Raw genomic sequence first — 72,089 nt, 5'->3', positions numbered from 1 at the left:
GAAAGGGGCGGGTACATGACTAGGTCCTGCCCTAAGGGTGGGACCAGGAAGGGGGGTAGTTACACCCCTCTCCCCCTGCCGGGCTTTCCCCAGGCCAGGGCTGTCGCCCCTGGAACTGGTTCTAACCGGCAGATGCGTAGTGAGCACCGGGGTGCCACTCCGCAGTCACCTTCGCGCAAAAGCCCTACCTACCCAGAATACACAAACCCTGTCTGGGACGGTGCGAACACCGCCCTCGACAGGAAACCCTTTGTCCAGGCGCTCCTCGCTGGAAGGACTCCCAGCAGCAGGAGGTCAGACTCGTGTCTGTGGTGGCAGCATCCATTTTGTGGAGCTGAGGCTTCAGTTAACTTTAACCGGGGTTCACAGTTACGTACATGTCGTGTCCCTCTAGAAGGGTGGAATGCTAACCTCATCGCCAGAGTTGGTGAGAGGGCAGCACCCCGATTCGTATGACACCTTACTCGACATGTCTTGATAACGCGACACCGAAGTTACCGATGTGGCACGCGTTATCATGGAACAGCCATTGGGTCTTTTCTCCGCAAGCTGCAACCGGCTCGGCTCGGGCCAGAACACAGTTCACGCGAGCCCATGCACTCTGCCTTCAGGATTGTCAAGGCCTGCCATAGGAGTGACTGATAGGGACTCGGGTGTCCATTGTATGGTTAGATATAGAGCTACTATATCTAAAGCAAAGGGTGATTACACAACTTCGCCCCAGCTGTCATGCAGCCAGTTGTGTCAAATTTAGGAGGCCAGCCAGGGGTGGCATAATACATGCTTCAGCCCCTGGCGGCCCTGGGTACACCTATGCCCTGAGTTACAGGGTCTGATAAGGTGGCCCAGTACCAATTGGTAAATGCACCTAGGGTACATGGAATCCATTTTAAAGAGAGAGCAGTAGGCCTGGGGTCCTGATTGGCAGGGTCCCAGGTCGACTATGTCCAAAACCAGCTAAAACACAGGGCAAAAAGTTGGGGGCAACCATAGTCAGGAGGTACCTTCCTACACAACCCCCCCCCCAAACGAAAGGAGATAAGGCTATCCTTGTCCAGGTAAGCCTCTATTACCTAAGTGGCCATATAAGGAAGGACCAGCTCTGGCTTGGTTTCCCCCTGTGTCATGGTCCACTAGGCAACCCCTCACCCTAAGGGTATCTGAGGGTCTCCACCATAGGGAATCTCTGTCTCTGGTGTGTCTTGGGAAAGAAGAAGGCTGATGCTGGGATGGAGTACTGAAGTGAGGCTCCTCTACCTTTGGGCTCATCTTCCTCCAATCACCATTCATCATGCGTGCCTTTCTCTCTTTAGCTGAGATGCACTGAGCTCTCAGGGTCAGCCTCTGGCTACCTAAAGCTGGAGGCTGAGTCCCTCTGTTTGGCTTACTGGAGGGACAGGTCAGGTCTGGGGTTTTTAGGCCCCAGGTTTGGCTGTGCCCAACAGTGTCCAGCTGTGGGAGTTCCCTAACTACTTTTAAGGGGGATCCCTCAGGAGTCTGTTCTGTTTTCACTTGGCTAGGTTTACCAGCTTCAGTGATCCTAATCTTCTGATTAAGGGGTTCTTTTGGACAGGGGGCCCTTTGGGGTCCACCACTGGCCTCCCTAATCTCTTCAGCCCTGGGCTGACTGAGACAGGGTAGAGAGGTGCAGGTTACCTGCTTCAGACTGGGTCCCACCTGGGAAGGGTCCACTGCCATCAGGGGCTCTGCCAGGCTAGGCCTGACTACCTCTGGGGCAGTTCCTTCAACAGGGGTAGAGTCAGTTCCCTGAGGAGGCTGGCTCTCACCTAGTGTCTGGGAGGGGGAAGACTCTTCTTCCTCCTCAATGCTCTCTGTTTGAGTGGAGTGATCCATCGTTTCAGGCTTCACAACCTCACTATCTGTCTGAGTAGAGGCTGAGACCATTTCAACCTTGCCAACCTTTTCAGGAGGGCACTCAGTCTGTGTTTGGGCTGTGACTGTCACAGCTCTCCTATCCTGCTCTGGAAAGTCTGTCTGAGCCTGGGCAGTGGCTACCACTGCCCTTCCAACCTTTTCAGGGAGGAATGGTGCTTGGACTGGGGCTGTAGCTATTACTGCCCCACTAACCTGTCTGGATAGGCCTATCATTCTGGAATGAGTTTCTTGCTCCACCTCAGCCCATGCTGAGAGTTCCAGGTCATTCCCCAGTAAGCAATCTACGGGTAGGTTATCTGTCACTGCCACTCTCATGGGCCCTGTGACATTACCCCAGCTGAGCTTGACCACTGCCATGGGATGCCTTCTCTTCATTCCATGAATGTCCGTCACCTGATAAGTAAAACCAGGGGTCAGTTGAGCAGAGGGGACCAGATGGTCACTCACCATGGTGAGGCTGGCCCCTGTGTCTCTGAATGCCTCAACTTTCTGACCATTCAATAAGACTTCTTGTCTATACTTTCCCAAAACGTGGGGTCCAGTAGTGAAGTTGGCAAACCCCATGCCAGTCTCACAGACAAGAGTGTGGTCAGGGAACCTGGCTAGGCCATAGTCCTCCTGCTGACCCAAAGTAATGCCCACCACATTCTTGGGGGCACTCCCACCACCTGGGGGATTACCACTAGTGGTAACAGGAGGTCTGGGAGTGTTACTTGGGGGTATGTTTTCCTTATTGCTATTTTTAGGGCACTTGGCATCACTTTTGTAATGGCCCACCTGTTTACAGGTATGGCAATAAGGTTTCTTCTGTTCTGAAGGAGTGTTCTGGGACCCACCACCCTTGTTGGAGTTTTGGGGCCCTTGGGAAGTCTTCTCTGTGGATTTATCCCCACCCTTCTCTTGAGGCTTGGTCGATTCCTTTTTCTGGTCACCACCCTGGTTTTTAGGCCTAACCCTGGTTCTGACCCATTTGTCTGCCCTCTTACCCAATTCCTGTGGAGAGGTCAGATCAGAGTCTACCAGGTGCTGGTGTAATAACTGGTTCTGACAATTATTTAAGATTTGCTCCCTTATAATTAGATTATACAATCCTTTAAAATCAGTAACCTTACTACCCAGTAGCCAGCCTTCGAAAGCCTTAGTGGCACAATCGACGAAATCAGACCAATCTTGAGACTGCGTTTTCTGGGTATCCCTGAACAGCACCCTGTACTGCTCAGTGGTTAGGCCGAACCCTTCAACGAGTGTATTCCTCAAGACTTGGTAATTGTTAGCGTCCTCTACCCTTGTGGTGAGGAGCTTGTCTCTTCCTTTACCTTCAAAGGAGAGCCACAAGATAGCTGCCCACTGACTCTGGGGAACACCTTGCACCGTGCAGGCCCTCTCCAAAGCAGTAATCCATTTGTGGATGTCGTCCCCTTGTTTAAAGGGGGGCACTATCTTACCAAGGTGTTTCGTATCGAAACTCTTTTCCCTATTACTAGGTACATTGCTGCCACCAGTGGGGATTGCCCCACTTAACTGTTGCTCCCTAGCAAAAGCAAGCTTTTCCTTGGCCAGGGCAAGTTCTTCCCTTTCGATCCGCAGATTAGCTGCCCTTTCCTTCGCTTCGTATACTCTCCTCTGAGGGGACGTCATCCCTCTTTGAGAAGAGTTGTGAGAGCCGTTGGTATGAAGGGATCTGCCAGAGCCTCTTGATAGAGATCTGGCTCGTCCATTCCCCATGTTAAGCGGAACCGACAGTAGCGCCGGGGTTCCCCCAGTGCCACTATCGTGTCTGCTTAAGTTGGACCGTGTTAGTCTGACGACTTCTACCTGTCCCTTATCTGCCTCGTCCCCTGAGAGATCCTCATCCTCATCCTCCTCCACATCCTCGTTCTCGGTTGCGAGGTGAATGAGGTCAGGATCGTCCCGGGTTCCCTCGAGGGGAGGCATGTCTCCTTCTGGATTAGAAGAGCTACGAAGTTTCTCAGCTCTCCTGGCATCATAAGTCTCCAAGAGACCAATCAGAAAGGACGTTGTGGGGTTAGACCCCTGCTGAATCTTCCGGGAGTGACACAATCGTCTTAACTCCTTGAAGCTCAGCACAGTATATCCTGAAGGGATGACCTGTGGAGGGTCAACTGACACAAGGGGAGACTCAGAGTTTCCTCCTTGGCCCGACATACTGTTTCTAGTGTGGTGTAAGTGATGCACCTACCTACACTATGTGTTTACCTACTTTTCCCTTGCTAAGAGCTGTAGCCAAGGTGTGCTAAGCCTTGAGGAGCTACAACAGCTGGTTCAGTAGAACTCAGAGTATTCTAAGCTTTAGTTATATGTACTAACAGTACTTGTGCGATCTTTCAACAAGATATTCTTAGGATACGTGTGGTAAAACAACAGCAAGCTCAAATCCCAACCGCTGCTCACCAATGTGAGAAGTTGGCCCGATATGCAACGTTCGCTATTCTAGCGACCGCTATGTATCGTTCCAACGACCCTTATGGTGTTTGGTTGTAAGTCAACCTATAGACCAGCTATCCTAGTAGCGTGGATACGAGCAGTCTAAGGCTAAAGACTCGAGAGGGCGTGTTAAGCCAGCTGTTTACCACACATGTACCCCTTGAACACCCAGTGAAAGGACACCACACAAGTGTTGAAAATAAACAGTATATTTATTAAGAATCACAACAGCCCTGTACTCTTTATGAGGACAGGGTACTAAGCACAAACCAAATCTCTTTAGTAAATACTTCAAGTGCACAATTAAAACAAGTGTCCGAGGACACGGAAAGGTTAAGGCAAGTCGGAAGCGAGGGACTCGGGACCCTAGAGTAAGGAGGCTATGCAGGCACCGAAGTGCCGAGTTACCTAGCCACGAGGGCTGCGGCTGCACAAGTCTTACAGGCGTCGGGGTCTTCGCTGACGAGCCAGGAGCCGGAAGAAAAGGAGTTGCTGGCCGGCGACCAGTGCTGAATAGTTCGTAGAGATCCAAGCCTGGATCGGAGATTGAAGAAACCTGAAAGCAGAGGGGACCAAGTTCGTACTACTAGCCAGTAGTCAGAGGGTACCAGGAAGGCACCGGTTGGCCGTCACCTCGACCAGGTGAGTGGGCGACGCTAGGCTCTGCAGTCTCTCGGACCAGGAGGCGTTGTCGGCGACCACGGTGGAGGTGCGAGCTGTCCCACGACGGATGTCGCTGTCGGCGTCTGGAGTGGACCAGGAGGGTCCGGGGTGCTTCTCGGAAAGATGGAAGCAAGGGCCAGTCTGGAGCAACCAGACCGGCAGTTTTGATTCTCGGATGTCGTCACAGAAGGACACGAGCCAGCGGCTAGTGACCAGACAACGTGCTGAGCAGCGAGCAGAAGGGCCCCACGCAGATCGTGGAGATGCTGGGAGACTGCACTTCGGTGCTGGAGCGGCTCAGGGTCGGGGCTTCTCGGACCCCAGAGCACTCACCAGAGAGTTACCTCGATGGTCGTGCTGGTTTTTAAGAGCGTGCAGGTTCTGATGATGGCCGGTCCCTCGAGGTCTCGTCGCACCCACAGATCACAGCTGAGCTGATGACGTGGGTAGAGGTCAGAGGTGCCAGGGAAGCCGGTTCTCGTCGAGCTGGGCCGTCGGATTCCTTGAGGAAGGACTTACAGCAAACCGCAGAGTTCTTAGATGGTGCCCGCTGATGCGGGGTGACTACTCCTTAGCCACAAGGGAGAAATCTTGAGAAGAGTCTTGAAGGTCCTTTCGTAGAAAGTAGTTCTTGATTCAAAGATGATCTAGTTTGGAAGGGTCCCCGCTCCGGCCTTTATCCTAAAGAAAGGGGCGGGTACATGACTAGGTCCTGCCCTAAGGGTGGGACCAGGAAGGGGGGTAGTTACACCCCTCTCCCCCTGCCGGGCTTTCCCCAGGCCAGGGCTGTCGCCCCTGGAACTGGTTCTAACCGGCAGATGCGTAGTGAGCACCGGGGTGCCACTCCGCAGTCACCTTCGCGCAAAAGCCCTACCTACCCAGAATACACAAACCCTGTCTGGGACGGTGCGAACACCGCCCTCGACAGGAAACCCTTTGTCCAGGCGCTCCTCGCTGGAAGGACTCCCAGCAGCAGGAGGTCAGACTCGTGTCTGTGGTGGCAGCATCCATTTTGTGGAGCTGAGGCTTCAGTTAACTTTAACCGGGGTTCACAGTTACGTACATGTCGTGTCCCTCTAGAAGGGTGGAATGCTAACCTCATCGCCAGAGTTGGTGAGAGGGCAGCACCCCGATTCGTATGACACCTTACTCGACATGTCTTGATAACGCGACACCGAAGTTACCGATGTGGCGCGCGTTATCATGGAACAGCCATTGGGTCTTTTCTCCGCAAGCTGCTCGGGCCAGAACACAGTTCACGCGAGCCCATGCACTCTGCCTTCAGGATTGTCAAGGCCTGCCATAGGAGTGACTGATAGGGACTCGGGTGTCCATTGTATGGTTAGATATAGAGCTACTATATCTAAAGCAAAGGGTGATTACACGACTTCGCCCCAGCTGTCATGCAGCCAGTTGTGTCAAATTTAGGAGGCCAGCCAGGGGTGGCATAATACATGCTTCAGCCCCTGGCGGCCCTGGGTACACCTATGCCCTGAGTTACAGGGTCTGATAAGGTGGCCCAGTACCAATTGGTAAATGCACCTAGGGTACATGGAATCCATTTTAAAGAGAGAGCAGTAGGCCTGGGGTCCTGATTGGCAGGGTCCCAGGTCGACTATGTCCAAAACCAGCTAAAACACAGGGCAAAAAGTTGGGGGCAACCATAGTCAGGAGGTACCTTCCTACAGATAGCATGACTAATTCCGTGCTATGGTTGGCACGGAACCCTGCCTGATTGGACTCCAGCAGGTTGTTGCTCTCTAGATGTCCTGAGAGCAATGCCAGCACATGCTGCTCAATCACCTTAGCCAGAAAAGGCAACTGGGAGATGGGTCGGAAGTTCTTCAAACACTTCGTGTCCGATCCAGGTTTTTTTAGTAGAGGAATCAGGCGAGCCTCTTTGAAAGCTAGAGGGACCTGTCCTGTGTGAAGGGAAGTGTTCAACAGATGCAAAACTTCTTTCTCAATACCTGGCAGTGCCAATTTGAACACACCAGGAGGGCATGGATCAACCTGAGAGCCGGATTTAACTCGGTCGGTAATCGTAAGTAGTTCCTGTTTTGCAATTGGGGAGAACTCAGCTAACGGTATAATATCCGGCGGGCATTGTGGTCAGGTGGGCGAGGACAGTCGAGGGGTGTAGTTGCAGCAATTTCTCCCAGAATATCGGAGATCTTGTTCACAAACAAGTTCTGGAACCTCTGGCAATCCTCCTGGGCGAACTCAGTGCTTTGCTCTTTGTTTATCCTGAGCTCCGCCAGGACCCGAAAGATTTCCTTCTGTGGATTTCTAGCTGCAACTATTCTTTCCTCAAAGAAAGCAGCCTTCCTAGATTGGATGGCTAGTTTGTAGGTCGTTAAGGATGAAATATATTCTTTCTTGGCAATGGCGTCATACTCTTTCCGCCATGCTCGTTCTTTCCTCCTCACCTCACGTTTCATATCCCGTAAGGAGTCATTATACCAAGGAGCCCCAGCTCCTCTCTCCACCTTCTTCACCCTACGAAGGGGTGCCACCAAATCAATGGCTCTCCCCAGTCTATGCTGAAGGTGTCCACAAAGGGCATCAATATTAGCGTCCTGCTCCTTTACTGGAGGAGACTCTTCCAGGAGATGCACCATTTTCTCCCCATCAATGTTTCTCCACTTCCGGGCCATTTTCCAACCTTCCCCAGGCTTGGACAAGTGGCCGTTCAATAGAATTCTGCCCCTTATTAAAGAGTGGTCAGACCAGGCTTGCTATTCGTGTAGGGAGGTGGGGCACATTGCCCCCAAATGTCCATAGAAACCTCCAGCACCCTCTGGTGCTCCAGCACCGGCGTTAGCCAGTGTAGCTTTGGGAGGGGATTTGATTTCTAGTGGGGAGAAGGGGTTAGCATTGATGACCCTTGTCTCTCTAGGAGACCAAGAGATGGCCCAGGAAACTTTGCTGCCCCAAAACACTAAGAAATACGGGCAGAAGGTGACCATCAATGGACGGGAGGTAGAGGCTCTGAGAGACACAGGGGCCAGCGTGACATCTGTCAGGTGCCGGTGGGTGTCTGAATAGCAAATTGTTCCCGAGGTACTCCGGCCTGTGGTGGCAGCTGACAGTTCAGTGCGCTACTGTAAGTTGGCGAAAGTTCCATTTGAATGGGGAGGAGTCTCCGGTATTTTGGAAATTGTTGTAAGTGATGCCTTGCCTGTAGATTGTCTATTAGGTAATGACCTGGAGAGCTCCCCATGGAAAGAGGTGGAGCACAGGACTCACTTGGAGATGTTGGGTTTGCCTGCGTGGATCTGTGTGTCCACCCGTGCAATGACAGCCAGAGAGGGCGGTCTAGCAGAGCTGGAGCCTGGAACAATGGCCCAGGAACCTGCCAAGAGAAGAAGGGGTAGAGGGCGCGGGAAACCGGCCCCCACTGTTCCCACAGTCCAGGAGGAGGCAGACCCAGAGGGGGATGCCCTGGAACCTACAAGGGAGCAGGTGGCCGAACTAGGGGAATTGCCTGAGCTGTCCCAGTGGCAGCAAGAAGGTGGTCCCTCCAGGGAGGAATTCTGCCAGGCTCAGAAGGAGTGCCCTTCCCTCATTGGTGTGCGGCAGCAGGCTGCCGACCAGGCCGCAGGCCTGGGGTCCAAGGAGCATTTGATCTACTGGGAGGATGACTTACTTTATAGTGAGCCTAAGCTCGCTGAGCCCGGTGCAACCCGAGTGCTGGTAGTGCCTGAGCGCTTCAGGAACTTCCTACTGGGTCTAGCTCATGACATGCCTCTCGCAGGACATCTGGGGCAAGACAAGACCTATCACAGGCTTGTCACCCATTTCTACTGGCCCCAGATGAAGAAGCACGTCGCAGCCTTTTGTAAGTCTTGTCAGACTTGTCAGGCCAGTGACAAGAGCGGAGGGAAGTGCGTGGCACCCCTCCAACCCTTTCCCGTGGTGAGCACCCCTTTCGAGCGGGTGGGCATTGACATCGTGGGGCCCCTGGATCCCAAGACCGCCCTAGGCAACAGGTTTATCCTGGTCTTGGTGGACCATGCCACTCGGTACCCGGAAGCCATCCCGCTCAGGACAGTCACAGCCCCAGTGGTGGGCCGTGCCCTGATGGGGATCTTTTCCCGTGTGGGATTTCCCAGGGAGGTGGTCTCGGACAGGGGGACAAACTTCATTTCTAGGTATATGAAGTCTCTGTGAGCGGAGTGTGGGGTGACATACAAATTCACCACTCCTTACCACCCTCAAGGAAATGGGTTGGTTGAGAGATTCAACCGCACCTTGAAGGGCATGATTATGGGCCTAGAGGAGCCCATGAGGCGGAAATTGGACGTCTTGTTGCCATGCCTGTTGTTTGCCTACAGGGAGGTGCCTCAGAAATCCTTAGGGTTCAGTCCCTTTGAATTGCTGTATGGCCACCCTGTCAGAGGGCCTCTTACTCTGGTGAAAGAGGGGTGGGAGAAATCCCGTGGGAAAACCCCTCAGGATGTGTTCAGCTATGTGCTGGCCATTCGCAACCAGACTAAGCGCTTCAGGAAGCTCGCTCAAGAGAACCTGGAGGCTAGCCAGGAGGAAATGAAGAGGTGGTATGATCAGAACACCTCTCTTGTGGAGTTCCAACCTGGTCAGAAAGTGTGGGTGATGGCGCCAGTGGAGCCTTGTGCGCTCCGTGACAAGTGGTCCGGGCCATATGAGGTGGTGGAGCGCAAGAGCGAGGTTACCTATTTGGTTAACCTGAAGACTCCCAGGCAACCCCTGAGAGTGCTACATGTGAACCGCCTCAAACCCCACTTTGAGAGGACTGAAGTGACTATGCTCATGGCTACAGACGCTGGAGGGGAGGAGGATAGTGATCCTCTCCCTGACCTCCTGGCAGTCAAGGAGCAGGATGGGTCAGTGGATGGTGTGATACTCTCACCCACCCTGACCCCAGAGCAGCAGAAGGACTGTCGCCAAGTCTTGGGTCAGTTCGCCCCCCTATTCTCCCTGACCCCAGGAGTCACCCACTGGTGCGTCCACGATGTGGACACTGGAGATAACCTGCCTGTGAAACAGATGTTTTACAGGGTGGCTGACAAGGTCAGAGCTAGCATCAAAGAAGAGGTTTCTAAGATGTTAGCGCTAGGGGTAATTGAGCCCTCCAGCAGCCCCTGGGCTAGCCCAGTGGTCTTAGTGCCTAAGAAAGCTGCTACACCTGGTAGCCCCCCAGAACTCCGTTTCTGTGTGGACTACCGTGGGCTCAATGCGGTCACAAAGACTGACGCGCACCCCATCCCCAGAGCTGATGAGCTGGTGGATCGGTTGGGAGCTGCCCGGTACCTGAGCACCTTTGATTTGACTTCAGGTTACTGGCAGATTGCCTTAACTGAGGGGGCCAAGGAAAGATCAGCATTTTCAACACCAGAGGGGCACTTCCAGTTTCGTGTCATGCCCTTTGGATTGAAAAATGCCCCGGCCACATTCCAGAGACTGGTCAACCAGGTATTAGCAGGGCTGGAGGAATTCAGCGCAGCATACCTGGATGACATTGCTGTGTTCAGCTCCACTTGGGGGGAACACTTGCAACACCTCTGCGCAGTGTTGAAGGCTCTGCAGAAGGCAGGCCTCACTATCAAGGCCAGTAAGTGCCAGATAGGGCAGGGATCTGTGGTGTACTTGGGATACCAGGTGGGGAGCTGCCAGGTGACGCCCCTACAGGCGAAGATTGATACCATTCTGGCTTGGAACCCCCAAGACCCAGACTGAGGTGAGAGCCTTTTTAGGTCTCACCGGGTATTACAGACGGTTTGTCAAAGGCTATGGCACCATTGTAGCCCCTTTGACAGAGCTGACATCTAGAAATCAGCCCAGGAAAGTGAATTGGACTGAGGCCTGTCAAACTGCTTTTGACACCTTCAAAACTGCCATGTGCACAGCACCGGTGCTTAAGGCACCTGACTTTTCAAGTGAGTTCATTGTGCAAACTGACGCTTCAGAGCAAGGCGTGGGAGCAGTACTCTCACAGGTCAATGATGAGGGTGGAGACCAACCAGTGGCTTTCATTAGTAGGAGGCTACTCCCCAGGGAACAGAGATGGAGTGCAATCAAAAGGGAAGCTTTCGCTGTGGTCTGGGCTCTGAAGAAGCTGAGGCCCTACCTGTTTGGGACTCACTTCCGTGTTCAGACCGACCACAGGCCCCTCAGATGGTTAATGCATCTGAGGGGCGAGAATCCAAAACTGTTGAGGTGGTCCATTTCCCTACAGGGGATGGACTTTACGGTGGAGCACCGCCCTGGTACAGAACACGCCAATGCTGATGGTCTGTCCAGATTCTTCCGCCTTAGTGATGAGGACTCCCAAGAGGTTGGGTAGTTCTCCCCACTTTCAGCTGGAGGGGACACGTGTTAGACCTGACATCCTTGGCGTGGTTTTTCCCCCATCTTTTTGCCTCTGACTCATGTATTTTTGATGCTGTGCTGGATTTCGTTTTTGCTGGTTTAGATGCTTTGGACCCTCTGCCACTGCTGGTCAGAGGGTAAGTGCTCCCTCTGTAAATTGTCATATTGATTGGATATACCTGATGTAAATGTAAATGTGTAGGCATTTATATAGCGCACTGCTACCCGTAGGCGTCCTGGCGCTTCGACCGCCGCGAAACCCTTCCTGGCTTCCCTGAGAGATGGTCCCTTAATGGGTATCTCCAGGGTGAGACCAGGCATCCCCGGCGGTCTGGGGGGCCGTTAGTGAAGCTGAGGCAAGCTAATGCCCAGAGTTGCCGAGTGTGATCGCTGATCAGAGTGGGCACCGAGGCAAGAGAATTATCGAGTCCGCTGACCCTGGTCCAGAAACCTGCCGCGCCGGGAATCGAACCCTGGTCCCGGGCCGTCCTCTGCTCTCGGGTCTGCCGCCTCTAACCAGTGAGCCACACTACTTCACTATTGGCATATTTGTATCACCATGAAGTCCCTAGTAAAGTGCACTATGTGTGCCAGGGCTGGTGATGACAGATGCTACTAGTGGGCCTGCAGCGCAGATTGCGCCACCCACATGAGTAGCTCTAAAATGGTGTCTCAGGCCTGCCAGCGCAGGGCCTGTGTGCAGTCAGCGGACTGCCATGTCCGCCTGGCCAGTGTCCCCACTGGCTGGGCCTAACCCTCCCCTGTCTGTGCACCACAGTCACCCCTATGGAAGGCTCAAGGACCCCCCTGGGCAGGGTGCAGTGTATGGATAGGGTAGAGCATGTACTAGTGCAGGTAACATGCTCTGGTAGAGAGCAGCAGCCCTTTTGTGTGCTCACTGCTGTAGGGCTGTCTTGCTCCATAGAGTAACATGGGGGAGGCTGGTCCCATTGGCTCCCAGCCTATCTTCCCATAGGAACAAGATGGAGCATAAGTGAAAGATATCCATGAACTCAGAATTTAATAGCACATCTTTTAGGAAAGGTTATTTTTGAATTCTGTGTTTGAGAACAGCACTTTTAGAAAGTGGCTGTTCTCTTGTCTAAACCTTTCTGTGTGCCTGGGCCTGTGTGGGGATTGCCTGTGTGACAGGGGCTGCAGGGCCCCGGAGGGGGTCGGAGTTAGCCCAGGGATGAAAGGCAACATCTGTTGCCAGGGAAGGGGGAGGAAGAAGCGCCTGATAGTGCTGGGCTGTGTCTGCCTGACCACCGTGCTGGCTAACTCCCCTGCCGGCCCACTGTCACCTCTGGCCCTGAAGCTGACAGGAAGAAGAACACCAGAAACATTCCAGTGCTCAGGGCCCCCTTGCACAAAGACTTCAAAGGACTTGTGTCTGCAACTTGAATCTCCAAGGGCCTGAGAAGAGCTGGCCTCCTGTTGGGAACCCAGGGTTAAAGGTTCCTAAAGCTTTGCCCAAAAGCAGCTCCCAGATCGTGCTGTGGTGACCTGGGACGTGTGGTACTCGACTGGGGAGCGTGAGGAAGGGATCGGTGTGCTCATCGGCACATTCCCAGCGAGGGTCGGAGACTTGTGGTGCCTCCCCTCGTGAAATCCGCTCCCAAGTGGTTGTGAGGCCGAGAGGGGGGTCTATTCGTGACCAGCGCCCTCAAAAACCCTTTGTTGCCAAATCACTATCGCGGCCCGGGGCCAGGAATACCCCCAGAAGATTGCCGATCGTTGGGTGAGCTGAAGCGGCAAAGAACGAAGCCGCCGCGCTCCCATTGGTTGAGGGAGCCGAGCCCCCTCACTAACGCCGCGACGGGATAGGCCCGTGTGGCGCAGCGTCATCAGTGGTGGTGGGCCGTGATTGGTCACTGAAGCGGAGCGTCATCAGCGAGGCCGCGCTGCCATTGGTTGGCGGCCTCGCGCTCAGAGGGGCTCGTCTGAAGAGCCGCTACGGGATTGGCTGCCTCGACTGAAGCTGCCGAGGAGCCGGGAAATCACCGGGATCACCGCCGGGACGGGGGAAGACGGACCTGACCTCGCCGAGGGATCTTGCAGCGTGCTCCAGCCCCCGACCTGCCGTCTCTGCTCCCCGCTGCTCTCGGAAGGACCGAGAGCGGGCGGAGAGCGTCCTGAGACCGGCCGGGCTGGAGCGCTAGTGAGCGTTCACCCGCGAGGTGCGCCTGGGGGCCCAAAGAAATACCGAGCACGGGGAAGAGAGTCCCCCTCCCCCCCAGCATCCGGGTGAGACGCGCTTGAAGCGCTTAGAGTCCCTGACGCCAGGGGCTCATTGTAGTGGCGTATTTTGGCATTGCTTGATTTAGCTCCTTTTTAAAGAGCTGCTGTGAGATCAATTCGAGGCATTATTTCTAAGACTAAGATAAGAGACTAGAGACTATTTTCTTTTAATAAGAACTTCCTACATACATGCAACCATTAAGAATTAAGTGCAACCATTGAGAAGAAGTGCAACGTTTTTATAATGAAGTAATTACCGTACAACTGCTTGATTTACCTTGCTGAAACTAGATAAAGTTATATATTTTTATAAAATATACCTACCTGTGTGGTCTCTGTTTGTGGTGGATTGGGGATTATTGTTGTGTTAAGTGCAAATGTTATCCACATGGCCTCTGTTTAGCCTAGACTGCTCGCGCCATGCTACCTAGAGGGTGAGCAGGGGTTATCTCAGAGGGTTATTCCTTCACCCTGACTAGAAGCAAGGGTCCCTACTTGGTCTAAGGTACTTACCTCTGCCACCTAGAGACCCCCAGTTCTAACAGTCTTGATTGGCAAATGCAGTGGGGCCGTCCTCCTCATTCTTCCTTCCAGCCATGGTGTACAGTCATCATCAACTGCTGGTGCTGGTACACTATAATATTATGTACACAATATTGGGGTCCAACATGACCATGGCCACTCTCTCGTTTTACTGATTGAGGATGAGCAAGAAAAAGGAAGCCTTCTCATCTCAACAAACATGCGTAGAATACCTTACCTGGGCATGCAATCTTCACTGCAGAGAAGGAGTTTGTGACCAATCGGTTCTCTGAGTCTTACAGTACCACCACCAGTCCAGTCCACAAGATATATAAGGGACTGGCTTAGTATATGGTGTACACTTATTTAAGTGTAGTACCCTACACTAATCCAGACAACCCTTATGGGGATGTTAGTGGCCTTAGACAACCTTAGAAATATCTCTAAGTGGTAGCTGTGGAGACCAGTCTTCAAGCTTAGCTCAGGAGTGTAAAGCATCTTGTTTTACCAGTACTTAATCTTAGAGTGTAGGTTAAGTGGAAAAGAACCACACAGTGCAGTTATAAAAATATGTGTTTATTTTATACAGCTGTACATTGCAACATCTCCTACGCAGAGATATAACCACAATACACACATAACTTTGAAAATAGAACATGTAAGTAGCACAAATACACAGTGATCTCCAGGGGGAGACCAAACCATATACTAAAATAGTGGAATGCGAACCACAGCCTACGTCACTGGACCCGGAAAACGTAGAAGAGTCGGGATCCAAGGAACCACCCATGGTAAGTACCCAGGAACACCACAGAGGCCATGTGCAGAGTGGGAACATGACCGCTTGTTCAATACAAGTCAATGGGTAAGTCGCAGCTGCAGTTTTTAAGAAGAAGGACCCTTCCCAGAGAACCCTGAAGAAACCCAGTAGAAGATGGAAGGTTGGAGAGTCACTCTACCCGTGGATACCCCAGGAACCAGGATACCTACATCAGGGAAGCCGGGTGCATAGGAGCGAAGTGATATCGGAAACCGCCGTAGACCACAATGGAGGACTTCAGTGAAGATGCTGCTGGTGAAGAAGGTTAAAGAGTCCAGTGGAACCCAAAGGTGGATTCAATGTGATATGTACCCGCAAGCAGAGGAGACAGAGTCTGTGCCACTCAGGAGTGACCATGTGGCAAGACAAATGCCTGCCGATGTCAGAGTTGCAGGAGAGTTGACGACGTCATTGAAGAGACAGCTGTGCGGACCAGGAAATGCTGTAGAAGACCAGGAGACATTCACAAACTGTCACACGTCAGATGTCAAGAGCCAAGGGGTCGGTGTCTGGAAAGAGGACCAACTAGCAACAGCAACCAACGTAGTTGTAGAAAAAGGTGCAGTGTTGGGACAAGCAACGTCCAAGTGATCCACCATGATCAGGTAAGTCAGAGCAGGCCCTGAGCGCAGGGGAGCCCACTGGTGCCAAAGAAGACCCTCAAGAGGACCCATGAGCTGGAGGCACAGGATCCGCAAGAGGACCTCGAGCAGCTCACCAAAGGATGAAGGCTCATGGTGCAAAGGATGCGGTGTAGGTGAAGAACTTGGTTGTACAAGATGCTTGAGGCTGGAGCTTCTTGGAACCCAAAGATCTCTGAGGGAGAGAGTCAACAAGCCTTGACAACAGCAAGTCAACGGGGTGCACAGGGGTTCTGTTCCAGCGGTTCTGATGCAGGATACTGGCCTAAAACTCAGTGAGAAGACAGTGCAAGCCTCAAAATAGTTGCAGAATCACAACCAGTGTTGCTGAGCCTTTTAGAGTCTGTGGGAGCCCAGGATCAGCAGACCAGTCAGCTGTGTTACAGTGCCTGCAGATGCAGGGGAGTGACTCCTTCACTCCAAAAGAGATTCCTTTGGGTGTCTTGGATGTCCACAGGTCCTGTGAAGAACCAGTATGAAGCCCAGGCACAGATTTAGCAGCAGATTTGCAGGACAACGAGACCAGGAGCAGCAGGAGTCTTTCCAGTTGCAGTCTCGGTTCCCAAAGCGAAGTCCAAAGTGCCCAGACTGTTGAATTTGAAGTGCTATTAGGTCTGAATCTTGTCCCATGATGAATCTAGGGAGCCAACCACAGGTAAGCCCTTAAGTACGCTAAGGAAAGGGTTGGAACGATTCAGGGGTCCCTCCCACAGGAGGGGCTGGACAGTGACCATGTCCTTTGTCCATTTTCACGCCAGAGCAGGAGCCAAAGGCTCCCTGAACTGGTTTGAAGTGGAGATGCAAGAAGGACACCCAATGGGCCTTAAAGCAGTTTCATTGGCTCTGCCAAGCGCCCCCACCCTGTCCCAATACGCTAAGTCCTGTCTGGGAGGTGGGCACACCTCCCTGTGACAGGAAACATATTGTCCTGCCTTCTCCTGCTCGAGCTTGGCTCAGCAGCAGGAGGGCAGAATCGTATCTCTGGTCAGCAGCAGCCATAGTTTGCTGTCTCTGTCAAGAAAACTGGTATCAGGAGCACTGAGGGCCTCCCAGAGGAGCTTTACAGTGCATTGAATCATACCTCCCACACCATTTACGGTGTGGGGATATGATTCCAACATGTTTGATACCAAACACGACAGGATTCGTTACAGCCAGTTTAGAGATAGCCATTGTGTGATGACGCATGGCCACTTTATGTATCTTAATGACTGATGCACTTACAACCCAGGAAAATGGACTCCAAAGGTTGTATGGGTGTCCTGCTCATGCAGGCTCACCCTCACACTTTGAACGGAGCACCCTGCCGTCAGGTTTGAAAGGCCTGCCTTAGGGGTGACTTATAGGTTTTAAGTGCAGTGACCTCAGATATAAGGAAATGTATGTCTGTCATAATTGGTGCGAGCACCAGCTTACACAGGCTGCAATGGCAGACTTGTAGTCACAATTTGGATGGTCTCTCATGGGTGGCATTATACCTGCTTCAACCCATGAGAGACCCCTGGTGTACCTATGCCCTGGGTACCTTAGTACAATATTCCAGGTACTTGCAAGAGTGCACTAGTAGCCAATCTGGAGTGTACCTAAGTACTCACCATGTCCAATTTAGAGATGGAGCACAGAGACTGGGGTCCTGATTAGCAGGATCCCAGTCAGACTAGTCAGTAAAACATAATCACACCAGCAAAAAGTGGGGGTGACCATGAAAGCAGATCCTAATTTCCTACACTTACTGACAAAGCAGAAGAAAGGAAGGTACAGACAGACTACAGCCAGTTTTAAGTAAAGTACAGAAACTTGAAATATAGAAATAAGTAAATAGGACAATGCAGGGATAATAACAAGAATTTAGGAATCCAAAAGATCGAAGAGGATTTGGAAATAAATTTGGAGACAGGCAGAAATAATTCCAAATGTGAAGCGGTAAAAGTTAGGGAAAAAAATATTAATGTTAGCAACATGAGGACTTACTAGGGCCAGCAGAGCAATCAGCCGCTGAACTTTGGGAGGCACCTAATGCTCACGTACCCGCCTCATCCGCTCTTTTCTTGCCCTTGGATGCTGATGTAAGACATAAAGAAAAGAAAATTAGACACGATTGGTGGTAAATAATCTCTCAAAATATTCTGGGCAAGAAAAGGCAATCGCAAGAAATTTGAACTTTTCTAAATCAGATTGACTAGTAGTGTCACGGACCATCCTATTCCAAATTTCCTAAATCTACCCATCCCTATTCAAAATTTTGGAAATTACATTTTGGAATTACTAATAAATTCCAACAAATTAGGTTTGCTTCTCATCTCATTTGCAATCTTTCTCAACCCCATTTGACGGGCCAGTTCACTACATCAGCATTTTTCAATGCATAGATGCATGCATGCATACACATCAGTGGGAAATTGATTGACAATGTACGAGCTACAAAAAAGTAAAGGCTCAAAGAAGTGAGAGAACACTCTTACTCACTAATACTATTTACCACTATCTTAGTGACAGGACACAGGAGTCTCTGCATTACTTGTTAAGTATTCAGCCTAAGCAAGTGCCAACAAGTAGGATTAGGTAGCACCAAGCACCTGTCTAAAATGACGATCACATAAAAAATGCAAACTTAACTTACCTGCGTGTCAACATGCATGCCTGATATTTGGGAAAAAAATATTAGCATAGAATAGAACACAAGTAGTAATAATTACTCCCCGAGCTCAGTGACCTCAACACCCAACAGGTCCTGGTCTCAGTCCAGGTCATCGGACCACTGGTGCATCGGGTGTTGCAGGGTGCACCGGACCCCAGATCAGCAGCCCACAGCACTGCGCACCCTCTCCCAATTATGCTGATGCTCACAGAGTCTGAAGCTGCAACCAGGCCTGCCGCCTGCTGCCAGTGTGGAGGGGAGGTGGTGCTGGACATAAAATAGGAGGGCTGCCACCTCCACTTCTAAAAATAGGGTACAGGCTGTACACCTTCATGGCGCCGCCTTCCTCAAGGAAGGCGGTGGTACTTTTAGGAGGCCTGGCGCTGCTGTTGCTCTTTTCTGCCATGGCGCTGAGGGGAAGAGAGAAAAAAGAAACAGGAAAAAGTAGGAAGGAAGGGAAAAAATAGGGAAGTAAAGCGAAACAATAAAAAAGTACAAAACTCACACAAAAACACAAAAAAATGTAAAATACACACACACAAAGGCAAAAAGTAAGATCATATATAAAAATGAGGGATAAAAAGTTTTATAAGGGAATGATTAAACAGATTAAGAAAGGATGAAAAAGTAGGCCCCTGCACCATAAACAGAGTGAAAAACAAGATGGCTGCACCCATGCAGTTCGCTCGAGGTTTCCGTCCGAGAACAGTCTTCGCATTGACATGTAACATAAACATGACGCGAACAAGCGTGACAAGGGAATTCCGCACGAATGCGAAACTTTGCGTAGCTCGACTGAGTTTTTTGCCACTTCAAGGAGTTACTCATAGCACGAATATGCAAACTGCACCCGGGCCTATTTATTATCATTTTTTTTAATCTCCCAGGTAAGTCTTGGGGGGGTGTCATCACGGGGAGGAGGAGGCAGTCATTGAGGGAGAGTGGTGGGCACTGTGATCCGTAAGCATGATGGTTTTACCGGCTGTCTCAGGCTGGCCAAAGCGTCGTGCACACTGAAGCTCTATCTTTTTCACCAGCTGCATTGCTGAGTTAGAGACAGCAGTCACAGGCTCCTAGTCTCCCTGGGAACGCAAATCTGGAGTGCTCAAGCTAATCCTGACGCTGAATGAAAGCAGCATCAGGATGGCTGCAGGGGATTCTGGGAGTCTGTGCTGGTGAGGAGAAGAAGAGTGACAATCCGGCAGGATGAGCAGGTAAGTTATTGTTTCATTTTTTTTATTTTTTGTTGTTGTACTGGTTAGCCCCACTGTCCCCTCCAACCCACACCACACCAACTGTTTCTGCCTTAGCCTCAGTGCAAGTAAGTAAACTTGGGGGGAAAAGTAAGTAGCCCTTACTACATACATGCCAACAGACCCGATTCAGGTGGTAGATTCCTGTTTTTTTTCAAGCCCAAAGAGGGTTTCTTTTAGCTGTGTCCTGCCTACAATTGCCTTTGCAAATCAATGAGGGAAGTAAATGCCCCAGATTTTCCCCTTCTTTGCAGCTTGATGATGTTGGAATGTATGCTTAATTGTTTCTTACCTGTCCATGTCCCCAGTAGGATTTTGCTTTAACCCAACAGTACAGTGGTCTTCTTGTTTTTGGCACCCTAAATGGGAAGGGTTTGATCAGACATAGAGCTTGTGCTCTCTGAGTCACTGGATTCCAGCTAGCCTGGCTGATGAGGGGTAATGCCCCCAAACCGGTCCTAGAATGCTTGTTTCTGGTCCAGGGAGGGCCTGGTTTGGCAGTTCGGGCTGGACTATTCCCAAGAGGAGCTGGGTCGAGACTGATTTGCATATGACTTGGTCCAAACTGAAGTGGTGTGGTGAGCAAAAGAACGATGGATTAAACCCAGATCTTTGTGATTGGGGTGATTGTTTGCATTGATCAGCATTCCGTCCATCATTTGTTCTTTTTGCTTTTAACCCAACAGTAAGCACTTCTGGGGTTTTGCAGCTGTTTCCAGACTATCCGTAGAGTTCTGTGTTTCACCAAGGAGGTACTTTCTGTTATTTGTGATATTATAGGAATCGTTCTGCTTGGTTTTAGTTGTGAATAAATTTCACTCCCAGTGTCACAAATATGATACAGAATGCCCCATGTAACCACACTTACCCAATGGTAATATTACACATAAGCAATCTGAAAACCTGACAGCTATGCATTACACATTTTCACAAATATTTTTTCAGGCCTGAAAATATGAAGCCAAAAAGGGCTTTATTTTAACAGTCTCTTGCCTAAAATTGCGTCTGCTTTCATGTAAGTCAATGGGGAAAATAAATTCTATTTTTCTTTTTCAAAATCTTCCTCTTTGCAACATGAAAATGTTGGTTGGCCTATTTAATCTGTCTCCTCCCTAAAAGTGCCTGTTTCAACAGAAGTCAATGGGGAAAACACATTCCCTGTTTTTTTGTTTGTTTGTTTATCTCCCCCTTTCCTATTTTACAATGTTGGCATGTTGTGGTAGTGAAAACGATCCACAAGTTGTATTCAAGGAGAAGCTTTATTGGAGCATCCACATTGGTCTTAACTCCTCAAGCCACTGCCTTCACAACTTTTAGAATATTGACCATAAGTTACATCTAAACAGCATGATATAACAAAGACATTCACTATGCTAGGTTGTACTTAACAGTGCACACAAACTATTCAGAATACTTCCAGCTAAAACATTCGACTACAATACTACACATGTATGTCCTAATCACCCACAAACAAAAAGCCACCATTAACATAGATTGTAATGTAGTCATCCCTTTTCAAACTATATCACCCATCAAAATGTTCCCATTGACTAAAATGGGACCATCCTCTTAAATATCTGACACACATTCATGTTTTTGGCCAGAGGTTGATAAGTATGTGAATGATTCAGCTACTAAAAAGTACAGAACGTATGGCAGTCTTCTTGTACAAACTGCAACAGCATTCGCTTTTTCATGATGTAATCTAAAGTTGAATTATTTAATAGTGTGAACCCCACAGCTAGTAAACTGGGAGATATGACTGGCGCCTCAACATCTAGATTGTAACTCTGTATATCCTGCCATGTTCAAGATGTCCGCTGCATTAGCCCTGCTTTAGGAGGAGCTGTGTAACGCACGACGTTTCCACGCCCTGTTTCGACGTCACCTCGCACCCGTGTGCTGACAGGCGGAATGTAAACAGTGTGAGTGGCTCGTAGAAGCAGTGGACGTAGGGTTCCCAGTCCGCGGGTGAGCCGCATGAAGCAGGATGCCCCTGCTCGCGGCAAACCAGCCACAGCTGATCCGCGCCAGCCAAAAGGACGAGTTCTACCTGGGCGGCTTGCGACAGAGCGCACACCAGACTTTCCAGGCATTCACCGGTAAGAGGGGAACACCGTAGGAAACATTGGAAACACACTGAAATAGCAGAAGATCTACCCGTAGAAGCGAGTGGTGCGCAGGATAGAGTCTGCTGGGTGACAGGAAGGAAAAGGACATGAAGCAAGTGGATGAACAGCTTTGAAGACAGAGCACACGGCAACGGATTAGAGGGGGGACATCTGAAAGTTGGAGGGTTTAAACGAGTGGAACTAGGGGTAAAGGAAGAGAGAGAGAGATTGGGAGCAGGGCAACGGGGAGGAGAGCATGTGAGGTAAGGAGTAATGGGGCAGTGGGCAGAGAATATAAGAGGGGAGCACAAGGTGATTACACTGAAGATACAGGGGGCGTGGTACACAAAGGATAAAGAGGATCGCATGAAAGGAAGACCAACGGGGGTGAGAGACCAGGAAAGGGAATAGCTCAGCATCTGACCAACCCGTTGAGGAAGAATAGGTAACGCTGGGGCGCAATATTCCTGGGTGAGACGCAGGTACGGGCAGAGTGCTTCGGCGGGAGGTAGCTTGCAGTCCTAGCGACACCAGGAAAGAAGCAAGTATGACTTCGGTGCACTGCACACGAGGCCACCAGTAATCATTCATTGAACTCCTGTGCAAAGTCTTTACCCTTTAACCCTTTTTGCTAATTTGTTGTTTTTAACAAGAATACTGTAAAAGTCGGCAATTCCCTGCACGTTCCAGTCTTCGGTAGATATGTGCCCACATATGAAAAGAGGGCACGAGCCAACATGCTTGTTTGCTTTGTCTTCAAAAGTAAAAGTTGCAAAATGGCTATTTTTGGAAGCCATTTCTTTTTGTTTCGCCTACCTGATAAGGTTTTAAATTGAAGTGGGAGAGTGGGTAAACGCGCATGCTATGGGGATTTAGTCGTAGGCTATGGCACACGCTTGGTTGCATGACTTTATTATTAAAATATGCAAGAGTGATGCCCAACAGCTGTACTTTTAATAAGCTTACGTGAGATTTTAAATTCTGTTTTTGTGCCAAGTAACTTATTCCTCGTATGGCAACATTTCAAAGTAACTGTGAATGGCATTTTAAGCGCGTAAGCCTGTATTGTGCTCAATACGAGTGACCTTTCTTGTTTCAATGTAACAGGTGCCAAGAAATGGCTGCAGTGGAGAAAAGAGATTGAACTATTGTGTGACATTGCGTACTATACCCTCACAACATTTTCAGGTAAAGCATGATGTTTCTATTTGGGTGGCTAAAACACTGATTCTTTACCCTGCTTAAAAAATCCCTTAAATGTGAGGTTTTATATTTGCAACTTTAGTGCAGCCGTCAAAACGTAGCTAAATATCCTGGCCTTCATCTTTTTGCCTTCCTGTCAATGCTGGGGATGCATCATTTTGCTACTTTACATGGACGATTAACTTCTGTGGTTGCTACACACAAATTCAATGGTTTGAACAGAGGATGCTTCCATTTGACAGTTGCGGATGCAGTGTGGCAACGTGCAAAATCACCATAAAGTGGGAATTTAACTAATCGTTCATCAAAGCTAATAGTGTGGTGTTTAAAAGGTGCAGAACTTGCAGTGTGCGTGGCATGATTAAGTTGTCACGCATAGCTTTCACTTTTATCGTGCAAGCACACATACTTATACATATTTTGTACTAGCCTCTCGCCGTTTGTGTTATGTTCAACACAACTTGCACAGAATACTTACATTTGTTAGAAAATATTAATCCATTGTTGTGTGCTAATAATTTTGTTAATGTTTTTTCAGGTTATCAGACTCTTGGAGAAGAGTATGTGAACATCATCCAGGTTGACTCCTCTAGGAAGAAGATTCCTTCCTGGTTTCAGCGAGCTGCCTTAATTTCTTTTTTCACAATAGTGCCTTACTACCTGGATAAGGAGCTCATACATTTGGAGCATGAACTGCATATTGAATCCGATGTCCCTAGAACACTTCATGTCAGCCATTCGCACAGCGTGCTTCGTCGGTATTTTATTTGGAACTGGATACAGCGTCAGGTGGGCAGTTTCTCGGACCAGCAAAAGAAGACCTTACTGAAGACTGTATACTTTCTCAGACAAACTATTACTATGCTTCAAAGACTCCATCTTGCCGTCTTTTACATGAAGGGCACATTTTATCACATTGCTAAAAGAGTCACTGGAATTTCATATGTAAGTATAAAGCCAACCTCAAAATGCTAAAATATAGTTATGTTAAATCAATTTGTATGGCGCAAATTATCACCTGTGAGGGTATCCAGGTGCTGGAGCAGAAATGTAGGCTGGGCGGAGCTCCTAGTTGAACAGACCTGTTTAGTTTCTTGGGGAAGCTGAGAAGCAAAGGAGCTATCCTGATGTGTTGGGGAAGTTCATTCCAGTTCTGAAGGCGTTGGAGGAGAGGTAGCGCCATCCTGACTTTCTTCTGCGGATGCGGGGGACATGTGTGAGGGTGAGGGAATTAGAGCATAGCTCTCTGGGTGGATGGTAGAGTTGTAGTTGGTCGTTGAGGTTTGCTCGTCCGATGTTGTGGAGGGCTTTGTAGGTGTGGCCTAGAAGTTTGACTTGGCAAAATTTCTGCTTGGGTAGCCAGAGTAGCATCGTTATCTCGTACTGTATCCATGGAGAGGAAGCATTCATTTTCACCAGCACAATCCGAGGGGTAGTAGTTTATTTGCTTTTATGGCAAATATATTTAATTTGTGCATTTACAGGGGCATTGTAAAAGTATGACTTGAGCTCTCTAACAAAGAAGAGACCCATTTATATATTGCAGAAAGCCATCATCATTTGTGTAATAGAGTGTGTGTGTGTCTGATTTTTTTTATTTTTTTATTTTTTTTTTTATATTACTTTCTTTGTCTTTTATCTAGTGGGAGAGTTCATTTTTGTTTGTCATACAAGTGGTGTTTTGCCACCTCTTGAAATCGCACACAATTAAAAAAAAAAAAAAAAAAAAGATTCAGAAAGTGTGGCATTAAATTCTGAAAAGGTAGTTTAAAAAACGATGTATTTACTTGAAAGCAAATTTCTTTTTCAGTATCCTTTATTTTATGTTTGCATTGGCTAGCCTCCCAAGCAGAATGCTTGTTCTGCATGCCATGGCAACCATTACATGCCTGCAAAGAGAGCAGTCAGTGCCGGCCAGTTACCTGTCCCTCTGGTGTGCTCTGCTTCATTACCTATCCATTCTCTGCACTGAGTCAATAAAAGGAGCGTGGGCAGTAGAGCGGCATTTTAATTAGCCTCCGTTGTCTTTAATGAAATCAAGATTCTCTCTGCATGCTAATTGGAGAATCGACATTCTCTCTCTCCTGCTCTGCGATGTCCATATAAGCTTCCTGGAGGCAGAGCCTAACCCCAAGAACCTCAAAATAAGAAAATAAGCTGCACCAGGCCAGCACAAAAGGAGAAAAAGTCTGCTGGAACACAGCAGGCACGTGCGCTTCCCAGCTTTCTTTGGCAGTCTTTCTCCTGGTCCCCACATTTTCTTCCTTTTTGTTTTGCCCCCTCCCATCACCCCTGCCTGGTATGTGTCTTCCTGCCTCCTTCCACCATCTATCTGCCCCTGGCATACATCCTTGTTTGGTTTTCAGCACCCACCCAGTCACCATTATTTACCGTCTGACTTCCCTCCCTCTATGAGTGTTTAGTTTTTCCGTCCCTCTGTCACCTTTCCACCCCCTCGTCCCCCGCATTACCGAGCAGCATGGTAAACATGCTGTTACAGTAACCCCTTCAACTTACTACCACTTTACCTTAATATGGGAGGAGGGGGCACATTAACAGCTTCATCCAGCAGCATGGAAATCACACTGGGAACCAGCGTGTCTGGATGGTGTAAGAAAGCACAAATTATAAATTACATTCTGCACTCTAGTCTGAATCGAACATATTGATCCCCAGCTCATGCGTGGTGCTGGTTTGCTTGCTGGGTGACAGTATTTTTGTGGCAGGCACATTTTGTGCTTGTCACAAAAATACCTCAAGGTTTACCTTTTTCGGACACAATGGTCTTGTTTTGCGACTGCAAATGTGACTGCAGTGTCCCTGGGGGTGTGTGTTGAATTCACCACTGGGGAGGCGGTGTCTAATAGCATTATTGCATTTACTTGCAGGGTAATAATGGCTGCTAAGAGTCATCCCCCTCATTATAGGCCTTTACAAGTGGCTCAGGACCATAATTACAGGGAAGTAATTAGCCTGTATTGCCTGAAACAATGATTGAGTTATTGGGACGTGCTATTGCAGAGAATGGCTGCAAGATTCAATTGCAAGTAGAGTGGTGGAGGAAAAAAAATCTGGGAAATCAGTTGCCAAGAAAGATAAACTCCCTAACAAATTCTGTGATCTGTGCTTGACTTGAATGTGAGCAGAAACAAAGGGATTGCATAGCGCATTCCTGTGTATTCTGCATTTATCCAGGAAGACAGGAAAGATAGAATTACAATTGTGATTTCATAAAACCATCCCCTATGTAATTTAATATTTTACTTCCTTCAATTTGACTCCCACTATTTGGGAGGAATGGGGGTTATTTTTCTTTCACACATCAACTGAGTTAACTGTTAGCTTAGTGGTTATGTAGTAAAAAGCACCCAAAAACCTCACAAGCAGTTCCCAAAGAAGTGGGTGTGATTCTCCATCCTTTTTCAGAAAATACTTATCAAGAGATTCTTTCCGTCAATTGAGTCACTCTTCCCGCAGAGGAGGGAACTTCATATGCCAGCCAATTTTCTCAGCAGTCCAATATCTTTCATCGTATGTATTGATGTATTGGAGGATGTACCATGACGACTTAACAGTAGTCCATGACCTCTAATTGTTTGGTATAAGCTAAGTTTACCACTATGCTCTTCTATAGAGTTAGCATTACTGGTGCTAATGTTCAAATTTTGCCTCCAGCATTAATAAGACAAGTTTTGTAGGGCCTAGGCAGCTGGACAGCCCTTAAGACAAGTATTGCTTGTTGTTCCTGGAGACACAATCAATCAAACAGGATTTGTATAGCGCTGCTAATCACCTGCAAGTTTATCCAGGTGCTGGGAGTTCTGCTGCTGTGGTGGAACAACCACGTTTTGAGCCCCTTTCTGAATTTCTGCAGGGAGGGTGAGGTCCGGAGGTGATAGGGAAGGCTGTTCCAGGCCTTCACAGCCAGGTATGAGAATGAGCGTTCACCACTCTTGCTTTGGTGGAGGGTATGGGCAAGGAAGAGGGAGGCAGAGCGCATGTGTCTGGAGGGTTGGTGGAAGGTCAGGCAGAGGTTGATGTATGCTATGCTGCTCCTTGATTGTTCGTGGCTTTGTAGGTGTGGGTAAGCCTTCAGTTGGCACCTCTTGTGAACTGGGAGCCAGGGGAGTTTCCTTAGGTGTGGGAGTGATGTGGGTCTACCTAGGGAGGTCAAGGACGAGTCTGGCCACTGAGTTCTGTATGATCTGTAGCCACATCAATAGGAGTTTGGTGATTTCTGCGTAGAGTGTTGCCATAGCCCAGGCAGAGCGCGACAAGGGCTTGGGTAACACTGCTTCTGGTGCTGACTGGGAGCCACGTAACTGTCGTCCGAAGCATGCGGAGGGTGAGAAAGCAGGCATAGGATACTACGTTCTAGTTTTTCATGGTGAGTTTGCTGTCCAGAATGATGCAGAGGTTCTGGGTGTGGTCTGTTGGTGTGAGTGAGGGTCTCAGTTCCACAGGCAACCAGGAGTTGTTCCTCAAGGAGGTGTTGTTCTCAAAGTTTAGTACTTCTGCTTACTCAGTGTTAAGTTTAAGGCAGTTGTTTTGCATCCAGTGGGCGCGCTGGTCATGCGCAAGCAGAAATTGGCCCTCGTGGTAGATGGGTCTGTGTATAGAGAAAACATAAGCAGGGTGTCGTCTGTGTATGATATGATGTTGAGCCCATGGGTCCTGATGATGATGGCCAGGTGGGTCATGTAGGCGTTGAATAAGGTGGGGCTAAGGGATGACCCTTGAGGGACGCCGCAGATGATGTTCCTAGGATCGGAGGTGCAAGGCGGACTCTGGGTTCTTTCGGTGAGGAATGATGCAATCCATTTGAGGGTAACCCTGGGCGTAGTTTGTGTAGTAGCGCTATGCATAGCTACACATAGTGCGGTAGGGAAAATAATGTTCGCACTGATTGCACAGTGCTGGATGCTTCTCCGCACTGTGCAGTCATTGCAAATGCCATCTTGCACAGTGCAAGCGGTCGTTTTCTGCCGCTCGAGTAGATTTGTGCTCTAGCGGCAGCTTTCTCAACGCGGACTGGTAGTTTCTCATTGCGACCACTCGCAATGAGAAACCTGACCTCCCCACATTGAGAATATCGCCAAGAGGTTTATTTTCCACGCTCGCGATCGGTAACTTGATGTTGCTGATCGCGAATGAGGAAAAAGTCTCGCCGGGATGTTATTTTGCTCGCGGTCGCCAACTTGCCGTTGAGGACCGCGAGCAAGCAAAAAATGCCCGCTACACGTTTTTGCACTGTGCTACGTGCAATTCGCCTATCGCATAGTTGCGCAAACTATGCACGCTCCGCGAGCGTAGCGTAGTCCTACTCCCAGGGTTATTTGAGGGTGTCCTCTTGGATCCTGATCTGATAGAGACTCTTGATCAGGGTGCGGTGAGACATGGTTTCAAAAGCTGCTGAGAGGTTGAGGATTAGGGCAGTTGTTTCTTCTTGGTCTAGGAGAGGCCTGATGTCATCGGTGGCTGTGATTAGGACGGTTTCTGTGCTGCGGTTTGAGCGGAATCCAGATTGTGATGGGTCTAAACGGTCGTTGTTCTCAAAGTAGTCCATGAGATGGTGGTTAATGGCATTTTCGAGGACCTTGGCAGGAAAAAGAAGCAGGGAGACGGGCCCATAGTTCTTGAGCTCTTTTGAGTCTGCTTAAGGTTTCTGAGGAGGGGTTTGACTACAACATGTTTCAGTTCTTTTGGGAAGGTGGCTGATGTGATGGATGTGTTGAAGATGGTGGTGAGCTCATTGCTGATAGTCTTGTTTCTTAGGTTGAACATGTGTTGGGGACGGTCTGTGGGTGGTCCTGAGTGGACAGAGTGCATCATGGTTGTGGTGATCTGCACAGTGAGCTGATCCTATGCTGTGATCCGTTGGTTGAGTTAAACGTTGGTGGGTGTGAGGATACTGACTGCGGAGGATTGGGGTCGAAGGGTATGTAGATGGTGGAGATCTTGTCATCTAAGAAGTCGGCCAGGGTGTGGTATAGATTTTGGGGTGGGGTGATGACGTTTTCAATTGTGAAGTGGTTGGAGAACTCATTGACTATGCAGAAGAGTTCTTTGGTGTGGTCAGAGCTGGCTTCGAGGTGGCTAAGGTGTTCTTAATATCTCTTTCAGGAGTTGGTGGTAGTGGTGGAGCGCTGTCTTGAGGGTGGTTTGGTCAGTTTGCTCCTTGCTAAAAAAAAAGTGCGCCAATTCCTTTCTAGTCACTTGCAAATGCGTTTCGTGGTTCTCAGTTCCTTGGAGTAGCAACTGGTATGGTTGATGGATTTCCTGAGTTTGGTGGGCTCGATGGGGGCGATTCTGTCAGCACAGTCGGTTATCCAGGTGTTCTGACAGCCTCTTCTAGGTCCGTAGTTGTGTCGCAATGGCAGGCGTAGAGGGCGTCAGTCCATTGGCTTTTGGATATTTTGTTTCAGCTCCTGCCTGTGGTGCTGTGCGGCTAGGTGGCGTTGGTGGGGGCTGCTGTGATAGTGAAGTCGATGATTGAGTGGTCTATCCAGGTGAGCTCAGTGACATGGCTATACCTTATTCTTGCTGGCTGTGAAAAAGGTGTTGAGCTGGTTCTGGCGTTGTGAGTGGAGTCAGTGACTATTTGGGTGAGGCCGAGGTTGTTCATGCTTTCGAGGATGTTGGCTGTGTTGGCGTTGTTTGGGTCGTCAAGGTGAAAATTGAGGTCTCCCAGGAAGATTACGTTTTTGGTGTTGATGGCCAGCGGGACAATAATGTCTGGGATGGTGTCGCAGAAGCTGGGTGTGTGGTCCTGGAAGTCTATAGGTAAGGGTGCCTCTGATGGTTGTTTTTGTTGTCTGTTTTGAGTTGGAAGTTGAGATGATCCATGATCAGAGTGGTGTCGTCTGGCAGCAGTGCAGTGGAGGGATTCTTTGTGTATGATGTCTATTCTACCTCCGTGTCTGTTGTTGCGGTCCCTGGGTGCTATCTTGTAGCTGTTGGGTATGGCTGTGCCGCTGCAGGGTGTGGATGTTGGCTTGAGCCAGGTCTTGTGAGAAAGACCACCTAGGGGGTGAGGGAGGTGATGGTGTCCCAGATCTCGGTGGCATATTTGCAGAGCAATCGGTAGTTGAGCAGGAGGCAGCGGAGCTGTGCTGGCCTAGTCATTGGGGGCGGGTGCTCTGGAGTCACAGGAGAAGAAACATTGGCGGCAGGAGAATAGTCCACCCATTGATCGTGGAGAGCCTTGGCTGCAGTTGTTGTTACGTGGTCTGGAGTTCAGGGCTATCAACTTGGTTCTGGTATATCTGTGGGTGGCGGGAGAGACAAGTTCCTGATGCTGGACGGGCGCAGATGGGCAATACAGACTCAGAATAACCATATACAAAGATGTCTTGGCCCTGCTCCTATAAGAACAGTCCAGTCCAACCTGTCAGGCTAGTTCCTCGCCCACCAGACGAAAACCTAAGCAACTCCAGTTTTCTTCTACTTGAACCTCATCAGTGAGTTGCACCTTACATCCACTTGCACAATGAGCGCAAGACTTATGTCTGGGCATTCTGTTGCCCTTAGTGCATCTATTGCAACAAGAAACAAATAAATGGAATAGAAGCTTGAAATAATCTCAGCGATTGGTGCTCACTTGGAAAGAGCGCACACGGATACATGCACAAACTGCAACCGCTTACTTTATGAACTACAGGTATCCCTGTTCATTTACTTACCAACCTAGTGCAACGCACATACGTGTCAACCCCACACTGGAATGCCTCACTCCTCAAATTCAACGCTACCCCTCTTATATGGAAAAGGAGGTGTTCCAGACATGGCACACTGTGCCATGCAAATTTAAATGTTAGAACCTCTAGGTAATCACACCAGCATTTGTGCAGATAAAAACACCTTTAACTCGCCACTATTGCTTAACTGCCACCAGCCATTTATTCTATCATGGCCGTGATATTGGGAAGATAGTAAATTATTTCCAATTTGTGTTACGTCTACAGATCAGTAGAGTCCAGAAATCCCCCAGGGAGCAGCAAAGGTAAATATGGAGAGCCTATACCAATGGACTCGTGAAATGGGGCACTTGTGTCAGAAAGAATACAAGAAGTAGCAAAATGTTGAAATGTGAGCTTTAGTGACACATGGCTACTGCACCAGTGATTATCAACCCTAAAATATTCATGCCCTTGATTCTGTAAAATGCCCCATAGGATCTTGACTGCTGGCTATGTGTTCATATTATACGAAAACTGTGTTAAAGAACAATGATTCATTGAACTGGCTTTGTTTATTGTCTTAAGCTTGTGTTAATAATTTCTAAAACTCATAAATTATGGCTAAATGTGCTGCCTGCAGAAGGTTGTCATTGAGTTGTTTGTTCACTTCACTATCACAATATCCGCGAGCATTCATGCAGACTTAAAGGCACAAGTTGTGGCTCAGATCCATAAATAAAATTTGGGAAATCGGACTCTTTAAACAGGTAAAATCCGAAACCGAGCGAAACTGAAACAGAAGTAATATTTGCATGTATTAGAACATGCTCATTTTTCTGAAGACTCTTGGAAAGTCTATTTTATTAGAAAATCATGCAAATGAAGCTAGTGTTCTAGTAGGAAGTTATGTAAGAGTACAAAAGAAATGAATGCAGCCAGCACTGATAAGTGTTTCAGCAGAGAAGAAATAGCCCAGTTTCACCTGCTGGTTGTAATTTGATTCCACCCAACACTCCGAAGCATGCCCCGAGCCTCAGGAGTGCTCAACACTCAATTCCTAAGATGTTCTCCAATGAAGAGAGAAGGATTTATTAACCTGCGGAGCCGAATTCCGCAGACAGGTCGAGGAGACGATTGCCGATGGAAATGAAAAAGTTATTTGACACTATTCTAGTCCCCAGTAATAAATGGTTGAAAACAAGCCGTTTTGATATCAGTCACATAGACCATATTCCACTCTGGCGATAGGTAGGTGTGATTTTGTCCTCTGGAGGGCTTTGTATTTGTGTTTTATGAGGAAAAGTTAATTGGAAAGCAGTGTTTGACTTTCTTTATCGCATGATGGGTAATTGAAGCAGAGTGAAGTGTCAATTCACATTAATGCAATCATATCATAAAGGCTTGTGGGAAGTAATACGTTTTCCTGTGATTGAGATTTCTTACCCAGGAATCAGACACCTTGCACTTTAATCACCATCTTTTGTGTTTAGTTCATCATCCAAGGTAAAAATAAGGATTCTGTCATCTGAATGCGAAATGGCTTGGTAATCTGTGATGTAGAGATTTGATATGAGAAAACTGAAGATAAACACAATGGCTTCCGCATGAGTCTAGATGCTCACCAGTTGTACACATCTCAGGGTGTCTCTGCCCTTCACCACTCCTTGTACCTAGCCATTTCTGAAGGCATTTGTCAAAGTGTTGAGATAATTTACAATGAATGAATGCTTACAGTTGGATATCATTAATATGCTACGTCAGTGGGTCAACAGGAAATTCGAGGCAACTTTTTTTTTATGGCAGTGGTGTACAACTGTGCTAGATTTGGAAGAAAATGGAGCGGTCGTACAAGTTACTGCCTTCAAAATTATCTTTCTTATGGATACGCTGCTACCTAACTGCAGATTTCTGACCTATCTCCTAATTGCAAGATCTGGAGGTTTTCACATAACTCATTTTTATTATCTACAGTGAGTTTAATTGTCTTAATACATCAAATGACAGACATCCATACAAAGAACTTTCTCCTGGGTAAGGAGAGCCCAGATGATGACTAGGGAGGAACCGTGGGGGAACTGATGGGCACTTTTTCCCAATTGAGGAATTGTGGTTTATGTAGCACTGTTTGCACAATAGTTTATACTAATCTGTTCTTATTGTACCTGTCATAACACACACCAGAATTCCTCCTGCTTCACCCACAGACATTCCTCCTGTTGTTATTACATAGTATTAGGGCATATGTCTGTCAGGGTCGTTAATCTAGCCCTTGTACCCTCTTTCTATACGTTTGTTTTTTGTATAGTGCACTCTGCCTTAGGGCTGTACCGCCTGCTGTAGGGGTGGCTTACCTATACCTCTTGTAGTGCTGGCAGGCCTGGCACACAGGGTTGTGTGCCAAGTCGACTCTTCACTTTTAGCTGCACCAAAACACGCATGCTCCAGTGGCAGTGTACATGTATTTTGTAAGGGGTCTCTTAGGGTGGCATAATACATGCTGCAGCCCTTAGAGACCCTCTCTGGTCATAATGTCCTTGGTCCCATTGGTACCTTTTACAAGGGACTCATATGTGGGCCAGAGGTGCTCCAATTGTGGAAATAAAGGTACCTTTTTGGGAAAGAACACATGCACTGGGAACCTGATTAGCAGTAACCCAGTGCATATTCAGTCAAAGTTGCATTCAGAGTCGGGCAAAAAGTGGAGAGTAACCATGACAAAAAAGATGTACTTTCCTATACCTCTGCAAAGGCAAACTGAAGCGATTTGGAGGCTCATGCCACAGCGGAGTGGAGCTAAGTTGATCGGTGCTCCTGGTGATCTGCACATTGTCTGTCCAGACTACAAAAGGGTTGAGGTAACTCTGGGGTGGGGGCTTGTGTTGTATATGGTCCAAATCTCTGTAGTAGCCTCAGAACTGATTTTCTGGTGGGAAAAAAGACCATGGCCTGGCTTTCCTTGAAGTGCTATAGTGCAGAATCTGCATTTTCGCTAAACTAGCGGGATCCAATAAACATCGTGTCCACAAGGGATGTTTGTATGCCCCAGAGAAGCCGGTGGATCTCATCCATTTGTGGCGACTGAGCACCACACTATTACTGAATGCTGATCTTCTGCAATCAGTAGCGTTCAGACCAGCACGAGTTGCATATTCAGCTGCATCCTGACCATCATGAATGGTTTGAGCCTAAGAGACCCTGAACGTTTTCGGGGACCACCAGCAAGAACTTCCTGTCCATGTCCTATAGGGCCTGCATATAACTGTGCAGTAGGTAACTGGCACTGACTGACCTCAAGGCAAGGGTGGCCGAATAACAGATGTTTCCCAAATATCTCAGTCCCTTTTAATTTCGTCATGAAGGTGATGCAGAACGAATTAGAATTCACCTTACTGGGGGCAACTCGGACCACCAAATTCTTAGGAGTAGGATGCTAAGTAAGAAAATCGGGGTTGCCTGGCGCTTGTCTGTGGTGCCTGGTCACCTGCCTTTTTACTGGTGGGTAAGAACAGAGTTTAGATCAAATGCCCATAAGGGTGTCAGTTGGGGCTTCATTGAATGGCAGTAATGGCTCAGAAGACTGCCCAGGCTGAAGGACTTCTGTAAGCACATTTGTTTTAACCTCATCAGAGGGCAGTTGTAAAACCAGGCTCTCCGCATGTCTGATAAATAGTGCAAAGGAAGCACTCTCTTCTTTCTGGTGAGGGGGTGGAATCAACTCTGTATCCAGGGAAGTATCAAGCCCACTGACCTCTTGCAGATCTATAAAACAAACTTTCATCATAATGTAAGGATTAATTATCCCCATCATCTCCATTGTCACATGGTCTGAGCCAGCCAACTGAGGACAGCTCCGTGGCATTGGGAAGATTTTCTGTGAATCAGATTGTCCGGGAACTGGTTGCACTGGAGAGAAGTCTGAGCTTGACTTCTGGGAAATTGATTCGGCATGGAGTGAGACCATGGGATTGGCATAGGAAACCCCTCCAGAGACATTTGGACCCGTGTTAACGAGAAGGGGACATGTGCTTATCATGGAATCGGCATAGGAATCGGTGCATAACCCAATGAGGATGTGAGATTCTCAGAAGGTGCTGAGGTTGGATCCACTGGCGGTAAATCAACTGGAGGACCCTGGAGATCCTTGGGGCCAAAGGTGTACCAGAGGAAACCAGATGAGTATCAGAAATATGCATCATGGTCTCTAAATGCCTCAACTTGCTGCAGCGTCACAGATCGCCCAGGGAACTCTAGGCACTTTGGGACCTCTTATATTGGCTCCTCAATTGGAGATCGGGAATGAGATAAGGTGGAGCTCTGATGCATTTACAACTTCTCTTTAGGTAGATAACGGTGGGATTGGATCGAGCCCTGCTTCACCTGGTTGTGTTTCTGTTACGACTTGGACTTCTACTTACTGGATAACTTAGACCGCAAAGAGGACCAAACATGGGATTGGCCTAGAGAGTGATAATGAATTTGTACCCTTGACTTATCTTGGCTTTTTTCGATGTTCGGTATATACAGCTTCACTTCACAGTATTGGGCAGCCTTTGGGTGCAAGCGGGAACATTCTTCACATGATTTGGAGTTGTGTGACTACACCAAACACCAGAGACTCTCCTTGTGAGGGTCTGTCCCCGCAATCTGTTTAATAAGGTTTTAACCACAAGTCTTGAGTGGAGACAGTGTACCCTTGCGCACTGAAATGTATTTTGGAACACTCAACAAACTGGCCAAAAGGGCAGCAGAGCTTCAGATCCACATTCAAAGGTGCGGAATGAAAGGAAGGGACGTCAATTTACATGGCTGGCATTTAAATGTGCCTCCAATCCGTTATCTCTGGGAGCGGAACAAGGTTAGTATGGAGCTGCACATCACCAACTAGCGGCATGTGAACTAGTCTGGCACCTGGGGAATATTCCAAAAGTGATGAATCTGCAGTTAGAGGTAACCATCAGAAATCGATTTATTTTGCATGCTGGTGTTTGAATAAATCATAATGTAGGCCATTCAATTAATTGTAAGTGATGCGTAAATGGAGAATTGGTGTTACCCACCATCTTCTTCCAACAAATATTGTTAAATCCTTCTCTTAGGATAGTAGAGAAGGCTGGAATTGTTGCTTCAGTATCATGGTTTTTAGTAGCGGCTTACAACTGAGTTTACCAAGGAATGGGCTGGCTTGGCTGATATACGAGGGTGGCGGGCTAATGAATGGAGACCCAAGAGGTTAGTGGGTGAGAGGGTTGTTTAGAAACTGAGTAAACTGTGACCTGACATCCAGAGAGGATTTTATTTTGGTTTTAATCCAATTTGATTCTTAAGACCAGGCTGGCCTGGTCCGCTTCACTTTTACATTGGTATGGAACTTAGTAGTCCTGAACCAAGTGCCACCTGGGTGGTACAAGAAGGCATGTTTCCCCCACGGAATTCCAGAGTACTCAGTGGAAGAAGTTGGCGCAGGAAGTGGTTTCCAAAGCAGCCAAGTATTGGGGTATTTTAATAGGAGGTCCTTTTTAATGTAGATAGATTTAGTATTTAAATAAAAATCTACCTTCCATGTTTCCCATATTTGAATAATCAATCTCCTTGGATTGCGTTACATTTTACAGAAGTGGGTTTTCACCAGCACTTGGGGGCTATTATTAGGAACAGGAAGGAACAGTGAGAACTGTGGTTGAGGAAAGCCTTAGGACATGTTCTACTGTAGGCTGAGATGAGAACTTGGCATTCCACCACTCCCAGAGTGAGGGAACAAAGGAAGACTGAGATAGGTGAGCACCACACCCTATACTGGAAAGTTGCAGAAGGTTTTTTACATTGTTTATGGTTTACGTAAGCACATAGACACAAAGCCGTGAGAATTCTTGTGAAGATAAATCAAAGTGCACCACCTCTTTGGATGATTACTTCTGCCTTGAGCTTTCTCTCGGATACAAGAACTTATCTAGTATCTGTAGTGAATCTTCTTTCTTTCCAAGATATGATTAATAGCTTTGTCTAGAGGTTCCTCATAATCTTCCATAGGGTGAAAAGTTTGTCAAGCCCATGTTTCAGTGCAATGAAAATTTTTAATACTTTACTTATCTATGGGAAAAATTGTGATTATAGGTGACATCAGTCTAGTTACAAGCTGTAAATGCAGGTCTGGGCTTAAAACGTAATTTAATTCTTTCCATAGGTTACTCTTTACATTTGAGTATTTTTAGTCTACAAAATATCAAGCTATTAATTTTATTGTGAGTACTCATCAGATTGATTGTATTTGCCCAAGTATAGAAAGCATAAATAATCATGGGTTGTGATATGAAGTCATTGAATATTAGTTTCTGCGATCAATTAATGTTTCCTACTGTTGATAACATTTTACACATTGTGACTATTAACAATTGCAAACTTAAAGGAGGACTTGAAGCATGCTTTGTATCCTTGACTTGGTTCACAGCTCAGTACATTTGTTTGGTCTCTGAAAATAGCTAAGGAATCGGGTAATGCCCACATTTCATTTTAAAATGCCTCGGATATTGGTCGGGTGAGTTTAAATTGATTCTACAACAACACTTATAAAAAACAAAAAACAATATGGTTGTTCATTCGGCCAAGGCACATAAATAGATCCTCCCCAAAAAAATGTTTGTTTACTTGGTTGGTAAAACCAAGAAGACCACCCCCCCCCCGTAAATCCTGTCTGCTACTAGGAATTGAGTGAGGACCTATGTGCACCCCCACATCTGCCAGATTCTTGCTGAACACTATAGTCGCAGACTTTAACCTGAATCGAAGCTTCTTTAATCGGGAATGGGATGTTCTTACAAAGAAGTACAGGTAGCTATGGTGACACTTTTGGATTAGGACATTCGAGTAGATGTTCTATGTGTGTGTTGTGTTCTGAAGTCGCCTTGATTCAAATATAGGGCAATTGTTTGCAAGGAAAATATTTAGAAAGTCCTTCTTTATAATGCACATGTAAATCCACCTCTGATTCAATTTGGCTTTCATTTTTCCGATCTGATCTCTATATACTAACAAGTATTCAGAGTATACTTGAACCTGTTCTTCAACCATATGTGTCACCAAATAAGTTCAGCCTTCCTCTCAAAGGTGGAAATTGTATTCTTCAGTCATACCACAGCTGGCATGTGTTGAGACATCCAATTAATTTGTTCCTAGGCCCAAAGGCCTGCATCTTTTGTGATATCTTCCAGGTTGGGTAGAATTAACTGTACCTTTCTAGTCACCAAGGTGCCTTGGCAAGATGACACTGTAACCCAACATTTGAAGAACTGCGCATAAGGCACTTCTTTGGCTACACTTTCCATGTTGTAAGGAGAATAGGAGTAAAATAGTTTTCTTTCTTTGAATTGGTAGAGCCACTATCTCAGTTTGAGACTGTGTGGACCATCTGCCTGTCCCAATTCTGTCTCTCTGTCTCTCTGTGCTCTGATTTCTTTTTTTTTTCCTGGATGTTTGAGGGTTAGTAAGAGTTGTGTCTATTAAAGGAGGATTGTACATTTGAAGCTGTACCTCTGGTTTAAGCTTGGAGAGCCGTGACCAAGAGTGCTAAAATAAGTGCTCGGTGTAAGACTTGTCTTGAAGCCATATGTAGCATATCTGTCCAATCTGTAATGAGATAATTTGATCTTGCCTTTCACACAGTCTGAACAACCTTTGTTTCTTCTCTTTAGCCCTCAAATAAATGCCCAAAAAAGCGTATAGTTTTGTCCTATTGTTAAAAAGGGTTCCAAAGACAACCGGTAACCAAAGACCCTTTTTTGTTGCCCGGCGGTATCGCCTCTATGACCCACCAATATTAATCAATGAAGAAGCAGGCGCTGGAGACTGGAAGGCAGGAAACGAGGATTTTATTCTCTCCGGAGGAGAACACATCAATTCAGACAGCAAGTATCGTCACGAGGTGCTCTAACCACATCTCTGAGGCCTGGCCTCTTATACTAGGGTTTATGACCTTTATTGCACATAACACATTCTCGCAATACTTTAGTACTTGAAAGAACATCCTCGGAATCTCCCCTTCAGACCCGTTCCCACATACATTTACAGTTGGATCCCCCACCCCGGTCACAACAGGTGATGGTTGTCGCACAGCAGGGCATTCCGCCGATTCACGGAATGCATGGGGTTGATCGGATCTCATAGAGTGGGGGCTTTGATCGGCTCGAGGGTCTTTTGATGGGGAGGGGAAGCTTCCTACTGTACGGGGTAATAAACAGTATCCGCAGGGCCAGGTGGCGGCCTGGGAACAAGGAAGACAAACGGGGACACAGGAAAAGGGGGTTTGCATCAAAAGGGTTTGAGGCCATGAAAGGAATGAGGGGAGGTGTCGCGCTGGGAACAGGATGGGGTTCCGTGGTGAAGCTGCGCTGAAGAGGGGTTTATGACCCAAGGCATGAGAGAGCGGGGGTTGTCAGTGTGCGGGGGGATGCTTGCGAGGTTAAGGGAGAGAGAGAGACGCGCTGGCTATCAGCGAGGGGCAGGGAGGCCATGGCATTCAAAATGGCTGCCGCTTACGCGCACGAATGGGCTTGAAAAGGGGCAAGATGACGCCGATAATGTTCACCAAGTTTGAGTTAATTTTCCACAGTCCTCCCTTTAACATTTCCAAGACATCTTGCTGGCCTATTTCCTATCTATACCTGTATGCAGCGATCATAAGTAAGGGAGAGGGGACTTAGGCAAAAGAGCTGTACATAAACATCACATTATAAACATTATATTAAAAAAATCTCATCATCTAGTAGGCGGGTTCATCGTTAAGTTGGTTGCAGAAAAAATCATCGTAATGTAATATCAGACTAGAATTACGTAGCGAGGGCGTTGGGTACAGATCATAGAATAAGAACTGGTAAGTTATCATATAAGTAAGTCCTTTTTGTATACGGCGGGTGCATAGTCAGTCCAATGGTGGTTGGGAGAGAAATGAGATACAGTAAAAATATATATATCAGAGTTTCTCGTTGTCCTTTGTCGTCCTCTGTCGGCACTGTTGAGCACCTGGATTACCTATCAACAGAAATGTTCATGTGGATTGAGTCGTTGGGGGTCTGCGGGTAGGGGTGCATTCTGTTTGGTTTTTCGTCAGACCTCGTAGGAGGAATGCGTTACGGTTTTGGAGCAGGTGCATCTTCTTCCGCAATGCAGAGCATAGATTTGCAATGGAAAATGCAATTGTTCCAGAATTGTGAGATCTGTTCGTTTCTTGAGTCTCTGTGGTGGGCATTGCCTGTTGCTTCCATCATCTTCAAGGTGCTTGGTAGCGGGCAGAACCACAGACTTTGTTTATCTTTTCTTCGGGGGCGACCCTTGGTGGAGTTCTAGGTCACCGTTCTGGGATTTAACATAGTTCGTGGTCTACTTAGTCGGAGCTCCCTCCCTTCTGACGCAGGGAGTACTCTTCTCTGGGTAGCTCAGTAGGATTTGGAGGAACTTGGGAGTTCGGGTGGAAAGGTGCGGGTGTGAACAGTCCTTATGGTAGGTCGGAGGAGGAGGGGATGGAGCAAGGCCAAGTCGGGAACAGATCAGGGGGACGGAGGGTTTGCGACAGGCGGGTCCGTAACCATGTTCAGAGAGCGGGGACTTTTTGGCACACGTTGATCATAGAGCAGGGGCTTCAGGTCAGCCCTTTTCTTAGCTTTGTTTGAAACAGTGCCCCGTCCTGCGACTCCTTACTGCTGTGGTCTCGCCTCGGCCTCCGTCGCTGATGTTCCACCATCCGCAGTCAGGCCGCGTGCTCCCACATCCGGTCTCTTTCCCCTCCGACAGTGATACCCTTAAATGAGTGTTGAAAAGACAGTCTTTAGAGATTTTGCAGAAAAAAAGGTAATTACATAAATCTATTTTCTCTCCCAACACCAAGCAACTGGGGTAAGCATTCGCTACATTTGAGATTTTTGCGGCTAACGTATAAACAATTGATGATGGATTTGCTGGATTCCTTACAACTTCCTTTTGTTGGCTAATTCTTTGACGCTTTGATGATTATTACGTTCATTTGTCATATGTCTATTATAGTAGATGTCAGTTCTTCTGGCAGAGACCCATTTCCCTAGTACGAGTCTTGCAAGGCTAGGCTGGTCTTCAGGGCCTTGTATTTTACAAAAAGTGCAACGTGCTATTCACCATAGTCTGATAGGCATCCTTCTGAGGGATGAACATAGGCTAAACAAGTCTTCATTACATCAAAACATCTTATTTTCAGCAAGGCTTACAGCAACAAGGTCTTTCGATTTTCGATCTAATTTTTAGGTCGAGCTCTGTCTCGACCTATTGTCAGCGAGTGGCTCCTCAAGGGAGGTCAACTGGTGAACGAGCGCGGATTGCTCCTCGTGGACGCGCATGCCCCGCCCCCCCCCCCAGCCGTGCACATCTCCAGAAGCCGATTGCCAGGGTCAGCCATGCCTCTCCAGTCACATGCGCACACACACACTGCATACACGAACACACACACACACTGCATACACACACGCTCACACACAGGTGCCAAGCCCCCCAAGCCCCACTTACCGCCTCAGCCGCCTCTCCTGACTTCTGCTGCCATCCACTTTGATAGAGTGGGCGCGGGCTTCTCCAAAAGACGGAAGTCCCGCCCCACGACTGCCGTGAGCGTGCACATCCCGAGACCGGAAGTTCGGGAGAGTGCACGCTCACGGCTTGTTATAAAACCCACTTGTAAATTGGTAAATTGTCGCGCATATAAAGTTCACTGCTCTGATGTTTTCTAGCTAGGTTGCAATACAAAAATACCATACATGCATTATGTTTGTTGTAAATGATTCCCGGTACATTTCAAAACTGGTAATTCTATCAAACAGAAATTAGTAATTGCATTCCCAGTTTGAGAGAACAAATAAAGGATTTACCCAGAGGCGAACGGTTTTTGGTCAGTATTATAAGCTGGGATGCAGGTGCCAGCTACTAAAACGCCATCTCCTTCTCGCGAGATTTGTCACTGCCTGGTTTGAAGCCGAGCACGCGCAGCCCTGAGGGAAACCGAGACAGTGAGGCGCAGCAGGGGCACCGCTTCATCCATCTTGCAGCCCCACTTTCAGTCACATTGTGCTATGTTTCCATGCACTCTTCACGCTGCCATTGTCAGAAAAACAATACCAGGCGTCATTCGTGCTCTGCGCAGTGCATTGTATTGTGAGCGTGCCTTGAAAGCGTCCGCTTGATACACGTTCGACTGCCCCCGGCAGTTATTTAATATTCCAGCCTGCTGGGGCAGCCCATTACCCGGCCAGAAACGCCGTCAGTCACATCGACTGTCATTATCCAGTGACCTCTGTGACCTTCTGCGCCATTAGCATGAGCTTTACAGTCAGGCTCATAGAAATCCCCAGGGGGCGCTTCGTCCGGGGGCTACAGTGGCGTCTCAGGGGTTACTCATGTACTGGGACGCTGGTCTCGGCATCGGCATTACGAACAGTCACTTATCCAATGCGAAGCTGTCGGACTCTGCAGTTAAGCTGATGCACGACTGCCTCATTGCTTGTGTGGTGTTTTTAATGCTGCAGAACAATATTTAAAATGTTACTCAAGGTAGGTGTTTAAAATGCAATTGTAAAAACATTATTTAGACAGAACAGCTCATTAAAGGCTTGCTTTGCTTGTTTTTTTTTTGTTTCTAATTTATCAACGTTCGAATGAGTGAACTGATGTGAGGGAAGCTTGCTTGGTAGCATATGCCCCTCGCATTTGGCCCTCTGGGCTCACACTGTATAGGCCATGGGTATTTGTAAACATTTTCCCAGCAGGGCTGGACTGGCCAAACCGGGCATCCCGGGGGCCAAAAAGTTTGGTCTGTGGTGCGGCGAGGGCAGCACTGATGCCACCATTGGGGTGGGGGTGGGGGGTTGGCTTTGTGGGTTGAAATGTAGGGGAATGAAGCATATACATCTAGTGGCTGAATTACACAATGAGAAACCAGAAAACCTGGGATTCATCCCGGCCAAGGCAATTGTTTTATTTCACTTTCCCTCCTTTAGGTCGAGCCTGTCAATGCGGGTGCGCATTGAGCTTGGGAGAGATATTGGGGCTCAACGAGAGCTTAACTGCACATGAAAGCCAGCCATCTGTTGCTTCCCCAGCGTGGTGCCGCCAGCAGCTTCACTTGAAAGGGATCCGCTCCGCCCCCTGCTGCATCAAAGGCTGTCATTTCGCACTTTTCACGGCCGCCAGGCCGTGTCGCATTTCTCCTCCCCACAGCAATGCCAAGAGCTTGTTTGTATATTGTCTGCCATTGCTGAAAGTGTCTTTGGTTCATTTTTGCAAATTATTTGCTCCTTATGATCACGTCTCTGTCTTGCCGCATCTTTTTACACAGGAGTATGCAACTTTCGGCTTGCTGCACAATGCCGCTGCTTGTCTATCATTGTCTATCATCGTCGGAAGCTGCAAAGCGTGGCTAGAATAATAACCCGCCCACCCCTGTCTGTTGCTGAGAGCTGGCGGGGTGGCTGTGCAAAGGCAGCATTCTGCTCCACATGCCTCTCATTGCAGAGCTATCGCGGGATTAGCACTGTGTGCTTACAGTATTCATGTGTGTGTATATTACTGACAAATTTAAAGGCGACCTCTAGCACAAGGCCATATATGGAGCAGCCGCTGAGCCTGTTCTAGAGATTTGTTAGAAGAAGTGATCACTGTAAACTGTTTCTTCCAGAAGCTTCCTACCCGCGTTCCCAGCACCCAAAACAGTTTTTTTTCTCCTGTGAAAGTTATAAGGGCCAGCTACTTAAACAAAAACCTTGCTTGTGTGCTGAGTGCGTGAGTGTGTGTTTGTGTAACATAGTATGTGAAAGGGCTGTCATCAGCCTGTAAATGGAGCTGAGAGGTCTGTCCATTGGCCCGGTGCCCACTTGAAACAGGCTGGGGCAGGATTGCGTTGTCTTTCCAACTCAGTAACGTGATATTTAAGGCAGCGAAGCTCGTAAAAGTGGCAACTCTGCTTTCTTTCTCCCAAGAAACTACACCAGAATCATGACTTCATTGGATGGGCAGCACGGCCTGAAAGCACGTGGGCTTATCCAATTCGTATTTTGAGGCAAATTACTCTAAATTACACTATATTGTGTCCCACCCAACGGACGTCATGAGGAAAATACCACCAGGGACTCAAACGTGTCTGAGGCAAAAAAACTTTTAGAAAAGGTCTCGGTAAAGATACATTTACTATAATACTTTTTTCAAATGTTATACTGCTATGGTTATATAATTTGACGTTTTATACTACATAAACAACCAAAAATATAGATATATTGATGGTTATTTTTTTAAGTTCCCAACTAAACAACGTACATTGAAAGTTTGTGTTTCCATTTATAGAGGAGTGTCAAACCAAGTGCCTTAAAAATAAGTGCAATAAAATGTAATAAAATGTTACTGTATTTCAAGGACTGGGTTTAATGGGAAATACGGAATGCTTTGTAGTCTCCCTTACCCATGCATTTTGTAGCAGCTCAGACAAAATATTTGTTCCTATATAAATTCATCCTGTGCAAGATTTTAAGCTGTTCTCAAACCCGCCCTACCCCTCGTTCCCCTGCAAAGTCTGGACAGAGCAGCACCCTCCGCCCTTCTCCACTGTGCTTGACTTGTTTTTTTAGTGCTTACACATTCCTAATGGCACCTCTGGGTGCCTCTCCTCGCTTCAGCCCCCACTCCAGCCTCAGAGCGTGTGTATATTTCCAATGCTTGGGTAACATCCTAGGGCATCAGCTGCTTGTTTTCTTTACCGAGTACGTTCTTCCTGTGTGTGGTGTGGGCTTTCGATTCAGGATATATATATTTTTTTGCCGTTTTCTCCTCAAGAATATACATTTGTTTGTACGTGGGGCCGATTTTTGCATTTTAAGGCATATAAACATAACAAGCAGGGGCAGATACAATTTAAGGAGACCCCAATTACTGGAAACTGCAAAGAGCAGCACTTCCTACTGCACTGCCTGGCCCACGGCCCCGCCGACTGTCTGTCACCAATTCACCCGCCCAAAATCCAGAACTTCACCTTCAACCCAGATAGATAGAAACATTCCAAAGAAGCGTCCCAGATAGGGAACGCCGTGCAACTGCGTCATTGGTTTCACTTTCAGACATGCAGGTCACTGATGTTCTATTGCAAAAGGTTCCATAGTATGGCGTGGTATAGGTATGTATATAGTGCCTACTACCCCTTATGCAGCGCTGAAGTGGTTAGCGGACGGGTAGCATGCCACTCACTCTCTCTCTCACTCCACACAGCACTCTCTCTCTCCCTCCATACATCACTCTCCCTCTCCCTCCATACATCACTCTCTCTCTCCATCCATACATCACTCTCTCTCTCTCCATCAACACCACACTTTCACTATGTCCATTCCCAAATCACTTTCTATCTCTCATAGTCGCCACATTAATCACTCTCTCGCTCTCTCAAACCCACTAACAGCCTCATTCTATATCACAATTACCACATCACTCTCTCTCAATTGCCAAATCACACTCTCTCAGTTGCCAAATCACTCAATATAAATAGCCAACTCTCTCATGCCCACATTAAAAACTGCACTCTTGCTCTCAGTCTATACATCAGTCTCACTCTACCGCAATACATGTCTCTTGCTCACCCTCCATACATCACTCTATCTCTCTCACTCCAAAACACTCTATAACTCTATAAAAAACATACCTCAAGATTTTCAGAACTCACTCTCTCTCTATATCTCTATACAACACAGCCTCTTTCTCTCAATCTCTCTCATTCGCAACATCTCTCGCAATCTCTCTATATATCCCTCACCACCTCTAGCTCTCTATACATCTCTCTACCTCAACACCTCTCTCTCTCTCTAGCTCACAAAAACACAAACACACTCCTACTCTCACAAACACACCACCTCGCTAACACACACCCACCATCACTCACACACACACACCCTCCCTCACACACACACACCCTCACACACACACCCCTTCGATCACACACACACACCCTCACACACACACACACACACACACACCCTCTCACACATAAACACACTATCATACACAAACACACTAGACGAAACAACAATAGCCGCCCAAAAAATAGACACAATCAACATAGGCCCCAACACCATAGCTAACAAGACTAGAAACAACACAACACTAGCACACACCACCATAGCACACACCACAATATTAGCCAACAGCCTAGCAGACATCATTGTGGTCGCCATGGAACACTATGTGCCTTTTTTCCATTTAATTTGGCATGTTGGCAACAAAAAGCGTTCACAACGTGTATGTAACAAGCAGAATCACTTCACAAATAAAAACACGTTTTCAACAGTGAAAAATTAAAGGATTTTTACCACGTATTATTCTTCATGTGACATACATAGTTTTTGTATTGAACCCGTTAGGGAGTTTCAGCAAAAGAAAAACACAGAGGTGGAGTGGAGGTCGAAGACAAAATGTACAACTTTATTATAAACAAAAGCTCACTCTATCTATCACATCACCACAGCATCACTCAGCACCACCACAGCATCACTCAGGGGCACCACAGCATCACTGAATGCCACAGCATTACGTGTCGCCACCACAACATCACTCAGTGCCACCACTGCATCAATCTGTGCAACCATTCAACAACAACTGGTTCAAATATGTTCTATCAATGTTTCAAGCTTTATTACAAATGTCACAAAAAGATGTTAATATTTCACTTCTGTTCTTGGATTTTCGTCACAATAAAATACACTGAACATAATCTTCACAAAAGTTATTTACAAAACTTTAAGCTATTGCCATTATAAATTACAATAACTTTTATTTAAGTATTAATTATTTAAAAAAATTAAAAGCCATTGTTATGTGTAATATCAATACATCTAAGTCACGTAAATACAACACATATTGCATTACAAATGGTATAGGTGTCATATTTGCTATTGGCATTGTAAATGACAAAGCTATTAATTTCGCTATTTTCAAAACCAACACATAAATAAATAAAAAATGTGTCATTTACAATACCAATAGCTCAAACTTTCCTAATGCGAGACCTATTGCATTGCAAATGCTTGTTAACTTTGCATACATCTTTCTAACTTTCTATATAAATCCTCGCAACCTGGTTACTACAAAAACTCGGGGGGTGGTTTGCGATAATTATTAAACTTATCCTCGGGGAAGGTGGGATCTTATGAAAAATGATTAGGAACACAGCGAATCGGAGCAAGGGGCGTTTTTCAAGTTCTCGTTCAGGGCAGCTGATACCAAACTGGGGGCATTTTGGGTAGATGGGGGTGTCTCGATCATTTCTTACAGCTTGGGGTACGGAGACAATTTTCAATGGGGATGGTCGCATTACCACAGACATATTTTATCATAGAAGCCACTGACAAATAGTTCCCTGAGAGTGGGTCAAATTTAGGGAACCTTAGTCGTCTTACCTGTCCCTTTCCTATCGGTCAATTTAAATTTCATCCATATTTTAGTAGAAAAGGAGAGGTAGTAACGTGGTACCGATACAATTTTATTTAGGACAAATTTGTGCAAATACTTGTGGTATTTGGGGCCAATCAGGAGGTGCACCAGGTTCGCCAATTAGGTGCCAGTTGCTAGGAAGAGGGAAAGTGTGGAGGGGTGGAAGAGTGAGTGAGAGAGAGAGAGAGAGAGAGAGAGTAAGAGAGAGAGAGAGAGAGACAGACAATAGGCCAAACAGTACACGTGTGACATGGGGAATGACCGTGTATTGTTTGGGCTATTCAGTGCGTTACCTAACGTTTAGACGTTTCGGGTCTGTGTTAGGATGTAGAAAGCATGCAGTTTTGGGACAGAAGAGCATTAGATCAGGTAAAAAGGTCGTGCATTGGGTAGAGCGTCCTTGTTGTGCCGTTTTGCAGCGCTAGTCCGTCTTCATGCATCGGGCGTGACGTGGTTCCAGATCCCTTATGATACTCTAATCGGGATTCTAATGTAACCTGCAGAGGGAAAAAGGGGGAAAAAAGGGGAGGTAGGGGGACAACATTCGAACACATCAAATGTATAGGCACGAAAGTCCTTTACTTACCACATACTCGTACTTATCTCTTCGGGATATAATCCCTTAGGGTTTTGGTTTCCTAAAGTCATGGGGGCAGGCAATGTGATAGGTGGTTCATGGGGAGGTTCGAGGATGGCATTTAAGGATCGTGTGTAGTGAAAACGCTAAAAAAGAGGAATCAGAGGTGCCTAGCGTGAGGTACCCGGTTTTGTAGATGTATCCGGCCATCGGGATCCCTAAATCATTCCCAAAGCTGTGATGTTCTAAGGCATATCAGTTCTTCGTTCAACCCTGTACCTTAGTACCTTCGACCACCATATCTTTATAACATTTTATCAATCACACCGTTTTACTTTACCCATTCTCAGAAGTCGAGGTCCTTCTTCATACGTCAGTTCCTGAGCTTAGTCGCATATCTTGGAGGCAGCGTATCATACCTTCGATTCGACCATCAACCCAGGGCCGAACAACCATTTCTCGGATAACCTTAAAAAAAGAGCAGAACAGTTGCGCACAGAAAAACCCTCCCACCGATACCCGCATTTACAAAAGTATGCGATGCCTATCCATAGCTTTTTAAGACCTTTATTTGTAGAATTATTCAGTACGTAAAATGTGAGAGCGCAATTCATATTTTGGCCTGACATGTCGTCGATGGAAGCACATACAGTAGGGGGTTATTTTGTAGCACAAGAACATGTAAAAAAAGGTCTAATTAATTATTTGCAAGTAACCAAAAACATTTCATTGCGTGACGAAGGAATCAGGGGCATTTCAGTTCATAAATGGAAACACAGTCAAGCTCATCGTAATCACATTTCCTAGATGTAAACCGCGGGTGTGCATCATAAGCGACGTTATGTATCAGTTACAACAAATATCAAAAATAAATTGTTCATTGAAATCAACATTTTACGGAACCCTTCTTAAATGTTCGCCAAGTGAACCCTCCTCCCTTTAACATCGAGTGCGCAATGGTTCGTATATATATATATATATCTTAGTACATCAAGTTTCATTAGCTAAGGAACACCACGAGGCATCCGTTAGTTTCCATTGATACCAGCGCCATTTTGGGCGAGGCCGGTTTAGTCCGGAAGTAGCATCAGGGGCAAAATATCCCCGACAATTGGCGGTTGGACCAGAGTCCCTTTCGGCAGTTCAAAAGAAAACTGTGCTAACAGAGGGGCTGGTGGTGTGGACCGTCAATCAAGAGAGGGAGGGGGTAGAGTCTCTCTTACCGGGTCATGTTGATGTTCAGCCGGAACTTGCTCGAGTTCGTTAGCCCATAATGATCCTGGGTGGTTCAGACGGAAGCTGGTGCAGACACGAGAGCACCGCCATCTTGTTGCTGTGCCGTGGTTATTTCATTTGAGATCAATGCAACTGTTCCTCACCGGAAGCCTGAAGGGGCCAAGGGCTCTTGGGACTTTGGTAGAATCTTCAAAGTCGAGGGGATGTTTGTCGATGGTGGGGGCTTGCGCCCAGGTGGGCAAGTGCCCGAGTTGCAATTTCGGACAAAGTTACTCCAGCGGCCTAGACCCGCCTTTCGAGGGCCCAGACGCCATTTTGAGACCCTGCAGCAACCGCCCTTCGTTGTATCTATCAGGAGAGGAAGAAACTTCTTGTGATGGCGAAAGACGGAGCATCATGTTGCTGGAGCAGGACATTTTGGTTCGGGGCGCCAGGGTGCAGCAGTGGAGCCTTCATCTGGGGAGGTGAGGGAGGCTCGTCCGTGCCGCCTTCCTCTCCCGGCGCATCCTACGCCGTCCCTTTGAATCAGGGGTGCACATGATGACCACCCTACACCCCTGATTCCGACTCTTGGGGGACCACTGTACATCCGGTGCTCCGTAAATATGCCCGTCGGACATTGTATGTCCTGTACTAAGGAAGTATACTAGTCGGGCATTGTATGTCCTGTGCTGAGGAAATATACCAGTCGGGCATTATATTTCCTGTGCAGCGTAGGTATATGGCCGTCGCCCGGCTGGAGGACATCGGCGTCGGGCCAGGGCAAGGAAGCCTCCTACCTGTGGAGGTGGAAGAGGCTCGTCCGCGTCGCCTCTTCCTCCCTGCCCACCCTGCATCCGTTCGATGGAGAAATTCGTGATGGCCGGACCAGGAGATACAAGGGAGGGGGTCATTTTCATCCGCCCCCTCCCTACTCGCGGTCCGGGGGACGCCATCCCTGGAAGGGTAGTATGGGAAGACCATTTCATTGCCTGCTGTGTGGAGTCTCCAGTACCTTCTCGCCAGCGATCTCTTTTTGGCCCATGGTTGCTGGCAGGCCCCGCCCCACACGTGCTATGTGTTTCGGATGGGCGGGACCATCGAACTGTTACATTGGAAGACTTCCGGAGTGAGCATAATATGTTTTGTATTTTTCCTATTAGTAAAGTTTGTTTTTTAGAGAGTTCTACTAGTTATTCTATTTACTGTTGGTTGTGTGTTTTACCGTAATTAAATCCTAAGTTATATAATAGACGCTTGGCTTTCTTGAGTCTTTTCTCTAACGGGGGGTTGTTTACACTGACCTGCAGTTGTGTTTGTTTTTCAGAGTGGGGGAGCAACAGAGAGCAATCAGTCCCAGAACTCTAACATGTCGTTAAAATTGGTCTGACGAAATCTGTGCCACCGAGCATAATCAAACGTGGTGGTTCTATCTGTCCTGTCCATACTAGTCTGATTGGTTTTTATTTCGTGCCTTTTCCCTTTCTGTCGGCCTGTCCTTTCTGTCGACCCTCCATTCTTACCTATGCTCTGCAAAGTCGGACATTGGGCTTTCCAGTGTCCAAGACATTTACAGAAAGCACATTGGTTTTGTTTTACATCTGTTCGTCCTGTGCATAGTGCCGGGGGATTACCTTCGGGTCGTTGTGTTCCGGGGTTGGCTTGTCGGCACATCCCTTTACACCGTTCGCTTTTCATGTCTACTCCTCGGGACTGTGCCATCGCTGGCCCTTCCCTTTGCCTACTAGACGTTTGGAGGGTTGTCCGTCGTGTCCCCTCACCTTTTCTGAATTCGTCGCCTTCCCTTCGTCGCGTGGCTTCTTTGCGCCACATACCGAGACTATCGAGCATAATAGGTGTTGTTTCATTCCTACGAAGGGCTATTTCTACCGTTTCTATTTTGTCAAGATCAAAGGATCCTCTCAGTGGCCACTGTCTTTCTCGATCCTTTTTCGTATATTTATGCCACAGCTCACTGTAGGCTATAGCGATTAATCCATGCTTCATGAACATGTCCTTATTAGGGGTGCCTTCCAGCGGAGCCGGATGGTTCATCTCTAATAAGCGGTCCGGGCTAAACAGGCTACTAACCAGTGGGGAGAAGACAGGCATGACGGATCACAATGGGATAATAGTCAGCACTACCTATCTTATCACTGCGCGCAAAGACTAGATAGAATATTTCTATTCTACGTTGTTTGCACGTAGTGAATACCTCATGAACCAATTCTGAGCAATCAATGTTAGGTCAAAAATAAAAAATCAATATGGTCAATGGGGAGAATAAGTAGGCTCGCAAAGGTTCGCGTCACCTACCCTTTCACTATCTGTAAAGAGGGGACCTATTTTTCCCTGTTTGCAGACAGAGAATCTCCAGAAAACAATCTATAACAGTTAATCAATGGGGGGAAGGGGCAATTGTTCAGTGGGGGAGAAAGATAGGTCCGACGGGTGCGTACCTATCCTTCGCTGTTTATAAAGGGAGAGCCTGTTGTTTCTCCGTTTGTAGACAGTGAATCTCCAATAAATTAACAAAAAGTAATACTAGTATTTTCTCAACAATTATCAATCACTTTCAATTATCTATCACTTTCGCAATTCGTCGTGTTTACACGACCTTACCCGGACCGCATGGACAGTTTCTCGTCTTCCGAATCCAGCGCCCGATCGTCCTCTTCTCTTCGTACTTCTCGTGGCACTCCTGATGGTTCCCAGTCAGGACCGCAGATCACTCGAGAGAGGTCTGTTCGGAACCAGTGAAGTTCGGATGATCGGCTGTCAGACGAGGGTCTATCGGACAGGGTACCTTCCGATCGTTGCAGTCGTTCACTCTGTCGTCGGGACCTCTCCCACTGGATCCACGAGTCGCTGATGGGCCCCACGTTTGGGACGCCAATTGTTAAAAAGGGTTCCAAAGACAACCGGTAACCAAAGACCCTTTTTTGTTGCCCGGCGGTATCGCCTCTATGACCCACCAATATTAATCAATGAAGAAGCAGGCGCTGGAGACTGGAAGGCAGGAAACGAGGATTTTATTCTCTCCGGAGGAGAACACATCAATTCAGACAGCAAGTATCGTCACGAGGTGCTCTAACCACATCTCTGAGGCATGGCCTCTTATACTAGGGTTTATGACCTTTATTGCACATAACACATTCTCGCAATACTTTAGTACTTGAAAGAACATCCTCGGAATCTCCCCTTCAGACCCGTTCCCACATACATTTACAGTTGGATTCCCCACCCCGGTCACAACAGGTGATGGTTGTCGCACAGCAGGGCATTCCGCCGATTCACGGAATGCATGGGGTTGATCGGATCTCATAGAGTGGGGGCTTTGATCGGCTCGAGGGTCTTTTGATGGGGAGGGGAAGCTTCCTACTGTACGGGGTAATAAACAGTATCCGCAGGGCCAGGTGGCGGCCTGGGAACAAGGAAGACAAACGGGGACACAGGAAAAGGGGGTTTGCATCAAAAGGGTTTGAGGCCATGAAAGGAATGAGGGGAGGTGTCGCGCTGGGAACAGGATGGGGTTCCGTGGTGAAGCTGCGCTGAAGAGGGGTTTATGACCCAAGGCATGAGAGAGCGGGGGTTGTCAGTGTGCGGGGGGATGCTTGCGAGGTTAAGGGAGAGAGAGAGACGCGCTGGCTATCAGCGAGGGGCAGGGAGGCCATGGCATTCAAAATGGCTGCCGCTTACGCGCACGAATGGGCTTGAAAAGGGGCAAGATGACGCCGATAATGTTCACCAAGTTTGAGTTAATTTTCCACACTATCAACAACATAAAAGCCTATAAAAAAAATAGGTGGCATTGACCACATGTGAAGGAATTGCTGCAAACAAGCTAACTTTCTTGCCAAGAATGTTTTATCATTGATTTCCACGGTCCTGGGTATTTACTGTACCATGAGAGTTGCTTGACATATTCCACAGTGTGTCACTCTACAAGGGACGCCTACCTAAAGCAAGAGCAGATTAATTTTCAAAGCCTTATATTCACTGTGCTTCTGAGGGAAAACTAGTGTTTGGGAGCCTAAAGTTGGTGACAAAGAATGCATGTGATCCAGGAGTATAAGAGTTGTGTATAGATGCCTGTCTACAGTGTGTCTAAGGGAAAGGTCATCTGTGACCTGGCTTACTGCAGAAGGATTTTAAATTCCCTCGTTGACTTGTTTGTAAATTTTTCAACTAATAAGGGTTTGTCTAATGATGCCTACTTGATTAGATCTTGTGAGGTACCTTCAAAGTCCTTCTTGCCTGGGTACTCTTCATAAAAGGACATAGAGGGCAATCCAAGTACCTTTACTTACACATGTGGAGGTCGCACCAGAGGTAATCTCTTGCTGTTGTTTTGATAGTAGTACTTATAGAAGCTTTTTTCAAGTAAGCCAGTAGAAAATATTTTCCTACACAATCCAAGACCCAAACAAATTCTTTTTTTGTATAAATTAAATAAACTATCGAAACACTTTAAAACCACCTTCATGGTGAAAAAAGGGCATTACCAGAAGATGGAAACTTTTTTTGAAAACATTTGGAGTGTTCTTGGGCATTTCTCTAAGTTGGGTGTAGGAGGGAAGAACTGAGGTGAATTGGCTGCTCTGGGACACTTTATTTTTAGAAATAAACTCCCCCCAGTGTAGCTAAACAGTTTGAGAAAAGGAGCCGACATCTATTAATGGGCTCTGAAGCATATACATTCGGGACCTATTGGCTTTGCCAGTGCCTTTTTGCTGATGCTTTGCAGCATCAGCCAAAAGACAAAGCAGCCACCATGATACAGCTGCTAAGACTGTGTCCTTCCATTCAAGCAGGGTGACTTGGGAGCTCTTGACATGGAATTGTACCACAGCTGCCCACAGGCTCAATTCAGGTTCCATAGGATTTACCCAACTCTATTCATGGCACACACTGCCCCTGAAAGTGACTACGGTACAAAAGGGAGTGGTGATGGACGGAGCATCTGAATCAATCAAACGCTCACACCCAGTCAAAAGATCTGGGTTTAATCCATCACCGTTCTTTAGCCCACTCTGCCACCCCAGTTCAGACATGGCTATATGCAAACCAGACTGTCCCTGTGCCTCATGGGAACAGTCCAGCCCGAACTGCCAAGCCATGTCTTCCCTGGACCGGAAACAAGCTTCCGAGGACCGGTTTCTGGCATTCCAGCCGTCTTCAGCCCGGCTTGCTTGAATCCAGTGGCAAAGTGAGCAAGGGACTCACGTCTGAGCATACCCTGCCACACTTATGGCGGCCAAAAGCGGTACAAAAGGGGGTGGTGATGGACGGAGCATCTGAATCAATTAAACACTCACACCCAGTCAAAAGATCTGGGTTTAATCCATCACCATGTCTGAATTTGGGTGGCAGAGTGGGCTAAAGAACGGTGAAACCCGTCCTCAGAAGCTTGTTGGATGCACGGTTTGGTCATGGAAGCAACTCCGCCGCAGAGCACGTCTGGACACTCTCTTTCGCAACTTCGGTGCCGTTCACCAGACACCCAGCTTGTCTTTCACGACTGAAACAGGGGTTTGCCAGCGACTACGCAAGCTCCAGTTACATACACTGGGGCATGCTATCCAGGATGGCGTCTTCATCGATCTAGATACCGCATTGGGAGAGGATCACACTGGCCTCCTTGACAAAATGACCTACTTCCAATTGCAGGCGGCGGTTCAAGCTCAGTATCCCTCGTTCCCGATTGCGCCCCCAACTTTCCAAGTCCTGAAAGCATTTTTTGCTAATCCCTTGCTCCGCAAACTTATTTCACGTATTTACTCTGGCATGCAGCGGGAAGCTCCAGTCTGCAGATGGGATTCTTGCCTGAGGAATAAACCACTATGTCCTCCATTATACCCTTCTTGTGTTGGTGTCCCTTTTCATCTCCCTGGATATTTTAACTTGCTGCACTTGTCTTTTACATAACCAAAACCCACATCACTTGAACAACATAACCATAGTGTTTTTTTCTGTCTGTCTGTATCAAACAAAACTGTTTATGTTAAAGTGACATTGGTTTAGCATCAACCTGTTTGTACTGTTTATCCTATAGTAATTATAGGATGTACGGCTATGTGTAGGATTTTGTTGTGTGGAATAACTGTAGAAGGGAGGACATATCCTACACCCTCACCTCCCATCCCGTCCGTATCTCCAGATTGTTATCCGTGGGTTTTCGACTTGTGTATAGCTGTAATCTCTTTTACATAAGACTGCACCACATCAGTATTCCTTGCAGTAATTTTGAAGGTTGAAACAAATCTGTTGACTTCTTTTGGAAAGCTATCACTGCTTCAAGCTGCTTCACTCTGACAAGGCAAGTCTGTTTATTATGATGTTGGCTTCTCCTACAATGCTTTTTATGTACTCTGGATTGAAGAGAGCCAGGAAACTGGGCCAAGCCCACCCCAAGGAACAGCTTGTTTTCTACAGACCTTCTTTGCCCATCCATCACTGGTCAAGAAATTAGAATAGGAAAAGCTCAAGTCAAAATCTGTGGCTAGCAAGAGACCACAAAATTAAAGGACTTGATTAATTCAATAGTCTCTTATATAAGCCTCTTTTTCTCACTTCTTCAAAAGAAAAGAATTGACGGTGCTCTTTAGACACAAAACCAATCCTGTTTCTGCTTTTCACTGCGACATCTTCAGTTTGCCGTATGCAAATAATGCAAGACTCATTGGTGCGCACATTTCAGTCTCCGTTCACACTTTTCCTGAGTAACACAAATTTTAGTTTGACTGCTATATAAATAAATTCCCTGACCAATCCTCTTTTAGATTCTTTACTGAAAGCTGTATCCAATGTTTTGGCACTTTGGCTTTACCATGACTTTTAACTAATCATTTAGTGAATAAAAGGTTCTCATTAACAAAATACCTTGAAGTGCAATTTTCAACCTACAAGCTTGCTTATTCCTCATTCTTTCAGTGGTACACAACAAAAAACGATCTATAGACTGCTTCTTTTTCCTCCACTTATCTCAGTTCAAAGATGGAAGGCGAGATGCGCAAGCTGCCTTCGGTTTGGCAAATCAGTTGCAGTGTAAAATTGCTTCTTTTTCTCTGGTGCCAACTAGTGTGTTGTAATCCCCAAATACTGTGGTGTCCTGCAGAAAGCATTCTATCACAAGCGTGCCTTTTTGAGCCATTGTATACAATTTGAGAAAGCAATGAGAGCAGGGGAGGGGAATTCATATCGCCCGACGCCCGAGACAAGCTGATTTCTGTCAGGGGCAAGAAGATTTAATGTCTATTTTGTCCCACGGACAACTAGACATTAAATCAAAGGAAATGGAGACGTCCCTACTTGGCCCCGCCCCTACAGCTATCGGCTCGGTGAGTGGCCGGTAGTATTCTCTCAGATGCAACTTCTCTTTGCTACTGGTTGTGGCTTCTGCACGCATGCATAGCTCTTGTGTGCACAAAACAATGGTCTGCCTATGAGAGCTCTACAAGCCTCTCTCGCTTAGTTTACTAATGCCATAGTATTCGTGACGACACAGGATGCCAAATACAGAATGAATGCACAATTTATTTTCCTTGCAGGCTACGATTTTAAAAGCACGTTTTTGTGTTTTACTAGCAGCTAATGCCTGTGTGGCTAGTGCTGAAAACTGGACACTTTTGCTCCGCAAGCTTATGAAGTAGGAGATAGAGGCGGCATTAAGAGAATGAAACCGGGATGAGCAAGGAGCGGGGTCTTTGAGAGCGGGCGTAGACTGCCAGTATATATTATTTTCCCTCACTAATTGCCACAACAGCACACGAAGGAACTCCATAGTAAAGTCATGTTTTCTTTCTTTAGATGATAATAAGAACGCAATATAAAATCTGCCCCTTTCTTCCGTCTGTTTTGTTGTCCGTTTTCACTTGCTCCTGTGGTGCGGCTGTTCAAAGAAATCGAAAGTGTGGTGGAGATAGCTCATGCAGGATCATAGCGAGTTTGCATTTACAAGCCTTATTTATTTGCTGGTGCGCCAGGAAGCATTCCTGCATGGGTAGCACCGGAAAGGACTGTCTCATCTGGCGTGCGGGGTACCATTTGGCTCAGATTCTCCTGACTATGGGGGCTCTGCAGGGGTTGGAGTAGTCGGCTGTAGCTGTGCTAAAGAGAGCAGTGGAGTTGGATCGGATGGTGCATCAGGTTCCGGACCAAGAGACCCTGATTTGCTGCTTGGAGGGCACAGACCTTGTTGTTCAGCGTCTGAAAGGTGATCTTTTGTTTGGGAGAGACGCTGACAAGTTGTCAGTGTGCTTAGGCATTTCAGGGTATTTTTATTTAACGTTGACATATGTGTAAAATGTAAGAGTTATGCTTTTTGCTCTTTTAGCTACACACTTAGCCCAGCATTTTTAAGGCCTTTTGTGAGATGTGATACTCATAGCTGCCGATTTTTCATTGTTTATGGGTGACATTTCCGTGGTTGCAGTGTACTTAAAACGAGTGACATTCTGCTGCCAAATGTTGGCCACCTCAAGTGACATTTTATTGAGTAATAAATAACAAAGACGTAAAGAAATGCATATCAGAAATTAACCCTTTTGAGAAATTAAAACTGCAGCGAAACACCTGAAATAGACGACCTAGCCTACAGGGCATGTTTTGAAAACAAAACAAGTAAAGAACGTGAGGCTGTCTGTCTGAGGAACCAATGCCTAATATTAGGAATTAATATAATCTACAATTAACCAATGTAGGAATATGGTCAATATAATTCTCAAAAACACTTTGCCATCATACGGGTCCGGGCAGGATATTCTTTTCAGATCTGAATAGTATGGATCCTCAATGGTCTGAAAGAATACCTTTTAAAAAGAAGCAGTAATCTTTTATATAGTGCTTCAACCTGCACTCCTGCCATTTCTAAGCACAAACAAAACACATAGCTGCACTCTACAAGGGAATTATTGATTGAAACATTTATTGATCTATTACGCATTAGAGTGAAAACAACATACTTTTTTAGTCAACACATACTTTCGTCTCCATTTTCTCCATGCTCTTTGGAAAAGGAACTACAAAGCAAGCAGTGAGACCTTTCCCTACAATCCCACCAAATTAGGTGGTGTTTTCTTCCCACTTCCACCCCAAAATTTAATATGAGCAAGTATTTGCCCATGTCCATGATGCGAATAGGCTGTGGCAAGATTTGTGAAAACTCCCAAATGCATTATTTTGTGCGTGTGCACAATCGTCCCAGGGGATTCCAACACTGAAACACCCTCTTCTCACACCTCAGAAAATATTAATTCATAAGAAAATGTAGGTGTATCTTTTACAAGTGCACATCTGCACTCTGAGCCCAACAAACTGAAAAGCTGTGCTATTTGTGAACCGAAGTTGAAGCAAGTATTGGCAAACAAGAGCCTTAAACAGCCAAAGAGACTGGGGGTGTGCAACGTGTGCCAAGGACAACCAAACGCATTCTAGATTTTCAGGATTATCACATAAAATAAACAGATACTAACTTGATCTCATTAGAATGAATTTGAATAGTAAGTGGTCATTTTGAAAGTCTGGCCATGGATTCTATTCTGACCTGCCCTCATGGACCTATGCTGGACATCCTTGCCTCCTAATCCTAAACTTCCTACAAACTCTTCCCCTTCTGCAACATACATTTGTATTTTTTATACATTTGTAGAATGTCCTACCTTAGAAGATTAGTGGCTTCTTCCAGCCTTTTTGGAAATCTGTGGTATCTGTGCGGGCAGTATTTCTGCTCCAGTCAGTGCCAAATTAGGCACATGTTATGCAAACCGTTCCGGTCAGGTACAGCTTGTTTATAGAGAGCGCTTGCGTCTATCTATTGTGGGTGTGTTTATGTCTGCACGGGGGTAAGTCTCTAGGGGTGTGGTCCTGCATGTCTTTGTGCGTTTGTCCATTAAGTGATTTATAAGTCTATGCATCTATAGCTTAGCTATGTGTCAATGCAATGGTGTTGGAGTGTGCAGTGGGTGTGCTTGTTTGTCCCGGGAGGGTGTGTCATTGTAGTTGGGTTGTGTGTATGTGCAGTGAGTGTGTCAGTTTGGGCAAGATGAAAGGGGAAGAACCAATTAGGCTGGAAGCAGGCCAGACGTCTCATGACAGACATCACCTCCTCAACTGCACAGAATTTCTCATCTATTTCTTTTTTACTGCAACCCTGAGGTACTCTACCTTAATTTTGACTTCAGAATGATGTGCTACCAGAATATTATATACAATATATTGAGGGCCAAAATTTTGAGAAGGTAATTGGTAAGTAAAGATTTACTATTCTTAACTCCAGACTCTATATTTTGGTTCTCAAGATTTGGCAGCATGATGTTTCTGCAGTAGGTATTTCCACATACAACCAACATGGATCGATGTGCAAATAAGCTGCAGCTTATTTTTGGACCAGTATATCCAAAATACCATACCTAAAGTCAGCTATTCCAGATCCTTCCAACATTTTTGCAAATCATTGATAAATCACTGGTCAGTTTTATTAAAACAAAAATCCATTAATGACTCTGTGCCATCCCACGTAATTCATTTGGGAATAGGTGGGACAAGTTGATTGTCTTACAGGACATGTAGATTTATGTTGCATTTTGTCCCATGGACAAGTAGATTATTAAAAAATTTCCACACCCCTGGAGAGACTGCAAATATTTTCCACTATCTCCTCTGTTACAAATGTGGGAATGGTTACTGCCAGCCTTCAGCTGTCCTAACATCGCAAAAAAGTAGCCGGTCATAGTAGATCCCTTCCGCTTCGCCATCGGTATTAAGAAATGAGTAAGCATAAAGTCAACTCACAATGCTTACCTTTTGAATTGTATTGCGACCTTCCTACAGCCCCTCGAGTGGCTTGTGATTGTATTGGTAGCAAATTGCGAAAGCAAGGGCAGTGTCCTTCTGTTCCATTCAGCTTCAGTCTTTGCTTTCCATTAAGTAATATTTATATAAATATACTCCCTCATTTATTGATATGTTCGATCTTGCATTATTCACTGTGGGGAGCCGCTGCTCCCAATGTTGCTGCCAGCATCCGAAGCTGCCAAAAGTAGGAAGCTGCCTTTAGTGAAATACACTTTCTTCGAGTAGCGGTTGCTACCCAACGGGGGTGGTGAGGTGGGGAAGGAGAGGGTTTGAAAACTACTTTCCTTAATACTGCCGACCGCCGCCTCTCCTCTGTCCTCTCACAGCAAGAGGAACCAAGAAGTGAAGCACACAGCCTCCCAGAATCCCCTGACCAATTACAACGCTGCCTTGCAGCAGCGTTGTGATTAGTGTGAGCGCTGTTGTTTGGCGCTCAGACAGGTGCTGGCAGGCTGTGCATGTTCTCTGCCCAGTCTGTAATGCAGCCTGGGTGGAGAACATGCAAAGTGCGCATGACGGTTTGGGCTGCAAAATAACCATGTGCACTTAAGGTGCTGCCACCACTCCTCCTCCTGAACCTGGGGAGCCCATCCCCACCCCGCCGCTTCAACTGCACTAAGGAGCGTTATTATTAATTTGTTTTTTGTAGTAGATTTGCAGTTGAAACAGTGGGGCGATGCTCCACCTCCTTAATGGAGGAGCCGCTGTTGTCTTCATTGTGCTGCCGCCAGCCTATCTTGTGCAGGTGACTCCCACCATCTAATTTACCAGAATTCAATGTGGTCAAGCACTCTTATCTCCTCAGACCTCATTCTCCAGCAGGGAAGGAGCCTACAGCTGCAATAGTATCATAATAAATGTCCTCATATGAGTAAGGCTCAGCTTTTTCCCCAGCTTACTCTACTACTGACAGCCTATCTCCCTGCTCAAACTAGGCAATTAAGGCTTAAGCATAATTGGTGGCTGCCCTTTCTGCAAGGCACATCCCTTATCCCTTGCAGCCTAGATTTGTATGGTGTCTCCATTTCACAAAGACCTGCCCCTTGCCTCTCTTGCCAACCTCTCCACCTCCAGATGTAAAAGGCTGCCAAGAAATTAAAGTCGCTGCCTCACTCTGTCATGACTGAATACCCACCCACAGCCCCTCCTTTGGCAGACCAGATGTCTATGGAGGTGAGTCAGGACTGTCAGCTGTCTATTGTACAATGCTTTAAACCCAGTCTCTTCCTATACTCTCTAGCGATCACAGAACACCAGCATCCAACTAAATCAATCAATACGGATTTAAAAAGTTCCACTAATAACCCAATAGGGTATCCTGGTACTTACTTACAGGTCCCAGAGACTTATTGGAATAGCCAGGTCTTGAGGGCCATGGCTGCTCATGATCGAAGTCTCTAGGAGGTTTTCGGTGATACCTTTGTAGAGGGAGTTGCTGTAGTCCAGTCAGCTGGTGATGAGTGAGTGTCACAGTGCTTCTCGTGTCTAGAGGTAGCCACTTGAAGATCTTATGTAGCATGCCCATAGTGATGAAGCAGGCAGAGGAGATGGCATTGATCTGTGATTTCATGATGAGCTTGTTGTCAATGATTCCGAGATATCTGGCGTGGTCAGAGGGAGTAGATGTGGGTCCTAGGTCTGATGGCCACCAGTAGGCATTCCATGTGTTGCTGCTGTTGCTGAGGATCAGTACTTTCACCTTGTCTGTGTTCAGCTTCAGGCAGTTGTACTTCATCCAGTTTTTGACGCGTGTCATGCTTCTGTGGAAGTTGGTTCTGGTGGTGGTGGTGGCGTCATCAGAGAATGAGAGGATGAGTTAGGTGTTGTTTGCATAGGATATTATGTTGAGACCGGAGGATCTGACTATGTTGGCGAGCCGTATCATGTATGGATTGAAGAGCGTGTGGCTGAGGCAGGAGCCCTGGGGGACACTGGAGGTGATCTCCTTGGGTTTGGAGGTGAAAGGTAGGAGGTGAATCCTTTGGGTTCTTCCGGTAAGGAAGGAGGTGATACATCTGCGTGCTTCCTCTTGGATGCTGATGTGGTGGAGTCTTTTGATCTGCGTGCGGTGGCATTTGGTGTCAAAGACTACCAAGAGCCTGCCGAGTAGCTGGTTTTGCTCCAGGTGTGTCATGAGTTGCTTGCTAATGATCTTTTCCAGTACCTTTACTGGAAATGGTAGCAGAGCGATCGGCTGGTACACTTTGTGTTCGCTGGGGTCGGCCAAGGGTTTTTTGAGTAGTAGTTTGACTTCGGCGTGTTTCCAGGTGTCTGGAAATGTTGTGGTGTTGATCAGGGTGTGAGTTCCTGGACGATTCTTTGGTTTCCGAGGTTGAAGATGTGGTGCGGGCATGCGACTGTGGGAGCTTCTGAGTGGATGGATTTCATGGTGGAGGTGGTGTCCTTGGTGGAGAGGAGATTCCAAGTGGTCAGTCTGTGGTTTGTGTCATTGGTAGCTTATTTGTCAAAGAAGTCGATAGGTGTGGATTTGGGGTTCAAAGTTTCTTTATATGGTTGCGATCTTGTCCTGGAAGAAGTCGGCGAGAATGTCTCATGTCTCCTGTGAGGGTATGATGATGTTTTCACTGGCAGCCTGGTTGGAGAATTCCTTAACGATGTTGAAAAGTTCCTTGGTGGTGTTTTCTCTGGTTTCGATGCGTGTGGCTAGGGCTGTCTTCTTTGCTGCTTCCTTCATATCCCCGATCTCGACAGGAAAGACATGGTGTAACAGAGGTTGTTTACAGATTGGCCTCGACCCCATTCCTTGTCACTAGAGACCACAGGCACGGCTCACAGGTTACTGGCTTGCCATCCCTGATATACAGCAGCCCACTGCAATTGGCCACTCTGATTTTGAGACCGCTCCACAGCGCGAACATTTCAAACGCCTTCTTTAAGCTGTTACAGCCTTTATTGGGTCGACTCTGACCCAGCATCCAACTGCACAGACCGTGGCCGTCTGCATCCTTTACTCTCCTTGTACTTGTTCTGGACTTCTTCTCAGTCTTCACCTGAAACAAACCTCCTCCAAGTCACTCTGACCTGGATCTAGGCAAAATGTATACAGGCATACCATTGTTAATGTCCTGATGATGATCCTATATCTTTTGTAAGGATCGAAATGCCATCGACTTGTTGTACACCATTTACACCTCTTTATTTAATACTTATTATGTGTTATGGTGTCGCCACTATAATTTGTTAGTCCTACCAAAATGTGTCTCATACAAACTATTTACTCTGCCTGAACCTTTTTGTTTCATGTTGTATGTCCTACCCACTAAGTTGGATACAGGCTTGTGTCCCACTTTATTTGTTTCTTGCAGAATTTTGTGTATATTTAAGCAACTATATATTAAAAACACCTGTCTGGCTGGACTGCTGTAAAATGTAGTTCTGATTGGTCCTATATTTATTGTTTGCTCTCATTAATCCTTGTCCAGGGACCACTGTCTTTAGAAATAATTATTTCTTGCCCTCAGCAGGTGATGGTTGAGGGAGGTCTTGAAGTCTGCCTTGTTAGAGGTGTCCTTGCTGGGGCACCATATCCTCTCCAGCTGTTTGCTGTCTCGTTTCGCTGTTCTTGGGTGTACCAGCTGGCCTTTTTGGGGTATTTTTTCTGGATGTTGCTCTTGATGGGGCCGATGCTATTGGCGCAGTTGGTGATCCTGCTTGATGTTGGTGGTGGTAGCAGGTTTGGAGCTGGTCTCTGAGATTGTATTCCGTCTCCGGTGGGGTCCCTGATCGTCTTTGGGGTAGTAGTGCAGGGGCTGGAGATGTTGGCGTAAATGAGGGAGTGACCTGCCGTGTGAGTTCTGTGATGTAGCTTTATTGACACAGTTGATGGGGGTGAAACTGGGGTCCAGCGTGTCTTGCGGTGTGTGTATGTGTAGGATCTTGGACGATATGGGTCAATCGGAGGCTGCTCATACTGAGCATTTTGTTTATCCCTGCATATTGTTCTTTGAGTCACCCTTCTGCAGTTAGAGGAGTATTCCAGCTGCATGTAGTGTGTTATAAAACGCCTGATTAAAAACATATGACTAAGGGCAGGACTGTGACCGCATTTTCCTTTAAGGGGTCCCTTACTAAAGAAAACTGATGCATTCCAGGGTGCAGAGTTTCAGTTTTGTTGAGACCAATATAAGTTTACCAAACCATCTGGAATTACTAGTTTCATAGCAGAAATCTGGACATAGCATATGAAAAAGTTGTCCCTGATAAACAACTAGATACTTACTTTATATTTTGGTACAGTATAACCAGGCTGATTAAATTAAACAGTGCACACATTTGTCATATCATTTGGGAAAATAAATGTCAGTCCCACCCCTCCTACCCTCTCCTAATAACCCAAATGAAAATGTGACTGTATCACTGGCATTTAAAGGTTCACAAACAAGGCTTTAGTAGATCTTTTAAGTAATTTTGTCTTTCATTTATTCACAGCTCCGTGTCCGAGGATTGGTTGGAGGTGATCAAGGAATTCGATCAAGTTACGGGCTCCTGGGTATTGTGTCACTACTGCATTTGCTGCTGATAGTCTCAGTGCAGATCTACAACTTCAAACAGAGGCAGTGGGCACAGCAGAAGTGGAAACTACACCGACGCATGTCCTATCAAAGGTATGGAGATTTCTCACTGCCTGAACTGCTATTATGAATATTAGACTTATATTTTTAGTAGGTGTGATACTCCATAGCTGCTAGTGTTTCCTTATTCTTTTAAACAGAAGATCGTGTCAAATGAGCAGTAGAGAGATTTTCTATATGTAAATTTCACACTTTCAGGGCCTTTTAAAAAAAAAAAAAATAAGTGCACCTGGTTTCAGGAGGAATTGAGAGTGGAAAAATTGCAACTGAATTCAAATGCCCTGTTGTGGGAATCAACCACTAGTTACTAGGCTATTTAAGAATGTAATAAAAATACGATCAAACAAAAACTTTCTGCAGGCATTTTGACATTGTTAATGGATAGAAGATTCAACTGTAGTATTTTAATAATTTGTAGAAAAAAAATCCCACAGCAAAAAAATTCCTAACTAAGTGGGTCATTAGCATTTTGGGTGGATCTGCCCACCAAATGCCCCTGTTGGACCCCCCCCCGCAGTATTAGCATGGCGAGGGGCGGAGGGAAAGAGCATCCGCCGCTTTTCCGCCGGTCGGACTGCTGACCGGGCAGAAAAGGGAGCTAATACGGTGGCGGTGCCATGTTAGCATGGGCAACCTGAAAGGCCTTTCCTTGGCGGCGATGCTACCATGGAAAGGCCGGCGGAGATTGCTTTGGGGGGTTGCACTTGGGGGGTACATTAGCATGCACAAGGTGGCAGGCACCGCACGCATGCATCTTGGACATTGTGGCAGGCGGTGCTTCAAGCAGCACCTGCCACAATGTTCAATATGTGGGATGCGACTGCCAGGTTGGCGGTTGCATCATAATAGGCACAGCGGGATCGTCATACCCCTGGCAGGCGGCCCGCATACCGTTATGGTGCCCACCACCATCGTAATGGCACCCTAAGACATTTGCCACCTTAACTGATAAAGCTCACAGCCATATGTAAAAGTATGACTTTCAAACCCAGCTGTTCAACTTTTATGTGAAAACATACCACAGGATCGTAAGCAAACAGGCAGATGTTTACATCTTCACATTCCTTTTCCCCTCTACTATCCTACATTTTGCCCTTCCAGTTAACATAATTAAAGAGAACGAAGAAAATAATTATAAGACAGTTCATCTACCATTGGTGATCTTGTAGTGTTTGTAAAATGTGTCCTTTGTGACTGCAAATATAGTTCAAACAGAGTGATTGTTTTGTTTCTTCTGAGGTCTGTAAAATGAAGACTAAGGTTTGATTAGTAATGGCAATTCAATTACTTATTTTGTATCACATCTAAACGAATTTAGTGCAACTTATTATGTGCGGAAGTGCTGGAAAGTCTGGTCCGGATCTGACCAACCCAGACGAACATACTGAATATATCTTGATGTCATTTTACGACACCGTCCATAATTCAGCAACTCCTGCACATTGTCTGCAATGTGCAAGCAGCAAGGGTGCTTTCTAATTCCTTCCAGCTGGGCCCAAAACAAAGGCCTGAATTAAATGACACTGAGATTTTTTCAGTTCTGAAGTACTTAATAGAAACTATGATTTGGAGTCCGGTTTTTAACTTTGTTCAGCTCCTTATGTAAGAGTTGTATTTGCACTGCAAGAATGTAAGATTTATCTGGTTGCATGAGTAGTTACACAACTATTGCTTTGTGTAGTAACCAACTCGACACGGAGGTAGTAAGATGGTTGTGTATTGGCTACATCGGTAGCAGAGTCAGGGAGACCAGCTCTGCCAACAGCTCCAAATGGAATGCTTCAGCTCCAGTTGCTAGGAGACTCCACATTCTAGAGCACAGTAATCATAACCGGTTTAAAGGTGAACTACCTATATGCATAAGCGTGAACAGTGCAAGGCTAAAATACAAGATACAACACTTTGCAAGGCACCTTCTATTTTTTAAAAAATTGTTTTATAACTCTGCTCTTCCTAGAGTAGAGTGTCAGAGCACTTCACACCACACGCAGATGAACAATAAATCATACAAGTGTGTAATCAATGTACATGTTATGTTATGTTATGTTGTAGAGAGTTTTGTAACGTGCTCAATTACTCAAGAGTATCCTGGCGTGGTCTCGTGCGGAAAGGCAGAAAGCAAATAGAGTAGAAATCAGATTGTTGTATTGAAAAGATGGGTTTTTAAAGCTTTTTTGAAGAGAGCCATGTCCTGAGTGGCTCGAAGATACAGGGGGAGTGTGTTCCAGGCTCTCGCAGCTGTTACAGAAATGGACTGACATTCTACATAAGGCAATGAGTGTTGAAAAGTGTAGGAATCACATATCATCCACACTTGTAGACATTAGTTAAAAGTGAATAATTGACAGAAACAAAAAGTCAGGATATAAAGTGTACCTTGGCGATTGTGGTTGTTTGTACCAACACGACTTGGGGCCATATGTTTCAATGTTAGGTTTTGTGATTCGAAAATAGTGAATTTTTGAGAATCGCTATTTGAGTACCGCAAAACGCTATGTATGTAGGATTTGCAATAAATGTTGGGAATCCTACATATTCCTTAATTGCGAACCTCAAATTGCGATTCGCAATTAGAGAATCGCAAATTGAGCATGCAATTTCAAGTGTGCCAGGGTGTCAAAAGGACACCCTGTTGCACCCCTGAAATGAGCATGGGTGCACATACATGCCCTAAGGGCATGTGTGTGCGCCACATGTCACTTTAAAAAATGCAAAAACGTTCATTTTTAAAAGAAATCGCAAATTACCACTAACCTGTAGTTGGTGGTAATTTGCGATTCCTTGTGTCATATTCGCACAACTTGGGTGCTTCATACATTCCATTTAAGGAATCGCAATTTGCGATTCCTTAAATGCATTCGCAAAATAAGGAATCGCAATTTTGCGATTCCTTAATTTGCAAGACAGTTGTGCTTTCATAGGTAGCACTAGGCCAATTGTGATCGCAAATTTTTGAATTCTGCGAATTTTAGCGTTTGCGATAGGAATTCGCCTCGATACATATGGCCCATAATTACTTCCCAAAGGAACCCTTCTTTGTAACCTTAGAATTATAGCAGATTGATAAATAACAATAAAAAAATAATGATTCACATTTTGAATGCAGCTCCTTGATGCTGTTAAATAGATCATTGTGCTATATTTGAAGGCTTGCAACTTTTGAACATATGGTAACAAAATCATATAGCTGTTAAAATTAGTAGCCCACTTACCTATCTAAATGAAATACAAATCTGTGATCTTCATGTTATACAATGTGCTTTGCAGGCATATTAGCCTTCTTTGCAATTTTTGGAGTTCAAACTATGATTTGCTAAAACACAGAACTCTCTTAGAACTGTGTTGACCATTATAGGTATCTTACCTCTGTTATTATCCCCTGAAATTATTGCTGGGTGCACAATGATTCTAACTCTGTTAGATATTTTAAAATGCAACCTGTTTTGACCAGTTAAGTAACCAATAACATATATTTATTGGGATATATGTCCTTGTTGCCAATTTTTTCGTATAGGACTTTCATCTGTCACACCTTGACTCTCAATTTATGGGTTCCCTGAGTAAAAAAATTCCAAATCCAGCACTGCGTAGTACATTGTATTGAGGTTACCAGCTGGGAAGCAAAGTTATGTCATTGTTGCTGTTATTACTATTTTAATTACGTCTGCTTGTTGAAGTGGATCCCTTTGTGATGGTTCTCTACAAACTCCACTGGTTGCTGTTAGATAATTATTCCTAATTATTTCACTTCATCGGCCATCTTTGTTCTGTTGCTTGATTAGGGAGAGTTCCAGTATGAAGTTGTGGATTAATTGAAGAGACTGCAGATAAAAGGTGTTTGCATAATTGAAGTAAATATTGATAAAACGTAAATGCTATGTGATTGATTTATTTTGTATTTATTTTTCTATCAAAGAGCCCCGCCACAAGAAAAGTCTCTTCTCCGAAACTCAAGATGTACGTTATGCTTGGAACATCGAAGGCATACCACAGCCACACCATGTGGACATCTTTTCTGCTGGGAATGCATTACAGAGTGGTGCAACACCAAGGTGAGATGGATTTTCTAACACTGAACTCTGTTAATTGGAGGTACCAATGCCTTTTGATTTAATTACAAAATACGGCAATTAAGTGGGCTTGTGAACTAGCAAAAAATCTGTATAATTTGTGTCTTTTGTAGACGGAGTGTCCATTGTGCAGAGAAAAATTTCAACCGCAGAAACTAGTCTACCTTCGGCATTACCGGTAATGTTGAAGACCAACACCGAGAAGAGAATAAAGCTATTCCTACAACCATCATCTTGTGAAGCGCTAAAAGGAGCACCTTGTTTCTTCATGTACTCTTCTACTGAAATATATTAAGAAGTTGATTTTTTTCATTTAGCTGAACATGAATGCTTATCCACAGATTGGATGAAAATCAACCTTTCAGAAATGAACATTTTTACTAAATTGTGAACGATTTTTGCAGTACTTTTCTTCATTAACCGCAGGATTGCACAGTGCTGGAGTATTTGAGTTGGGCAATAAAGATCACTATCTCAGCAACAGTCCTAGGTTGTTATTGAGCTGAAAGTTAAACTCTTCCAAGACTGTCTATAATTCTTGCGTACATATTTTTGTGTGTATGTACAGTCAAGCTTCAACATATACAGTCAGACTCCTTGATCTGCTAAAATTCTGCTTCCTTATGCAAGACAATCTTGCTAACAAACACAGTTGTGCATCAGCTGGCAGCACCATTGGCCAATCACAGCTGTCTCAGCTGCGTCTTACCAGTTGGTGTAATCATGCAATCAGATCAGTATAACTTGTGAGTAGTAATGTCTCGAACTTGATGCTGGTGGAGACAGAGTGGTAGTGAAATTAAGCTTTGGGCAATCATTTCACCACAACAATATACGAATCAACAGAACGTTAGGACTTGTTTCACAAATATGAGTAATTGAGGATTCTCCTGCTTCCGGTCCACCGTACAGCAAGCTTTTGAAAGTTTTTATCCATGGTGCTGCTTTTGTTCTCTGGAGCACCTCCTTAGGCTTTGTTGCTAAAACCACCCGGACTGTGCAAATTTACACCTGTGCAAACACCAACAGTCCCACACAATAATGCTGGATGGTCTTTGTTTTTTCTTTTTTTTTTGCTTTGTTTTTCTTCAACATGAAAAAAATGTTTACTCTAATTATAAATACCATGATTCAAATCTTGCGCTGATGAGAATATGCACAAATCAAATGCTGATCACAAACTGATGTAACTGCTCTCTTGTGACATGGCTAAATCAAGTGTGATGTTTATAATATCTTGAAAGATAGGAAGATTTTTGCTGATAAATAGGCCCTAGCTTTCAGGCATCCTGAGGTGCACATGCCTGTGTAGATGTAGTTGAACAAGACCAGTATGGCCTCAGGTGACCATGCACGTGATATCCCGTAAATGCATGTGTCTCGTACGTTTTCATGCAAGCATCAGATTGGAAAGTACCAATATTACCAATAGCATTTTAAAATGCCTCCAGTTGTAGAGAAAAATCAATTAGCCTTTGAAAACCGGGCTTGATTTGGTGTGCCTCTTTCAAGCGCCAGTTTATCAGTGTTTTGCTTTCACTGGTCATTACTGAACAGGGAATTACATTTTTGGTAAATGACTAGAGTAGGTCACCGTGTTCAGCAACTCCACAAATATGAAGGCTATTTAAAGAATCGCTGAAAAATGTAGTTCTTCATTTCATTGAAACTATTTTGTTTTCTAGTTTCCTTCTTTCGTCTTTATTGTAAAGGCTATAATGTGATGACCTACAGCTGTGGAAAACAATATCTCTTTTTTTCATTTACATTTCTTTCAACTATGGCTATGCCCGTTTGCCATGCACCTTGTTGCACAGTAATTGTTATCAGGGTGATTCAATCTGAACAAGTAGCATTTGTCAGCTGTGTTTAGGCCTGGGAACCCCTGCAATAAAGGACTGGTTACAGTACTCTATAAAAGTAATGGCTTTAGTAGGTGAAAGTCCAGCACTGGATTGTACATCCAGATCAAGAAAATCATTTGTCACCAGAAGGAAGCTGTTTTCACGGTATATCAGGAAAACATTTTTGGGAGGGCCAGGGTGCAGAATGTTCAAAAACTGGCTTAATAGCAATATTAGATTCGTTCCTCTCGAAAACCAGTACACCAGTTAATTATTAGGTCGTGTATACACGTATTTGGGTAATGGAATAAAGAATTAAATTTGCCTTGAGTTTTGGAAAGGCACTAACAGCTTCTTTTTGTTGACTTGCGTCCTTTCTGAACACATTGCTGTTTTCTGTTTATGCTGAAGTTTCTTTGCACAACACTACTCCTAAAAGAGGCAAACACCTGTAAGATGGGTGCTTTAATTTACTGTATGTAGTAGTGTCTACTTGTGGTTTGCTTAACAGACATCCATTGTTTTCATGCTAATAATCTAAGAACTGGAATTGCTCTTTCTAGTTGAGAGCTGATGCTGCAGTTTATACGGGACATATCAGTTTACTCAACATTAAATGGGTTATTGACATACGCTGTGTTTAAAGAAATCATACCATGAGAAGTTCTAAAGTAGAAGGAAATGCTAATAAATAATTTTTAGAACGTCAACTGTTGTGCTCATCGTATTTTGACCAAGCAATTGAAGTAAATGGATAGATGCACTTATTCCTCTTGGTGTATGTATGCTTTTATGTCCCTTGTGGGGCATGATTTTATGTCCTTTGTATTTTCTTTGTCTTTGAATTGGCCTGAAACTAGGCTTGAACCTCCAATCATTAATTCACACATATTGTGCCACGGAGGGACACTTTCATCGCATCATGTTGCACTAGTGCTTCACTTAACCAACCACACTGATGATATTTTTGGGTATTAATTATGTAGCTGCACCCATACCTTCCCTTTTTCTAACACCCCCCCCTCCATACTAGTTGTTGAGATGGGATTGACCCCTCTACCACCACGGCTTCCTGAACACTATTTCCTTATCTCTGCACTTCTGATGCATCTCTTTATCTTGGTAATGAAGGAGTCACAGAAGGACTGTAATACTTGGAGGAGGATTCGTGAACCCCGTCCATACTTCCATCTCAATATGAACAAGAAGCCACTTGTCTTCCTCTGACCCAGCCAAATCTGTTATTGTAACTACTTAACAGTTGTAAAGACTGATTTACAACCACAGTCCTCTTCTGACTACAATTCTTCATTGTTACATACTCAGTTTGGGTTTAGACCACTGCATATGACTGAAACAGCCATTGTAGGTTCTGTGGATGACCTCTTGTGTGGCTCATTGATGAGCAGCCTATCCTATCATTTTTGGATGCTTAATTGCACGTTTTGCTACCCACACCTGTGTGTTTGACTTCCGCGATGCACATTATTTCATAGCACCTGTCTTTTTCTATATTTGTTTTGTAATATGCTATATTGTGTATGAAACTGATTTAAAGAACACTGTCAACAGTTTTTTGTTTTGCAGTCCTGTTGCTGAAAATGTATTGTGCATCACACGTAGGTGGTAGATTCTAAATGTACCATCCAAGAAGCTCAAAACTGCCCAAAAACTCTTTTTAAAGTAGTAAAAAAGCTTTCTGGAGCCACATGTCAGCCCAAGCTTCCTTGTTTGGATGCTAAACGCTGCAATGATCTTGCGGATTTTTTTGTTTCCAAGATTGAAACCATCTATAAAGATTTTGGAAAGGAGAATCTAGGAACATCCGCCCTTTCAGAAAAGCCTACTTCCATGAAGACAGATATTTCTAATCCTAATCAGGCTTTTCTAAATCAATGAGATGAACTGGACGTTACTTCCTTTTATAAAACCTTGAATGGAGTTAAGTCTGGTTCCCCAGATGACCTGTTTCCCCCAACATTTTACAGTCTCTGTTTCCAAACAACT

General features: G+C 46.1%; 1 protein-coding gene across 1 annotated transcript; it reads left to right on the top strand.

Annotated features, from left to right (window-relative positions):
• Positions 1-21,353: 21,353 nt before the first annotated feature.
• PEX10 (peroxisomal biogenesis factor 10) lies at positions 21,354-70,792 on the top strand. The gene is made up of 6 exons (XM_086921544.1): positions 21,354-21,572; positions 22,689-22,769; positions 23,323-23,729; positions 64,026-64,201; positions 68,085-68,220; positions 68,352-70,792. Exons 1-6 carry the CDS (start codon positions 21,461-21,463, stop codon positions 68,418-68,420), a joined length of 981 nt encoding a protein of 326 aa, XP_086777670.1. The 5' UTR covers positions 21,354-21,460; the 3' UTR covers positions 68,421-70,792.
• The last annotated feature ends 1,297 nt before the right edge of the window (positions 70,793-72,089 follow it).

The sequence above is a fragment of the Lissotriton vulgaris genome, chromosome 5, assembly GCF_964263255.1.
Source record: "Lissotriton vulgaris chromosome 5, aLisVul1.2, whole genome shotgun sequence".
Classification (NCBI taxonomy): Eukaryota; Metazoa; Chordata; class Amphibia; order Caudata; family Salamandridae; genus Lissotriton; species Lissotriton vulgaris.
The sequence above is the reverse complement of the archived record's forward strand: the minus strand, read 5'-3'. Positions and strand labels throughout refer to the sequence as shown.

Coding starts and splice junctions, on each gene's coding strand:
- PEX10 (XM_086921544.1), top strand. CDS start 21,461: ATGCCCCTGCTCGCGGCAAACCAGCCACAGCTGATCCGCGCCAGCCAA. Junction 23,730..64,025: donor GAGTCACTGGAATTTCATAT/GTAAGTATAAAG, acceptor ATTTATTCACAG/CTCCGTGTCCGAGGATTGGT. Junction 64,202..68,084: donor CGACGCATGTCCTATCAAAG/GTATGGAGATTT, acceptor TTTCTATCAAAG/AGCCCCGCCACAAGAAAAGT.